The 60,948-nt window shown below is 41.5% G+C and overlaps 4 protein-coding genes and 1 pseudogene across 6 annotated transcripts; 4 read left to right on the top strand and 1 right to left on the bottom strand.

Moving 5' to 3' along the window:
- The first annotated feature begins 767 nt into the window (after positions 1-767).
- Positions 768-20,768, top strand: LOC144709777 (HAD-superfamily hydrolase, subfamily IG, 5'-nucleotidase). Its single transcript, XM_078583419.1, has 15 exons — positions 768-993; positions 1,072-1,183; positions 1,262-1,331; positions 1,411-1,563; positions 1,633-1,769; positions 1,916-2,065; positions 2,338-2,439; positions 2,993-3,157; positions 3,246-3,356; positions 3,518-3,615; positions 16,955-17,078; positions 17,191-17,280; positions 17,416-17,460; positions 17,922-18,242; positions 20,498-20,768. Exons 2-15 carry the CDS (start codon positions 1,136-1,138, stop codon positions 20,540-20,542), a joined length of 1,659 nt encoding a protein of 552 aa, XP_078439545.1. The 5' UTR covers positions 768-993; positions 1,072-1,135; the 3' UTR covers positions 20,543-20,768.
- LOC144709935 (5S ribosomal RNA) lies at positions 16,633-16,752 on the top strand (annotated as a pseudogene).
- A 616-nt stretch (positions 20,769-21,384) lies between the features above and the next one.
- LOC144709776 (thyroid adenoma-associated-like protein) lies at positions 21,385-28,371 on the bottom strand. The gene is made up of 4 exons (XM_078583418.1): positions 25,026-28,371; positions 24,697-24,938; positions 23,811-24,356; positions 21,385-23,733 (listed from the first exon to the last, which is right to left on the bottom strand). Exons 1-4 carry the CDS (start codon positions 28,302-28,304, stop codon positions 21,579-21,581), a joined length of 6,222 nt encoding a protein of 2,073 aa, XP_078439544.1. The 5' UTR covers positions 28,305-28,371; the 3' UTR covers positions 21,385-21,578.
- A 15,949-nt stretch (positions 28,372-44,320) lies between these two features.
- LOC144709708 (uncharacterized) lies at positions 44,321-48,308 on the top strand. Of its 3 annotated transcripts, none has more exons than XM_078583329.1 (3): positions 44,321-44,884; positions 47,581-47,777; positions 48,081-48,308. In XM_078583329.1, exons 1-2 carry the CDS (start codon positions 44,350-44,352, stop codon positions 47,772-47,774), a joined length of 729 nt encoding a protein of 242 aa, XP_078439455.1. In that variant the 5' UTR covers positions 44,321-44,349; the 3' UTR covers positions 47,775-47,777; positions 48,081-48,308. The 3 variants fall into 3 exon arrangements, with proteins under 3 accessions (XP_078439455.1, XP_078439454.1, XP_078439453.1); XM_078583328.1 differs by having other exon boundaries at positions 47,944-48,166; XM_078583327.1 differs by lacking the exon at positions 48,081-48,308 and having other exon boundaries at positions 44,322-44,884; positions 47,581-47,889.
- A 2,378-nt stretch (positions 48,309-50,686) lies between these two features.
- On the top strand, positions 50,687-53,082 carry TET8 (tetraspanin8). The gene is made up of 2 exons (XM_078583326.1): positions 50,687-51,251; positions 52,568-53,082. Exons 1-2 carry the CDS (start codon positions 50,751-50,753, stop codon positions 52,868-52,870), a joined length of 804 nt encoding a protein of 267 aa, XP_078439452.1. The 5' UTR covers positions 50,687-50,750; the 3' UTR covers positions 52,871-53,082.
- Positions 53,083-60,948: the final 7,866 nt, after the last annotated feature.

The following is a 60,948-nucleotide window of genomic DNA, read 5'->3' as shown; positions in this document are numbered from 1 at the left end:
TAATGCAAAACTCACATGTTATCCTCTTTTGTTGTAAATTTATAAGCATTGACTTGCAAAATTTTATGCACTAATTACAAATATTTAAACGCCTTTTAATATTTTTTCTATTACTTCGTTGGAAGCTATGATAATTAGCTTCCCTTTTTTTCATACAAAAATTAAATTATCACAATTATCACAGACTAAATTAAATCATAAGTTATAGAAGGCAGTTGTTACAGCTTTCACCCGAAATATGTGTAACATTATTAAAAAAATATTTAAGTATTAATTCGTATATAAAACTTATACGCGAAATACTAGTAAAATAATAAAAAATTAAATAATTGTAATTAGTATATAAAATTCATACAAAAAATATAAGCAAGTTAAAGCTTATAAATTTTCAAAAAAATAGATAACACGTGTGTTTTGCAATAAAGTAATGAAAGTTTATGTGATTAAAATTTGTTCAAGGGCTTGGCTGAGCTAAAAACAATTAATTAAGAACAAATGGCGTTTCACTAATAATTTCGTTATGGGGAAGATGAACAGAGAGAAGAACTCGACGCGAAGAAGCTTCGAAGTTGTTCGATTTATCAGTTGTTTTGATCACGTCGAGGAAGGATAAGATGCAATTGAGATCATCTTCCAAATTCCGGACTGTTCAGCGATCACGATTTCTTCAATTTCTTCATTTCTACTTATATTTCTTTAATTCTGCTTCAATTTCCCCGTCAGCTATATTGGCGTTTTCGTCTCAATCAGTACTCTTCAATCTGTTGCTCATTCATACTGATGAACTAATTAGAGAAAAGAGAATGCCGATGAACACTGATCAGCCAGATTGATCCACGTTTCGTGAAACAGTCGCTTCACCGGATCGTCCTCATTGCACTTTTTTTTGAAATCTCTCGCTCAAAAACCATTCATAGAGCGTTATTCGATATCTACTCTACTCCTGACAGGCGACAAGGTGGATTCGTGCCAGTTCTCCGGACTCCGGTTGAGGTAAAGAACATTGTGTGGTTTTTTTACCGTATTACTTTGACCGTTCGTCGTGATTCGTCCTTGGGTTTTTCCAATCAGATTCTGCCACTGCTTCTAGCAGCGGTATTAACGGTGGGTATCGAGCTCGCTGATCTCCGTTGGCATGGCCTCTCTCAGAAAGGCCTTGCTCTCCTCCTCGTCTGCTATTCTGGTGAGTTTTTTTCTCGCTTTCCTAGTTGATTTTTACGTTGATCTCAGCTTCTTTTCTCGTTGATTTTCTATCTGGCAGAGGAAACCTGCTTTCTGGGGCCTTTCATGTCTAGCTCATCCTACCCAGAAGGATTTTTGCGGACGAATTGGTAAGTTTTATCTATCTAAAGAATGCCGTGCCCTGGAATTCATCTTTCGTGAGTAGTGTTCTTGTGAGTTCTTGCTCAGGACATGAATTTGAAGTATTTAATCGAGGTTTTGCCTCGAGACCGGACTTTCGGAATGAAGTAGAAGCGATTCGGAGGGAGTTTGAAGCCGTTAAACAGAGTTTTCTCAGCAGTTCGTCTGCCTTGAAGGATATTCCCTTGATGAATCCTCGGGGTATATAAATTCTTTAATCTCTTCGAGTTCTTGGTGGCCCGTTTCTAAGTTTTATTTGATGAACTGTAGGCATATACGTTAATAAAAATATCAAGTTGGAAGATATACAAGTCTACGGGTTTGACTACGACTACACGCTGGCTCACTACTCTGAAAATGTACAGACATTGATTTATGATCTCGCCAAGCAGCACCTCGTTAATGAGGTGAGTTTCCATGATTTTGAATTTCAAACAACACTTGCTGTCTCCCTAAATATGTTATTTTTAACATTAATAAAGAGGTTAGCGAGTAAACATAAAGAATTTCTCTCTTTCGAGTACATAAGAATGATGCGATTGTTTGTTTTTAGCATAAGTATCCTGCGAGCTGTTTGGAGTTCAAGTACGATCCGGAGTTCCCGATTAGGGGATTGTATTTTGATAAGCAAAGAGGAAATCTCTTGAAGCTTGATTTCTTCGGCTCTATTGAACCTGACGGTTCTTTTTTCGGCCGACGCAAGGTGATATTTACAAAAGTTTCATGCATTCTCTTCCCTTGTTCTTCAGTTTGACGTCTTTTATAAATCTATGTTCATTTATTTTTTTTATATTTGAGCCAGGTATAGTAATTTGCCTGTAGACATTTATAAAGTAAGTGCTGTTTCATGGTGGTCCGTTTCTAGAGGTTTTGAAGGACAACATATTTATCCCAGTGTTTCACGTTGGTTATTCTGAAACTTGCATTTCATGGAACTTTTCCAAGTTTTAATCCTATTATTTTACTTTGTATCAGCTGTCCTTGGATGAGATTGGAGCATTTTATGGCACAAGACATATTGGTCGAGACTCAGCACATGACCTTGTCGGACTCATGGATTTCTTTTGCTTTAGCGAGGTAGTTTTTTGTTAAAATGTTTTCTAAGATATATGTTTTTAATCCTTTTCTTTTTAATGGTTTGTGTACTATCAAACTCATCTGGGAAGGTCGTCGATTCGTTGGGTGATCGTCCCTTCTACGTTTCAAACAAAAAAAAAACTATCAAACTCCTTATACCTATGACCAGACATTCCCGTTGTGACAAATTTTGGAAATCCAGATTCTTCCTTGGTACTGCTTTCTTGAAGGCTTCAAAATAATCTGTGATTAATATGTTTACCCTTTTCGTTTCCCGAGTAAATATTTTAGGATGTTGCCCAATATGCGGTATCTAGAGATTAGAGACATGAGGTCCGGTCATTTCTTTCACAAAAAAACAAGTCCGGTCATGCTATTATTAATTATTAATTTGGGCACGGTTAGCTACGTGAACTAATTTGGTCAATACACTCGTGAAGTGAAGAATACAATAACACTCTAGTTGTTCTTTGGGGGGTGATCCTCCCTCTTTTTCTTTTTAATATATAATCGAGTCATTTTTTTGTCCTACTTCTTCTGATCATATCTCAAGGCTTGCCTCATCGCGGATGTGGTTCAACATTTCGTCGACGCAAAGCTTGACTTTGATCCATGTTACATTCATGAAGACGTGAATCATGCAATTCGGCGGGTACACATGAGTGGCTTACTCCATAGAAGGATACTGGCTGCTCCGGAGAAATATTTGGTGAAAAATGTACATGCGTTTCTTCCTTTTGCCTTTTTTGGAGATGAATATAAAAGTGAAATGTTCTTCATGCTAAATTAGAATTCGGAATGGACAGCCAAAGATGTTTGAGTTTCTGGAGACCTTGAAACAAGGGGGAAAGAAGCTCTTCATGCTGACAAACTCTCCATTTTATTTTGTGGATGGAGGCATGCGCTTCATGTTAGAGGTGATCTCAAAGTACCATTTCCTAGACACTTAAATTATTCTTCCCTTGTCCATTTTTAGGGTCAGAGGCATGACATTTTGTATTTTACTTTTAATTATTATGTAATAATCTAGTACTTCTCCCTGTTACGAATGAATTTTTTTTTCTCGCATTTTTGATAGGGTTGCGGCAGACGTACGGATTCATGGAGAGAACTCTTTGATGTTGTGATTTTACATGCTAATAAACCGAGTTTCTACTCGTCTGAGCACCCCTTCCGGTGATTGGCACGCCTCTGCCCTTTATTCTTCATAATGTTCAATATTTTGAATTTACCTTCAGCTATTTTTTGATTTTTATTAACGCATGTGCATTTTTTAAATATTTTAATTGTGTCAAATTATTCTATTTTCTTTATTTTAAGTCATGTCACGTAACGGAACATGCGCATGCACGGTTCAAGGCTAATTTAGCTGTTGTGCCTGTATTGGGTCCCATCCTAATTTGGTCCAGCACAAACCTATATTTGTTTTATTTCACAGTGATGCAAGCCTGGCCGACTATTGTTTTCTATCTCGGATCTTCTCTCTCGATCCTATGTGCAAGATTGATTTGGTATCAGAGACTTGGTATTAGAGCAAAGTAAATGGTGATTGGTGCAGTGGAAGATCTTTTGTCTGCTGATACGTCGGACTGCAACTTTGGTTATCTTCTGCCTTGCCAAATCTGCGACCCGAGGCTTTAATGGCAGGTGTTGTACCTGTCCCTGAATCCTTCTGACCGACCTCTAGACTGACTGGAATTTGGTCTCTGTGCTTGCATGTCTGGTTTCTCGACTGACTGGTTGCCGGCAGGTACAGACACTTGCCATTAAAGCATTACTCAAAGGTTGAGGATGAGTTGATGATTGCTGATGAGTCCATGTGTCCTCGTCAGGGAGGCTGGATTGCATTGGATACACAAATGTGCTCCGGACACAGCGGAAGGAAATTGATTTCTACTGTCACCCTTCAGTGAATTTTATTGGCAAACAGTAGGTACTTCAGGAATTGGTCTATTGATATCTCATGGTGTTTGGTCAGAATTTGAAACTGCTAGAGAACAGATATTTAACATTGAAAATAAGCTCAATTTTGAAGGCACAGTTCATCAGGGTAGAAAAAAAAAGGTAGGTCCTTGTATGATCCTGAATTCTGTTTGTCTTGTCTAAACCACCACAAGTCCAACTGGGGCACCTTGCCCAACCACACCTACTGCTGCACAGCTGGCGCCTTCTGGTAATGACAAGGATCAGTTGTGGTCCACTCGTCCACAAGGGGATAGCCGATCCGGTGTCTTCTGATACGTTCCTTGCCGGGGATCGTATCATGAGGGAAGAAGAGGGAGCTGACCCTGGCAGAGTTGACGATGCCGAGGGAGCGTGGGCAGCAGAGGAACGGCGGGGTGGGCGTTGCTGGAGGGGAGATGACCCGACGGAGTGGATGTCGTCAGAGAAGATAATAGCTACCAAAAGGGAACTTTGTAATCCTAATCCTGTCCTCCAACGAGGAGGGCTACATATTTAAAGGGAAATGCAAGACAGAAGGGAAAGATGATAATGCCCCTTGACAAACCCTAGAAGGGGTTGGAGGAGGTTGATTGAGAGAGGAAGTAATGACATAACCCTAATGAGGTTACATGAGAGGGTATATATACCCTAAGAGAGAGAAAGAGTTATAATAGGTCTAATGGGCTTATAGAACAGGGCCTATTAGACCATAGAGCATAGTATCTCACTAACACCCCCCTGCAAGCGAAGTATGGATGTCGTCCATGCCGAGCTTGGACACAGCATGTTGAAGAAGAGGGCGGGATAGTCCCTTGGTGAGGACGTCCGCTGCTTGGTCAGTGGAGGCAACAAAATCCAGGTCAAAGATCCCTTCGTCCATTCGCTCCTTGAAAAAGTAGCGATTGCGCTCCATGTGCTTGATGCGTCCCTGCTGTCCAGGGTTCTTGGCCAACGCAATCGTCGACTTGTTGTCGCAGTAGAAGTGAATCGGGCCAACATACTCCACGCGGAGATCGTGAAGGATGCCGTAGATCCACTGGCCTTCAGAGGCCCCATCGGCGAGGGCGCGGTATTCGGCTTCGGCACTGGAGCGGGACACTTTGTCCTGCTTGCTGCTCTTCCAGCTGACGAGGCTGCCAAAGACAAACGTGCAGTAGCCCGTGGTAGATCGATAATCCACAACGGAGCCGGCAAAGTCAGCATCAGTGTACACCTTCACTGTCCGGTCTGTGCCTCGAGGAAAGAGCAGGCCCTTTCCGGGGCAGCCCTTCAGGTACGCAAGTACCCGGTTGGCGGCCTGACGGTGAATCTCCCGTGGGGACTGCATAAACTGGCTGAGCAGGTTGACGGCGAAGGCGATGTCGGGCCGAGTGTGTGTCAAGTAGAGAAGCTTCCCCACCAGCTGCTGATACCGGTGGGAATTCGTCAGCGGCGAATCCTCCCCTTTGCCCAACTTCACGTTGGGATCAATGGGAGTGCTCACCTGTGCACAGTCGGTCATACCTGTCAGGGCCAGCAGGTCGACGGCGTACTTCTGCTGCGAGACAAATTTCCCACGAGGGGAGTAGGCCACCTCAAGGCCAAGGAAGTATATGAGAAGGCTGAGGGCCTTGATCTCAAACTCCTTAGCCAAAGCGGTGCAGAGGCGGACGGCTTCTGCAGCATCAGATCCTGTGATAAGGATGTCGTCGACGTACACGGCAAGAATGGAGATACCGGTCGGGCTGTGACGGAAGAACAGGGAAGCATCTCCATTGCTCTGAGTGTACCCTTCAATCTTCAGAACTGAGGAGAACCGACCAAACCACATGCGCGGGGACTGCTTGAGTCCATAAAGGGACTTCCGCAGTCGGCACACGTGACCGGGGGGGCCGAGTGAGTATCCCGGCGGCTGTTGCATGTACACCTCCTCCGTCAAGTCACCATGCAAGAAGGCGTTCTTGACGTCAAACTGTCGGATGACCCATTGGAAGTGAGCCACAAGGGCCAAGAGAAGACGGACAGTCTCCATCTTCGCCATTGGAGAGAAGGTCTCGAAGTAGTCCACGCCATAGGACTGAGTGAACCCCCGAGCCACAAGACGAGACTTGAGGCGTTTGAGAGTACCATCCGCATGATGCTTCTTGGCATGAATCCACTTGCAGTCCACCACCCTCTTGCCAGGAGGGAGTGGAACGACGTCCCAAGTGTGGTTCTTGAGTAGAGACTGCATCTCCTCGTCCATCGCCGCTTTCCAATGAGGAGAAGCGATAGCATCAGCCAAGCGGCGAGGAATGGGATCCGACTCAATGCGAGGAAGAAACAGCCGGTAGGGAGTACTCAGCCGGTCGAAGGAGATATAATGAGATAGAGGATAAAGGGGTGTCTGGGTGCACTGACGAACCCTTTTCCGTAGGGCAATAGGCCATCCCAACTGATCATTATCTTCGGCAGCAGGTTGGGATGGATCGGCCGACGGAGGATGAGCGGAAGCAATAGATGGGGGAGACTCACCGGGAAGTGCAACAGACGACTCCCCGGGAGTAGAAGGCAACTCACCGGGAGGTGACGAGGGTGACTCACCGGGAGAAGATGATGCCACAGGAGAGGGTACAGAGACCAACGGTAGTGGCAGGGCTGCCGAAGCGGGAGGAGCTGGCCGGGTGGCCGGAAGCGAAGGAGAGGTGGACGACACGTCCAAAGACCCCTCAGGAGTCACTGACGGATAGGAATCAATGGGAGAGAGATCATGGAGGAAGGATGACGGCGTTGGAGCAGTGGGTTCCACGATCGTAAATGGCCCCAGGGGAGGAGCCGACGAGGAGGGCTAATCCTAACCCTAATCCTGTCCTCCAACGAGGAGGGCTACATATTTAAAGGGAAATGCAAGACAGAAGGGAAAGATGATAATGCCCCTTGTGGGGCTTACTAGAGGGAGTAGATTGTAACATCTTCCTACCTTTCTTCCGATATCCAGAAGGGGATAGCCCATTTCTATTCCCAGCTCCTTTCTTTTACCCAATCTCTCCCGTTCCCGGCGTTGTTGGGGCTTTGAGGCATTTTTCTTGATTTTCTCTTTCCTATATCTGACAGAGGTTATGCATTCTTCCAATTGATTCTTGGCATTGTTTTTATTTTTTCTGAATGAATTCTTGGCATTGTTTTACATCATTTATGGTCCATCCGAGATCTCTCAATTAGGATCGTTACATAGAGAAGGAGAAAATATCAGCTGTTATCAAACAACAGCCCAAGCAGATGGATCAAGGCCAGTTAACCCAATGTGTTTGAAAACCCTACAAGTCTGCTGCAGCATAGGTATTGTGATCATAAAATCCATCTTACACCTACTTCCAAGCATATCAGCATTTTTCCATTCAGATATTCCCATTTTCATAAGAATGTGTGGAAAACTTCACCCAAGAGCTATTAGATCTGAACATCATTCAGCCATAAAACAACTATTCTCCAGCCCAGCCCTTACTACTAAAAAAGAAAGATGGCAGGTTTTGACTGTGTTGCTTTTCGGGCCCTCAATAAGCTTACTATACCAAACCGTTTTCCCTTTCTCATTGAGGAGGAACTATGGGAAGCCTTTATTGTCGACTGTTGTAACTCTGCGTGTATATATTCTCTCCATTTCACATGTAACGGTAAAGGTTCTTTTGTTTAATATACACGTCTTGTACCATCTCTATCTTTCGACATTTGTCATGGTATCAGAGCTCAACAAGGTTCTGTGAAGATGTGTATCCAACAACGCCAGAAGGTTTGACATTTGGCTCTGCTGGAAAGTGATATGATACCGGGCTGCTGTTATGATAAACGGCAGCCCGGTATGGAATCCAAGCCCTTCTATCGGCCCAGTTAGGCCCAAACCAATGGGCTTCCTCCTTGTATGTATATATACATACAGAAAAGAAAGAAGAAGCATCAAGAAACCAATTGTAAGCCATTCTACCTTCCTCTGGATTCTCTCTTACTTTCTCCTCCCTGCCCTCTCTTGTTCTAACCCTACCTCCTCTTGTTCCCCGTTCCTGCACATCTTTCCCAGGCATCGCAATTCTATCCCGTGGAATCGAAGCTGTTGCTCCAAGGGGCGCGATCAACCACGTCGGAGTTGCGAGCTCTTATCTCTCTCGTCCCCCATTTCAATCCTATTCTATCGAACAATTCTTGGAGACAGTTACATTTTTCAAGAAGTGTCAAGAAGCGTTCAAGATCAATCTTTCATTTCGTTAAATTGCATAGATACGTTCAAAAACGTATCAGAAAGACTGGGCTGCTCTACGACACCACTGACATCTCAATTTCCATCTTGGCCTTGCCGGACTCTCCGGCCTGCCCTAAGTTGCCTTTTTTTTTCTCTTTGTCTTGGTGGACTGTCCAGCCTGCCCTAAGTCGCTGTTTGTTCCTGGCATCTTGGCCTACGTTGCAGCTTCACTTCATCCAAACCAACGACGGCAGACAACAACTGCCATCACTAGATCTGGCGACAGCTGATGAGACTGGCTGATGATCTCCCCCAACACACTGATGCAGGCTGATGCCATTCGATCTGAGGATGGCCGACAACGTTCGCCTCTGTTCAACCTGAAAACGGCTGATGGCTGACATAAATTTCTGCCAATCATTACTAAAAAGCAGACAACATCTGTTTTACTACCAGTTGACAAAAAAAAAGCAGCCCGAAGCTGCCTTATGTGTACTGCACTGAGGACAACCTGGTCTGACTTTTATGAGTGGAATACCTGCAGAAACAGCAGTACATTTATGGCAGCTTTCTTTACATATTAGTTATACATCACCACTATTTCCTCTGGAAATTTTTTAAAATGGCCCAGGTATCATATCTGACAAGGATGGAGAGCTCCAGGTCGAGATTCAGGTGGTGGAGAATATGAGACAAGAAAATAGAAGTCAAGAGAAAATAATAGACACCCACTTCTCCTCCGTTTAGGGCATAGAGTATTTATACAGGTTAGTGGGCCGAAAACATAAGTGGCCCCATACGAATCCCCCAATGGCTAGCCTAACAACTAGTTTCTTTAACACCTCCCCTCAAGCTGAGGAATGAATGTTTTGCATTCCCAGTTTGGAGACCAAATAATCATGATGGGCTTGAGAGAGACTCTTCGTCCTGAGATCAGCAAGTTGTTGGTTGGTGGAGACATAGGTGATTTCAATAGTCTTGGACTCCAATTTGTCTTTGATGAAGCGATGATCAATCTCCACATGTTTGGTCCGGTCATGTTGAACCAGGTTGTGGGCGAGACTGATAACATATTTGTTGTCGCATAGTAAGGTTGTTGGTTGGGTTGTAGGAAAGCCCAATTCACTGAGAATTCCTTGAATCCCTTCGTGAGAGCAGGAAATTCAGCTTCGGTGCTGGAGAGGGACACGACTTGTTGCTTCTTACTTTGCCATGTGATCAGATTCCCACCAAGGAAGGAACAGTACCCAGTGGTAGACTTGCGGTCGACCTGCGAACCAGCATAATCAGAATCAGTATAAATCTCAAGGAAAGGTGACTTACCTCGAGAAAATGTGAGGCTTAGTCAAATGGTCCCTTTTAGGTACGGAAGTACACAATAGGCAGCCTGCAAGTGAGAAACTTTTGGGTGATGCATAAACTGACTCAAGACGTTCACAGAATATGAGATGTCAGGTCTCGTATGGGCTAAATATATAAGCCTACCAACTAAACGATGATGAGCCAATGGCTCTGTATCATGTTCATTCTTGTCTAGTTTAAGTTTTAAGATGTATTTCCATGGGAGTGAATACAGGTTGATATTGTAGATACCCAGGTTCATCCAGTAGATCATATATGTATTTATGTTGGGATAGAGTAATACAACTGGTGGAATGGGCGACTTGAATGCCTCAGAAATAGGTAAGTTCTCCCAAGCTCTTAATGTCAAATTGTGAGTTTAGTTGGTGACTTAAATTTGTAATACCATTGGAATCATATCATGTAATGATTATATCGTCTACGTATACTATTAGAATAACGACAGTATTAGGAGTGGAGCAATGATAAAATAGAGTATGATCACCATTAGTTTGTTTGTAGTCAAGATGCTTCATAACATGAGTGAAACGTTCAAACCAGGCACGAGGCGACTGTTTTAGGCCATCTAAAGCTTTCCTGAGACGACACACTTGTCCATGGGATAGATTGTAACCCGGGGGTGGTTTCATGTACACCTCTTCATTGAGTTGTCCATGAAGGAATGCATTTTTAACATCAAATTGCATAAGGGGCCACTGATGAAGTGCAGCCAAAGATATTAGAACATGGTAAATGTTTCCATGTAATCCACCCCGTATTTTTGTGTGTAACCTTGAGCAACCAGTCATGCTTTATAGCGGTCAATTTGACCGTCGGCCCGATATTTTACAGTATAGACCCATCTGCTACCAATTGGACTCTTACCTGGTGGGAGAGATGTCAACTCCCAGGTATGGTTCTTAGACAGTGCCTCCATTTCAGAATCCATTGCTTTTCTCCACTGGGGTTGTGCAGTGATATTTTAAAATGATATTTTAATCTGTTGAAGATGTATTAAGAAGTTTTTATGTGTAGGTGATACACAATGATATTTTAAAATGTTACTTAACGGAAACAGTGTTGTACTAATATTGGCTGTAAGGTTGGTTTCTGAGTCCATGGGATTATTAGTCAGGATTTGTTCAGTGGGTGTCACTTGTTGAACCATGGGTTGATTCACTGGTTCAACATCAGAGGAGGAGGCCATTTTTGGAGCACGAAGGTGTGTCCTAACAAAGTGTCGAGGATATGGAGAGAGAATACAGGATTAGGGTCCAGCAGGATTGTTCTGTGGGCTTTCCTCGGACTCATTTTCGTCGCAGGTGGGGACATCCGAGGATGACCTTTGATCTGAAGAAGAATCTGATGAGGAATGAGTGTTGTGAGGCATGAGTAACTGTATAGATGTGCTGGGGAAAGTACTGATATCCGTGGTGTTGCCTTAGAATAATAAAATTTATGCTCATCGAATGTAACATCTTTAGAGATGAAAATGCGTCGGGTAGAAGGACGGCAATGCTCATAACCTTTTTGAGTGTTAGAATATCCAACAAATTCACACAAGAGAGCACATGGGGCTAACTTATGTGCTCGATGGGAATGTAAATGTACATAACATTCACATCCAAATATTCTAAGTTCCAAATCACTATGGAGCTTAGCCGTTGGATAGGAAGTTGTCACTACTTCAAGAGGGGTTTTTCCTTTTAAGTAGTGGGAAGATGATTTATTAAATAAGTGGATAACATAGCTGCCTCTCCCCAGAGTGTGTTAGGACTACTACTCTGAATAAGTAGAGCCCGAGTTTTCTCCAAAATATGTCCCAGTTTGTGCTCGGCCCTTCCATTCTGTTGAGGTGTATGTGGACATGATGTTTCATGAATAATGCCTTGGTTTCTAAACAATGTAGAAATCTCAAGGTTCATGAATTCTTGGCCATTGTCTGTTCGGAATCGCTTAATGGGGGTATCATATTGGCATTGTATCATAGCAACAGATCCTTTAATTATAAGGAAGACATCTGATTTTTGTTTCATTAAGTGAATCCAAGAAAAACGACTAACGTCGTCTGTTAGAATATGAACCATCGGAATCAATGAAGACCAGTGAAAGGAGCTGGTCCCCACACATCACAGTGTATCAATTCAAAAACAGTAGTGGCAGAAGAATCAGTTAAGGGATAAGTAGTTCTTTTGTGTTTAGAAAGTTGACACACATCACACACAAAATTATCCATGCATAACCCTTGACAAGTTGTTGGAAAGAAAGTTTTTAGGAGATGAAATGATGGGTGACCCAACTGTCGATGCAGCAGCCAGACTTGATCTTCCTTAGGAGTTAACGATACGGTGTTGGATGTAGGAGCCTCCCCTGCGGCTGGTACAGAGCACGTGTTGTCCTGATTGGAAGTGTGCAAGTAGTACAAACCGTCCTTGATTCTAGCTAGCCCATGCTTCAGGTCCTTGACCTTATCACACAAGAACACATTAACTCCATCAAAACCAACTTGTAAGAGGAGTTTGGGCTAATCTTTGAACAGAGATTAAATTAACACAAAGTTGTGGTACATGTAAGACATTGTTGAGGGTACTGATTGGGTCTAGATCTATACTACCTATGCCAGCAACTGTAAGTAGTGTGCCATTTGCGGTCTGTACTTAGATGGAATAGTTAGCCCGTGCCCGTGCTGGTCTCGCAGAAGCACCAAGACAAGGGAAGAAAGCAAAAAACGACGACGGTGAAGCCGCATCGACGACGGCGTTGAAGCTCGAGTCTCGTTATCGTCAGTAGATGTCCTCAGCAGGTCACGAATGGACCAGGAGTCGCCAATATAGTTTGGACGAAATGGAGCCGTCCAGCTCAGCTTGTGGTGGTCTTGCTCGTCTTCACCGTGGCTCTGATACCATGACAAGGATAGAGAGCTCCAGGTCAAGATTCAGGTGGTGGAGAAGATGAGACAAGAAGATAGAAGTCAAAGAGAAAATAATAGACATCCACTTCTCCTCTGTTTAGGGCATAGAGTATTTATACAGGTTAGTGGGCCGAAAACATAAGTGGCCCAGTACGAATCCCCCAACGGCTAGCCTAACGGCTAGTTTCTTTAACAATATCAATTATACATCTATGCCTTACATGGTTTTAGATGGTTTCTTATCCTTATAGATGATGTGAGTCGCTTTAGTTGGATTTGTCTTATGAAGGCTTAGTCAGAAGTTCCTACTTTCATCTGTGAGTTCATCACCATGATTCATCGACAGTTCGACACCCACATTAAATGGTTTTACACTGATAATGGATGAGAATTCATTAACTCTCAACTCAACTTCTTCTTTAAGGATCTCAGAATTATTCATGAATCGTCATGCCATTACATCCCGCAACCTAATGCAGTCGCCGAATGGAAAATGGGGCATATCCTGGAAAAAACAAGAGCTCTTACCATTCAGAGTAAGGTACCAAAAACCTTCTGGGCAGAGGTCTCATTGTTATCCAATCACCTAATTAACCGATAACCCAACCCCACACTATGTGGACAAAATCCTTTAGAAATTCTTCAGATCTCTTATCCCCGTGCAAAGATTCATCATTTGTTGGACCTACAACTCGTCGGCTGTGAATGTTATGCCCATTCACATTCACATCAGACTACCAAGTTAGCTCCTCGGGCTCTCACTTGTGTGTTTCTTGGGTATTCTCACACAGAAGGGTATAAGTGTGATAGAAGGTATTATAAGAAGTACCAGAGAAAAGGAGCCAGATCTGGTCAACGGGCTGTTGACCAGGCTAACTAACCTGAGGAAGGAAGAGACCGGTACCTTGGTCCTATAAATAAGATGTTACACCCAGGAGAAGGTAGACTTTCTTTTCTTGACAAGTTCTTGGCAGTTACGCCAAGGTCTGGGAGCTGCGGTGGAGCACACTACCGCGGGTGGGAGGAGTCAACCAAGAGGGTGGCCGCCCAAGGAGATCGTGAAGGAGCACCGACCGCGGGAGGGAGGAGCTGTCCGATCCAAGTGCTAGTTTGTTTGTATTCTTCTTGTTCGCAATTTGAGATACATTGGATTCAGATCTATCACATTCCATTCATTGTTACCAACGAGAGTAACAAAGTGCTATCATCTGCCCTTGAGAAAATCCTTATATCCAAGGATGTAACGTTCAGGACGTTTCTATCATGATGCTCAACCCCCCAAGGTTGAGGAGTCCACTACCACGTACGAATACTTTGACTATCGTCTTCATCAACCCTCCTTCTAATGGCCCACGTATGGTTCCTCCCACAAATTCTCCGTCCCCTGAGGAAACTTCCGAGATCAGCTGCAAAGAACTGGCCCGTTCTCTGAAGAGAATACTCCCTCCACACCCTAAGCATTTTATTCAGACTCGCATATGTCCTTCATCAGTTGACCCATTATCTTCCTCTCCCGCTGATCTCCCGGTGGTGGCCAGGTTGGATCAGATTACACCTGCAGCAACCGATGAACTAGCTCTCTCTCAGTCTTCTGATGGTGTACTGTCGACCAAACTAGTCCAAATCCATTGGTCAATCTTCTGATGTATCAAAATGTTTCTATGGCTCATAAGACCTTCCTCATGAATCTTCAGAAGGTGATCATTCCACGTGTTGTTTTCGAGGCCCTTAGTCAACTGCATTGGAAGCAAGCCATGGACATCCAAATGGCAGCTCTGCATGCTGATCACACCTGGGACTTAACAGCTCTCCCTGCAGAGAAGATGAGTCTATACTTTTTGCAGTATACAGCAAATGGGCAACTGGAAAGGCACAAAGCTAGATTGGTTGCCCAAAGATACACCCAGACTATGATGAAATTTTTGCTCCCATTGCCAAGATAAACACTGTCCGAATTCTCATCTCCCTCGCGGCCAATCAACATTGGGAATAACATCAGTTTGATGTCAAACATGCCTTTGTACATGGTGACTTAAATGAGGTTTACATGAAGCCACCTCCTGGATATGATATCCCAATAGGACAGGTTTGTTGTCTGAGGAAGGTACCATATGGTGTGAAACAATCACCTCGAGCCTGGTTTGAGAAATTTACTCAAGCTATGAAAACACTAACTATCACCAATGAAATGGTAATCATACTCTTTTTTACCGACACACGTCCCTGGGGAATGTTGTCATTCTCGTTGTCTACGTAGATGACATTATAATCACCGGAAATAATTCCCTGGGAATCACTAAATTGGGTCAACAACTTCATTCTCAATTTGATAATAAGAACATAAGCCCCCTGAAATATTTTTTAGTCATCGGCGTGTCCCACTTCTCCAGTGGTATCACTCTCTCTCAACAAAAATATATTTATGATTTACTGAACGAAACAGGTCACCTTCAGTGCCAACCTCTATGTACTCCTATAGAAGTAAATTGTAAACTTCATTTCGATGCCAGGGAACCCGATACTGATCCCTTATCCTATCAATGCCTGACTGGTAAACTGATCCATCTTGCCCAGACCCATCCGGATATCCATTCGCTATCAGTATTCTTAGCCAATTTATCGATCGACTTAAACTTTCTCACTGTAGGCTGAGCATAGAGTACTCCGTACTTGAAGGGGACCAATTGGGCTTGGTCTCAATTTCCAGCAAGGTAACCCTTTGACTCTCAAAATTTATACTGTATCCGATTATGCTGGCTTGCCGGTCAACCGCAGGTCCACTACTGGTTATTGCTCACTTCTGTGTAGCAATCACGTCACCAGGTGAAGCAAGAAGCAAAATGTTGTTTCACATTTGAGTACAGAAGCTAAGTTTAGAGCTCTCACACAAAGGATCTGTGAAGTTATCTGGATTCATGGTAATCACCATGAATTAGGTGTTCCCCTCACTTCGCCCAGCCAAATTCAATGTGACAAAAAATCTGCCATTAGCCTCGTCCATGATCCAGTTCACCATGGCAAGACCAAACACGTCGAGATTGACCGCCATTTTATCAAAGAGAAACTGGAGGCAAATGTTATTGAAGTTTGCCTACATCGACACAAAGCAACAGTTAGCTGATCTCTTGATGAAGGGTCTTTCTTGAACCCTGCATGAGCTTCTACTGCCCAAGCTTGGAATGAAAGACATTCATTCCTCAGCTTTAGGGGACGTGTTATCAACTATACATCGCCACACACGTTTTTAGGACATACCTAGCCAATATGGTTGACCGTTGTTCTGCATGTATATATTCTCTCCGTTTCACATGTAATGACAATGGTTCTTTTATTCAATATATGTGTCTTATACCACCTCTCTATCTTTTTACATTTGTCAGAACAGAATGACCATATTTTCGAAATTGGACCCAAGGTCGGGATACTATCAAGTGAGGATGCACCCGAATCGTCGTTGTCCTTTCAGGCGGCAGCATCTTCTTCAACCCTGAGATCCTCTCTGTCTGTCCGGCTTTGTCCTCTCCTCATCCCTGTCCTTCCTCGTTCCTGTCTCTCCTACCATCTATTCAGAGAACAACATGTTACACTTGTGTCCAGGCTTGGAATGATGGATATTCATTACAGGGCTTAAGGGGAGGTGTTAAGCTGTGCCACGTGACATCACGTGCTTGCTCACAGTTCAAGCCTAATTTAGCCTTTGAGAAATTAGCTGTCGTACTAACATCAGGTCCCTTCCTAATTTGGCCCAATACAAACCTGTATGTTTCTTTTTTCTCATGATAATGAAACCCTAGCCTGGGCGAGAGCACACTAGTGTATCAGCACACTAGTGTACCGGATCCCATTAGAACTCCGAAGTTAAGAGTGCATGGGCGAGAGCAGTACCAGGATGCGTGACCGCCTGGGAAGTTCTTGTTGGTGACCACAGCATGGGCATGTGATCACAGTTCAAAATTTCAAAATAAAAATAAAAATGAAACCCTAGCCTGACTATTTACTGTTTTCAATCTTGGATCTTCTTCTCTCTCTATCCTATACTCAAGATTGACAATTTGTTTTGGAAATGTTCAACTATCTGATCAGAGCATTGTCTAATTTTTTGTGGTAATTTTTTTTAATGCTTTTAGGTGCTATGATATTGAAAAAGATACCCTGGCTTTCACTGCCGTTGACAAGTTCCTCCCCAACCAAGTTTATTACCACGGTTGCCTGAAATCTTTCTTACATATCACACAATGGAGAGGCCCTGAGGTGAAGTGGAGGCCAGAATAATGTTTTCACGATGTCTCTTTATGTATTTTATTTTCATTATTGATGCATTTAGTTTTCATAAATATATTGTATTTGCGTCCTCGGTTGGCAGGTGATTTATTTTGGAGACCATCTTTTTAGCGACCTGAGTGGCCCTTCAAGAGCAGGATGGAGAACCGCTGCCATTATTCATGAGCTTGAAGTACTCTCTCTCTCTCTCTCTCTCTCTCTCTCTCTCTCTCTCTCCTAGTGGATTCTTAGCGCCCGAATTGACTTTTTTCCAATATCTCTCTCATATTTTTACTTATTTGACCCTCCATGCTGAAATTTTATGCAGAAAGAGATCGAGATACAAAATAAAGAGAGCTACAGGTTTCAGCAGGCAAGTTCTTGCTCGTATTTTATTCACCCTTTTCATCGTGCCCGCTGTTCTCCATTTATCACAAAAAACATATTTGGAAATGTCACTGAGAGATGCTGTTGTGTAGGCCAATGTCCAGGTCATCCAGGAGTTGATGATCTCGGATTTTATACTCTTGAATCATTTTTTTAGAAAAAAAGAGGAAAATATACTTATAAAAAACAGATGCATACACTCTTGAAGGAAAAGACCTCATTATGTTTCATCGGAAAATAAAAAGCATCGATTGATATTCTCAGATATGGAACAGCGCAGGCCAATGTCCAGGTCATCCAGGAGCAGATCTTATCCTCTTGAATCACTTTTTAAAAAGGAAAACAAAAAAATGAATGTGTATACACTCGGAGAAAAAGACATTATTATGTTTCATCGGAAAACAATAAAAAATAATGACTGATATTCTTAGAGATGCTACTGTGCAGGCCAAATTCCATGTGATCCAGGAGTTACTGGGCAGATGCCAGGCTTTGGGGCCGAGGTTGTGGAGAGGGGAAGAGTTGAGTGAGTTGGTGGAGGAGTTGAACGTCGAATGCAGGAAATGCAGGGGGATAATGAGGAACATGTTTAGTGGGTCGTTTGGTGCAACGTTTCTGACGGACACCGGGCAAGAGTCTGCCTTTGCCTACCACATCCACCAGTTTGCCGATGTTTACACCAGCAAGCCTGAGAATTTTTTGCTCCACTCGTCTCACGCCTGGCTCCATGCCCCCTATGATATCAAGATCATGCCCCACCACGTTAAGGTGCTCTATCTCTCTCTCTTTCTCTCTCTACTGCATTTGTTCTCTCTCTCTCTCTCTCTTCCTCTCTTTTCGTCTCTCTCTCAAACACTCTCTTTAAGCTACTCTTCCGTTATCTCTCTCTTCAACCATGTCTTCTTCTTCTTTTTCTGCGCTTCTTTCCTTCTCTTCCTTTATTCGGCTCTCTCTCTCCATCTCTTCTACACATCTCTTCCTCTCTGTGTTTCTTCCTCTTTTTCCACGATTCTTGCCTTTCTCTTTCTCCATTCTTCTCCCTATCACAATCTTTCTTTCTTTCTCTCTCTCTCTCTCTATCTCTTCTACCCATCTCTTTCTCTTTCTATCCCTCTTTTTTCACGCTTCTTGCCTTCTCTTCTGTTCTCCCTATCACACACTCTCTTCCACTCATTCTCTCTCTCTAACTTTTCTACCCATCTCTTCTTCCTCTCTGTGTTCCTTCCTCTTTTTCCACTCTTCTTGCCTTCTCGTCCTCCACTCTTCCCTCTCACACACACTCTCTCTCTTACACCCAGTCTCTTTCTCTATCTCTATCTCTTCTACCCATCTCTTTCTTTCTGTGTTAATCCCTTTTTTTCCCACGCCTCTTGCCTTCTCTTCCTCTATTCGTCTCGCCCTCTCTCTCACAAACACTCTCTGCTTTCCTCTCTTCCTCTCTCCATTTCGACATCTCTGTCTCTCTCTTCTACCGATATCTTCTTCTTCTCTTTCCATGCTTATTCCTTTCTCTTCCTTTATTCGTCTCTCTCTCTCTCTCACTCACAGTCTCTTCTACCCACTCTCTCTCTTTATTTCTTGTACCCATCTCTTCCTCTTTTTCGACGGTTCTTGCCTTTTTCTTCCTCTATTCTTCTCCCTCTCACGCACTCTCTCTTCCACCCAATTCATCTCTCTATCTCTTGTACCCATCTCTTCCTCTCTGAGTCTCTTCTTCTTTTTCCACGATGCTTGCCTTTCTCTACCTCTATTCTTCTCCCTCTCATGCACTCTCTCTTCCACCCAATTCATCGCTCTATCTTTTGTACCCATCTCTTCCTCTCTGTGTCTCCTCTTTTTCCACGATGCTTGCCTTTCTCTCCCTCTATTCTTCTCCCTCTCACACACTCCCTTCCAACCACTCTTTCTCTCTCTCTCTCTACCTCTTTTTTCAAGCTTCTTGCTGTCTCTTCCTCTATTCTTCTCCCTCTCACATGCTCTCTTCCACCCATTCTCTCTCTCTCTATACATATCTTTTCTACCCATCTCTTCCACTCTTCGTTTTTTCCTCTTGTTGCCTTCTCATCCTCTACTCTTCCCCTCTCGTACACTCTCTCTCTTACACCCAGTCTCTTTCTCTATCCATCTCTTCTACCCATCTCTTTCTTTCTGTGTTAATCCCTTTTTTCCCACGCCTCTTGCCTTCTCTTCCTCTATTCTTCTCTCTCACACTCATTCTCTCCCACCCACTCTCTCTCTCTCTCACTCTCGCGTACCCATCTCTTCCTCACTGTCTCGCTCCCTCTTCTTCCACGCTTTTTCCGTTCTCTTCTACCCATCTCTTCCTCTCTATCTCTCTCCCTCGCTTCTAACCGCCTCTCTGTCACTCTCTCCTTTCCATTTCTTTTCTTCCACCTCTCTCTATCCATCTTTCTTGCTCTCCCTCTTCTTCCGTTAAACCCGTCTCTTCCTCTTTTAGTCTCTCTTCTCCCTCACTTTACCCATCACTTCTGCTGTTTTTTCTCTCGTTCTACCTTATCTTCCCTCCCCTTTTCTTCCTTCCAACCATCTCTTCCGATCTGCCTTTCTCTCCCTCTTTTCCCTCCCTTCTACCCATCTCTTCCGCTATCTTTCTCTCCCCTCACTCTCTTTCTTCAATTCTCTTTCACCTTTTCATATCAACTCCTATCTCTCTTTCTTTCTCACCTTCCCAGTTGCTTTCTTCCAACATCTCTCTCCCTTCTCCCTCTTCTCCCTCTTTTCTACCCATCTCTTCATCTCTCTCTCCTTCTGTGTCTATATATCTTTCTCCATCTCTTCAAACCCATTTCTTCGTCTGTTTGTCATTCTCTCTCCAACTTTGTCCCTCTTTTCTACGCATCTCTTCGTCTATATATCTTTCTCCATCTCTTCAAACCCATTTCGTCTGTTTGTCATTCTCTCTTCAACTGTGTCCCTCTTTTCTACCCATCTCTTCGTCTATCACTCCCTCTCCCTCACTCTACGAATTAGAAACTCCTAATGGCAGTGTTCTTCTTTCACAGGTTTCATCCACCCTACTGACGACAATCAGATCAAAACTAACTTAACCAAAGCCTAATTGGCCAAGAGGATATTATTTCTACGAATTACTCCATTGAAAAAGAAACAGAGAACGGGAGGCGCCGTCCAGTATGTCTATATTTGTTGTACAATGCCATCATGTTCCGAAATACCATGAACGATTGAACGGCCCAGATTACTTATTCCTGTACATCAAACGTCTCAATTTGCTCTTCAGTTAATATGTGCCAGGAATTTGGGAAGTTGGTTCAATGGAATGCTAGATGTGGATTGAAACAATTTAAACAAGTACCCAATAAAATATATTTGAGTAATCATCGTTCAATGCAAGTTCACAAAACCAAACTGCCTAACATTTTTTAACATGCCCAAGTATTAGATTGGCGGAATTTTGGAATTTTGATCGAGGTAGTTTCTCATTCCTATAGGCAAACCTTGGTATACTGAATTATTCAAAAAATTTCAATTTTGGATTATATTAATCAATTTAGTCATTCTGTAATAAAACGGCAACTTTTGCCCCTTACCATCAATTTTAAAATCAATTTTCACCAGAGTTGATCAAATGTATCTTCCACTAGTCTTCTCAAGACATTACGTTAATCCTGGGCGGATTCCTTCTAAGCCACTTGCTTATTCATCGAATTATTGCCATGGATTGTGCTGGCACCATGTTGTAAACTAATCCGATTTATCATGAATCATCGTCTTATAATTGTTTCCAGGAAATTATCTCAATCGTCTTGGGTTGAATGATTCCTTCAGAAAAAAAAAAAATTCATGACCCTTAATAAAGATGGTTATTGGAGAAACAACTTACCTCATGACCCATTAACCGTAAGGTAAAACCATCAGATAAGAGGCAAAATTGAAGATAATACCCTCGGGTTCTTGATCAAACTCAAAAATAGCCGATAAATTTCTTTGCGCTTCATGTTAAATAATAATATTACGGTCTACATTCAGTGATTGCCGACAGTTCAGATCTCATGCTGAGGGTGCTCCAATCCAAACTGTTCAAACTTGGAACGGAGAGCCCTGAAAGAATCAGATGGGTGGGAATTATCCGAGGAGGAAATAAGGGTCGAAACTTTGACTTTTTTGGGCAGCGGCACTCAGTAAGGAGTAGAGTCTCCAAGTCAAAGGATTGGTGAGGAAAGGGCTGACAGCCTTGTCTATTTCTTCTGTCTGCTTTTCAATTATGGCCGGCACCAGAGGAGACTGTGTGAGGGCATATATGCCGAGAAGAGGTCCATAAACCCCCAAGAAGGTATCTTTATGATTCCCCAACCCTCCCACCCACCCCTCTTTATCCCCTTTTTCTAAGAACTCTTCTGAAAAAGAGACTAATCTGTTGATGAATTTTGTCCTCCACATCCCCAGGAACTCCAATCTCTCAGGAGCAGCCCAAGAATGGCTCTTGATTAACTTCTCGCAATGGAAGCAGCAGATCTGGCAAATTAAGAGCTTCTCCTCATGGTGATTATCAATCTCCTTGTCGAACACCACTCTTACAAGATTACCCATTTGGGAAGGCCCATTATCGGTCATTCTGAAGACACAACTAAGGAGGCGATCCATGTAGAGAACGACGTCGCTGAAAACCGAAGATAAGAAGTCGAAGGTCAGCTCCATCACTCTTTCAACCTGGAACGGAGCAGATATGTTGAAAAGGCCACGCCTCGAAAGGTATGAACTAATGCAGCCTTGGACATCTTCTGCAAGCTTCTTCCTCAGACCGACATCTTCGTCTTCCAATAGCTGGATACATATAAACCAAGCTTCGAGGATCCAGGAATGAAAGGTGGGTTCCCGGAGCACTGATCCAACAGCCAAGATGGAATCTTGGAGCAACCCAGATGCGATTATCGCATCTGCAGCAGCCTTCCTCAGATTCACAGGCTCGGCTGGTGAGCTGTTCTTCTTCACCAACTGAAGGAACTTGTCGACACATCCACAAATGGAAATATGGGTTTGATCCGAGAGATGCCCGATTAATCTCCTGATGCACAGACCCATACATCGTATAATCATCGCTCGTGTTTTCAAGGAGCCATTAGAGCTCACCAGGGAGAGAAGCCTCTCCCAGAAAGATATAACCCCATCGGCACACATCAGTCCAACATGCATAACATCATCATCTTTGCTGGTGCTGGAACAAACAAAATGTAACAGATTCCAAGAGTAGATGCAGCTCATGATGTAGTAAATGCACTTAGAATTCTCCTCAGTTTTCAGAAGGTCCATCAGCATCGGCTGCAACCCTACCCTGAGCCACCCATGCTCGCCTGCAGAACTGATGAACTTGAGCAGCAGCTTGAGGGTTGTAATTCTGACATCAGAAGAAGGATCTGATACGCAAGCTTGTATCTTTTCTTCAAATCCACCCAGAAATAGCCCTTCAAGATTGCCAGCAAGTTCTGCAGATTCTGAATTCTCTGAGAAGAAACACTGGAGGAAGGAGCCCACTGCTTGCTGCCGGGCTTCCTCCACAGTTGGATCGAAGAATGCCAAGCCGCCAGATCTGTCCCTGTCCTCCAGGCATTCAGACGACAATCTAAGATAAAGGGTCTTGATTTTCTGAGTAGTAGTATTACTGCTTCTCTTGCAAACGGTAACCACGTCAAGAATATTTCTCAGAACCTTCAGATAAGAGCTAACAAGAGTGGGACAAGGGCACAACCTAAAGCTGCCGATCCAAGAACACTTCGATATATTGTGGATCAAGCCACTAAGGACCATTTCCATCAATGAATCATCCTTGAAATTCCGACAGTTGCTGTCAATGAGAGAACTCAGCTGCAATAGCATCCCATGAATAGAGTTGAGAGAGACAGAAGAAAATGCTTTCATGCTTCCGGCGTTGTTGTTGTCTTCAGGGAGCAGACACTGCGTAATGCCATTGATGACTCCAGGGAGCTTCTCATTTGACACAAGGCCCGTTAATGCCCGTGAGGCGAGAACCCGTACCCGATAATTGCTCTGGGTGGCACATTTTCGGATAAAAGGCATGAACAAAAACGGATCCAGTGGGTCCTCATCCTCATTACCGACTATGGAAGGTTTCAGCCTGGACAAGAGAATGAGAATTGGACAGAGACTGGGATGAATGGCACTTGACACATTAGACACTGATTGTTTCTCTAGAATGCCGTTGACCGAGAATCTGGTGGCAACCTTCAGCTCCTCAAACAGGAAGAGATGTAGAGTTGGGTATCTGAGAGAAAGACACTGATTAGAAAAGTGAATAATCATTATATAAGGAAAAAGAGTTAAAGAAAGGGTATCTATCACCTGTGGAAGAACTCAAGGCCCGTCAATGCCCGCTTCACTGACTCCCTCTTTTGCACATTGAGGAATCCAATCATGCGTCTGATTAAGGCAGAGAAAGTCAGGCAGGCACTGTTCCTCACCTCCCAGTAAGGAGAGGAGAAGGATCGGATGGAAATAATCAAGGCCTCAGCACAAAACCCCGATGTATCGACGGCCAGATTTGCATCATTGAAAGCAGCCCGGAGAATATTGAATGCATGGACGGTTGGGATCACACCCTCATCACGGGCCTTTGGAACTTTCAGACTGACCTTGCTCTGGCCATCTATGGTCAAGGATCCATTACACAGATTTGAGCCTTCTGGGGGCTTGCTGGCAACATCTATAAGCCACCTTAATGCACGAGGAAGGAGTTTCTTTGGAGCTCCTTCAGGTTCTGAAAGAAAAAGAGCCATAAACGCAGCCGGAATCCCAGCACTCCTCCTTAGTAGATCATCAACTGTTTGATCTTTTGCCATGACCCTTTCCATCAACTGATTCATCCATGCCTCTGTCATTTGACAGAGTCTTACATGATACAGAAGAAGGATTAGCATTAGAATACAAACCACCGCATCAAACAGAAATGCAACAGAGAGAGAGGATTTAACAATACCACAGGCTTATGGACACAGAAGCAAAACCTACTAACAATGGGAAGATGTCTGATAGTGACTTTGGGTAGTTCTCTGTCGAGGCTACATCTATATCAAGGGGAACTACTCTGAAGGCAAATCCCAAACATACCTCTGATATGGGATGAGGATCCTATCACTATCTTAAGCTCAATGGATAAATAAAAAAACTAGATGGAGCACGATTGCCCTTATCAGGTTATATGATCAAGACCAAGAGTAAGACGACACACCTTGGGACATTTGAGCAGAGAAGGCGATTACAGAGAGCAGTGAACCCAGCTCTGGTCTTGTCAATTGCCCCATTATGCTTCATTTTCAAGAGAACTTGCAAGAAATGGCCCCCAATGTCTTCTAACTGCTCCGCATCAAGCATAACATCATAAGAAATAGGATAAGAGGCATGTTCAGAATCGGGCCCATCACTGCAAGGCAAAGGAATCTTCCTGATGACTGTTCCCAGGAGAAGGCTGACCTGTTCAAAACCATCAAACAGAATAGTCATGAAGAGAAAAACTGTGCCAAATATTGCTTACCAAAAAGGGAAATCAATATTTTATACCTCCTTCATGGAAAGCCAACAGGCAACCATCACTGCTTGATCAGCCACATGATCATTCTCTAGGTGTTTTGAACCACATTCAGATTCCAGGGATGGGTCCAAACCCCTCATGTCAACCATGTCTGAAATAAACGAATCATCTGTGACCATGTTGTCTATCTCATCAGGCAAATACCATGAATCTGCAGAGACCACCCAAAGCGCCACAGACGTTACCCTAACAATAAGATCCAGAAGCTCTCCAAGGGCAGACTTCATCTCAGAATAGCTTTTAGGTGACTTCGAGATGAGACTCCAGTCCAACTCCTCAAATGTATATCGAAGGGCGAGCAGCACACCGTGCACAAAGCAGATCTTGGATGCTTCGGCAAGGTCCCTCTCCCCCACCTCAACAATGGCCCGTAGCCAGTCAATCAACGATGAAATATAATGAGAAAAAGTTTCATTCTTGATCATATCATGTTTGGAACTGTCACCCGCACCATGACACACCACATTCTCTGATACCCACACCGTCCAACCAAGTTCAAGAACATATTTTCTGAATATAAACCGCAATGTTAATGCCCCAGCATCACTTTCCCTTACACGTGGGCTACATACCAACTCTTTTGCCCAAGTTATAACCTCAAAAACTGATTCAGATGTTGTCATCCCCGATAGAGGGCTACGGAAGTGCAGAAGAATCTGAAATGAGCTCTCTCTGATTCTATCCCAACTATCAACAATAGACCCCACCAGTGACAAAGTAAGATCAGAGGTGGGAAATCCTTCTCCGTAAGGAAGAATATCAACACCTTGAGAAGCAGGAAGCAGGGGCCAAACATCGAGCATTGTCAGAATAAGCCCCATGGCCATGATTTTCCTCTCGTAAGGTGCAGAGCAATAGCAAGAGGAGAAGAGAAAACCACTCAGCCACTTCATGAAACTTAAGAGATCCAAGGACCTCTGGATTTCAATGACTTTCTCCTGGTCAGCATTATCTGGTGTCCGAAAACCTTGTTTTGCGTGCCTTTCTAAGGCCGTTCGAGCGCGGTGGAAGAACTTTTTGAACGAGCTGATCCATCTCATTTGAAACCCTGTGGAGCTTGATCTCATGTTCAATGGTACCACATCCCTCATCATCTTCAATTCTAACGCAGATGGAATGCTGGCTGTCTTTGGGTTCAAAAACAGAAACTCAGCTGCATCCACTCGAACATTCTCATCCGCATGTGTAAGGGCATGCATAAAACTTGTTACTGGAACCTTCACAAGAACATTATTCACCAAAAGAATTGCATTACATGTAGAACCCTGGTCCCAATCCACATCACCCGACACTAGAGAAAGTTGCCGGGCTACCTTTAGTACAGAAACTAGTCCTGCCACACATTTCCCAGCTAAATCTTTATGCTTTTCCCCCTTCTCTGTCTTATCTAACGAACCGAAGTCTCCCATGAACTGGGTTTCTTCTAATTTTTCATCTCGTTGCCCACTGATTTTATCATACCCATTTATACCACTCACAAACTGGGGAGTTCTCAAAACATCACCAATCTTCCGCTCATCCCTCTCATCTTTTTGATTTGGGCCAAATGAGATCAAATCAAGCATGGGGAAGATGCTGTCCACATCGATCTCAAGAACAATTGGCAGAGCGTATGTAGTCAAGTTTGACCGCAATTTTGACAAGCCGCCAAGAAGCCCCTGCATGATGGGAGGCAGGCTCAGTCCCCTGTACACAGAATACCCCTCCTCAACTCCATGCCTGATCCAGCACTCATCGCGTAGGCTTTCAAGAAAACACTTCAAGAAGGATGTAGCAGCACAGCACACATCATCATCTTCATAAGCATTAATGGTGTCAAACAAGAGTAGGGGATTCAACTCAAGAAGGGTTTTAGCACCCAGTCTCTTAGTAAGGGAAGCCAAAGGAGCATACCTCCCCTTGCACCTCGGCCCCAACCGGAGCAGCTCTCCTGCCATGTTCTTTTGGAAACACTTCTTTTCCTGTCCATGAATTATTTCCTTAACATCCAGGAGTAGGTCAAAGATGAGGTGAACCTGCTTCACAGTCTGGTTAAGAGGGTCCTCCAAGTTGTTCCAGATTATCCTCATCAACCGGACGGCAGCATCACCAGGAAGGGGATCATAATCCTTAGAACAACAACGGAGCTCAACGGAGACCGATTTCTTAATCTGCTGCAAGCAGATCTGTGTCACAGTAAGAACATGAAAGTTGAAATGACTGTCAACTGGGTTTCTGCAATAGTTACAGAGCTCAGGAAGAATCCCATTATTCAGAATCCTCCATGGAACCGAGCCCTCTGATTCACAGAACTCAGTGAGAAGAAGATTCAGAGGGATTGCGGAGAGCAGCCCTCTGATTAGACAGATCCTTCCCAGAACAGAGAATTCAGATATCTCCCTAAGTAAACTTTCAAAATGAATCTCAGAGCCTTCTCTGATCCCAAATAAACCCCAGGCAATGAAATTGGCAATCTGCCGAGATTCCAACCTTGTTTGGAGAGCCGCCCAGAAACTAACTCCAGCGGCCACCAAGCAATCCCTAGAGAAAGAAACCGACTTCAAGACAAGGGTTACAGCCCTCAGAACAGCTCTCATGGATTCATCATCTTCTCCATCTTCACACCTAAACTTTGATGGAAACCTCTGAAGAAGGTAATACAAGCAAGACATGGCATCCTGGCACTGCTCCATAACAACCGGAGAAGGCCTAGAACCATGAGAAATACCTTCACCCACCATGACCAACGACTCAGAGACATGAATTGCAGCCACCACAGCACAACTTTCCAAAACCCCATCAAGAAATCCAAGCTTAGGGTAGCTGAGAAGCGAAAGCAGAGCTCTAGAGACAGAAAACTGCTTAATTTGATCTCTGCACAAGGAAACGATGCATTCCTCGAAGAAGGGCAGAGCTTTACCTGCCCTGGCGAGCCCTGAGATGATGGGTCTGTGGAGAGGGAGAGAGTTTTCAACAAAGAGCACGCTGAGGTAGAGTTGAAGGGCGGATGAGAGTTCTTTGGAGGGGGAAGAAGAGAAGAGAGAGGGTAAGGTTTTAGCGAGGGTTTTGGCAGCGGCGACTTGGGCGAAGGTTGTGTCCAAAAGGGCGAGGTCGCGCAGGGCAGAGAGGAAGCTAGAGAGAGAAAGAGGAGCCTCTGAGGCAGAGTCTTGCTCGAGAGAGGAGAGGGAAGAGAAGAAGGAAGAGGGGAAGACGACGGAGTTGTAGGTGTAGCGGTGGCGGTGTTGCAGAGCCCGCCATTTCGCAGACATCTCTCTCCCTCTTGTCTCTCTCTCTCTCTTCTCGCTGGGCAAATGGGTTTCTTCTGTAGTAGTCTTAGAGTTTGAAGACGATGACGAAAATTGCATTGTCATCCAAACCCTTCATCGTGATCGTCACCCTACCATCATCATCATCATCATTATCATTGTCATCATCATCTCACAGACATCTAGAGTAGGACTCTTTCTCTCTCTATCTCTCTCTCTCTCTCTGGGCAAATGGGTTTCTTCTGTAGTAGTCCTAGAGTTTGAAGACGATGACGAAAATCGCATTGTCATCCAAACCCTTCATCGTGATCGTCACCCTACCATCATCATCATCATCACCATCATTATCATTGTCATTGTCATCATCATCTCACAAATATCTAGAGTAGGACTCTCTCTCTCTCTCTATCTCTCTCTCTCTCTGGGCAAATGGGTTTCTTCTGTAGTAGTCCTAGAGTTTGAAGACGATGACGAAAATCGCACTGTCATCCAAACCCTTCATTGTCATCATCCCCTATCATCATCATCACCATCATTATCATTGTCATTGTCATCATCATCTCACAGACATCTAGAGTAGGACTCTCTCTCTCTATCTATCTATCTCTCTCTCTGGGCAAATGGGTTTCTTCTATAGTAGTCCTAGAGTTTGAAGACGATGACGAAAATCGCACTGTCATCCAAGCCCTTCATCCATGACTTGTTTGAATCCCTTTATTGGAGGCTTGTAAGTCATTGTCAAAATGTAGTCGTCCATCCACAACATGTCCTTGGTATCTCATGTCAATGGATCACTTGTACAACCGTGACATGAATCATCGTGATTGACCTTTAGATAATACCATTCAGGGATTCTTTAGATCAATTCAGTGAACTCTTTCTCCAAAGAGCACCCACTATCTATCATTAGTGTCACCACACTAATAGCCACATGATGACTTATACTTATAGTATAAGTAGGATCAGTTAGTGTTATTCTATCTGAATAATTTGATGTCATCTCGACTATCCATCGAATAGGTTTAAAGACTAGCGATCATTGTATTATGATCTCATCATAATTCACTAGGTCATTGCACGTATTCATGGACTTCATTATAAATATCACACTGGAATAATAATGAATTGAAATATGGTGGTGTGATTTGACTTGAGGGCCACATAATATCCATCACCATTTACACAAGCATGATGTGAATCAACTTGATTGACAATTTGGTATGATACCATTCAGGGATTCGTACGGATCAATTAAGTGAATTCTTTCCACTAAAGAGCACCCCCTATTCATCCTTAGCATCTCCACACTAATGGCTATGGGACCGACTATACTCATCATATGAGTGAGACTAGATGGTGTTATTCTATTTGTATACTTAGATGTCCTTCTCGAGTATCCTTCGATATAAATATTTAGAACACATGCTTAAATAATAGTGATCTCCATATTACGATGTCATCGTAATCTACTAAGTCAGATCATGTATTCATGGACTTCATTATAAGCATTACATGTGCACTATAATGAATATGTTCTATCAATGAACATGGGGAGATATATGGACTGTATCATTGTCTTGGTAGCCACATATATTTTTGTCAACATCATGAATTCTGCACTATAGAAACGCTAAGTCATTGGTAATTGTTCATGTCATGGCTATTGATGGAAATATGTGTTCCCATGATTAGTTAGTCCTTGTCAAACTTGCATCAGCCTTCACCTTCCTCTCCTGATGCTCATAGTCTTAAAGCTATGTAGGCTAGGGTTTTGGCAAAAAACAACTTAATCTCTATTGAATTGGATAGAGCCTTAAAAAGTTATAGAGAGTGAGAGGGGTGGGCCCCATATCACTTAAAATAAATGGGCCACTTATAACATGTGGCCTATTGGTACTTAAATGATAAAATAAAACATAAGCAAAGGACTGTCTACCACACCCTCACGAGTGGGTGTGAATGTTGATCATGCCCAACTTGGAGACGAGTCTCTTGAACTCAGGACCTGGTAGGCCATTGGTAAAGATGTCAATAACTAGATCTGATGACCTTATAAACATAGTGGTGATAAATGCTCCATCAATTTTTTCTTGAATGAAATGTCGATCAATCTCAATGTGTTTCAACTTGTCATGTTGAACTGGACTCTGAATGATTCTTATGTCTGATTGGTTATCACAACACAGTTTAACACAAATGTGGGAGAATAACCTAAGGTCTTCCATGAAACCCTTACATACATTGTGTGCTAAGGCTCTAAATTCTGACTCGACACTTGAGGAAGTAACTACTTTATGCTTCTTACTCTGCAATGCCATTAGGCTGTCCCTTCTGTATATTTTTGAACCAACAAATTCAGTACCACAATAAATATAGGACGTCGTCCGGTTGGCACCGAGTATGATGGCTCGGTACTGATAATAGATGGTGGTATCGAACGTCGACGGTGTCATCGTCTAATGGATGAAACACTAACAAGTGATGTAACTACGATGTGATGAAGATGCGTCATACGTGTCGTACGTGCAGGTTCCTACTCGAGGGAGACGCGGAGCTCCGAGCTTGGACGGGGTCACCATGTGATGCCAACGGTGGCCTCTCGAAGCTCGTCAGAGCGACGAAGGCGTCTACAGCCGAATGGTTTCAATCCGTAGGGCTTGCACATAGCGGAGAAACTCGTCCGTACCGGTAAGACACTCGTGACGTCGTAGTTTCTATCAATTTGCCTCTCTCACCTACCTAGCCTGAGCACGGTGGTGTCGAGATAAAACTATACTGCTAGAGATAATTAAATGAGCGACGGGAGAGGATGACATACCTCATCGGCGATGGCTCGTGGTGTAGGATTCGTCAACAGTCAGCGCCAAGCAGAGTGGGTGTGGCGGAGAGTCGACGGAGAGCTAATGGTGGCTCGACAGGCGTTGAGATGCCGGAGAAATTGGAAGGGAAGAGAGCGAGGGCGAGCAAGGGGGCAGCGCGTCGTGGGTAGTACCGCAGACGAGGTGGTGATTGCTACCAGGTCGGAGCGGCAAATGCACCAACGATGGTATTTATGGAGGCATCAACATGACTCGGTGAGGGTCGTCAATGGACCCGAGTAGAGTGTTGGATGGAGAGGCCAAACACCCGTAATCGCAAACGCACACATGACTTCTAGCGACGAGAATCAGGGTCGTCCTTGTGCGCAGGATTGGCTGCCTTTAGACTACAGACAATAGAAATCCCAAGCTCTGCGGTTAACCTAGAGTGGTGCGATCGGGCTGACCAAGCGCCATCCCCCGGGTAGAATGTGGATTCCCCTAAGGGAATGCAAACAATGACAAGGATGGTGGGAACTGTCCCTACCGACGCTATTAGTCAGAGAATGGCGTCGTCGAGAAAGGGTGCCTGCAGGTTGCTAGCTCGGTGAAATGGATGCCGTCGAAGATTATCGATCCTATGCGTAGGAAGTCCCAACGCGGTCGACAATTCCCATCGCGGTGTCGCCAAAAAGGGGCGCAGGGAAATCCCAAGATCGTTGAAGTTGTCGTCGTTGAAGGAATGGTGGCCAGGCGCGTAGGAATTCATGATGCGGGCGTGAATTCCCAACGTGGCATCGCCGTGAAGGGGACGCCTGGAATTAGTCTAGAAGGGACGATGCGGTTTTTTTTTTATGAACCCGCGTTGACCGATCCCATCTTCAGCCACTCACTCGTGCGATTGCGACCTCCACGATCGCGCTCGTAGAGTGGCAAGCCTCAACGGCCATGGCGTCCTGTTTGTGGACGATCGCGTGATTTATGGACGGCGAATGGATCCAACGGTGGACGCAGAAGAATGGGGAGGAGGTGAATTCGTCGAATCCCCCCAATCTCTGGTCACTCGTTCTCCCGTTCCTCAACTTCTCCCTCCTCCCCTCCCCTATTGGTCTTCCTTTTCTACAAGGGGAGGTGAGACCAGACAGAATGAGAACAATACTCTAACAAATTTCTTCATGGACTGAGGACCTAGGGTGCCCCACTCTTCCCTGATAAAGGGGGAAGAGGTCAAATGGGCCCCTTAAGTGGGTCAACAAGGGGGAATCTGGTCCATTAAAGGGGCCTTATATAATGGGCCCCCCATTACAAAGAAAAAAAGGTAAAATTAAAAACATAAAATAAAAGATAAAGGGACAAGGGAGGGGGGTCTAGAATAACTAAGGACCCCTGATAAAGATGACAAAACACGCACACGGGATGCATCACACTGCGACGAAAACAGGACGATGTGAACGGAAAAACACAAAACTGTTGATGACGATGGCAGGCAGCTGGGATGACGTCTTCGATGATCCTTGATGGCATGCGTCATCACTAAGTATAGATAGTGGGTGCTCTTTAGTGGAAAGAGTCCACTGAATTGATCTACACAAATCCTTGAATGGGACGATACCAAATTGTATATTAGGTTGATTCACATCATATTTGTGTAAACGATCCTTAGACGTGAGACACCAAAGATATTTCATTGTACTTTGACTGCGACCTACGAGTCTCTGATCATGGGATTCTAAAATGTCTTCGTTCGGGTTCATCAATAAGTTCACGAAGAGGATTGAGTAGTCAAGATGGGATCGGCCACCCTCAGTATAAGAGGAGACAGCTCTAGGAAATAATATTATCAAGTCCTTGGTACATGTAGTCAAATATCAGAGAAGAGTTGTCTTTTGATTTTCGAACGCACTAGTATTAACTCAGATGACCAATTACGCTGAGTTGACCATACCCTAAGTCATCTTAGGAGCATCAAATGAATGAGGGACTATACGTACATGGTAGCCAATGAGTGAATCGACATACACTCAAATGTATCTTCTAGAGCACGAGGTGTAGCTGGGCACCCCACAGCCTAGAGACTTGAACTATCAAATGGGTTAAATCAATTCAACATTAATTAATCTATATGCTGATACAAATAATTAATTTGGAAGGTTAGCTAAGGTTATTGGGCCAATGGAGTCATTAACTAGACGGATACATGGGCGTAGAGGGTCACATGCAAATGATCTTTTGGATGTTAGATGATATACTTAAGTTTGGGGATTTTTATGAACAATACCCGCTCAGTATAAATATGGGAAGACCCAGAATGAAATTCACCGATCCCAAAATTTTTAGGGTCATTCCCCTTCTTCTCCCTTCTCCCCGTAGCTCCCGTCCATTCTTGATGTGATCAAGACAGTGTTACAATGACAATAGAGTGGGAATGGAGCTAGTAAAGGTGAAGGAGTACATTGAACGTGTCGAGGATCGCTTGGATATGTCTAGAGAATGAACACATGAGAAAATCCACATGACTCACCCAAGGATCAAAGGAATAAATGATGCGATCCATGCCCAGGAGATTCATTTAATGGTTTTTGTTGTTAACATGTGTTTTCAGTCTTTCATTGGAAATTGTACCAAGTTTTCATCGGGATCAAAGCTGTATAACCCAACAACTATGAACAATAGGGACATGAGAGTCTCTGGCGTATTCAAATTCATGCATGCAATTTATCTCTTTGAAGGTTATATGTTGTATATATGATGGAATTAACATACATATTTCATGATATGTTTATCAATAAATTACATTTCATGCATCAATTCACATATTATGTAAACTTTCCAATTTTTAAGACTTTAACATGATTATGACAATGAATATGATCTAAATATGATAAGTAGAAATTGTTGATTGTTAAAAAGAAAGAAAGAAAAAAAGAACCAAGAGAAAAAAATTGCATCCCCGAAGGAGCCACAAGGCCACAACTGCAGCCGCATCCGCAACACGATTGGTACGGGCCACAACTACAGTCACAACCATAGCCCAACTACTAAGGGCCACAACTACAACCATAGGTGAAGGGAGTACACGACAAGTCGAACCACGAAAAGGTAACCAATGTCAGTACTCATGCAGGCACGTGCGGGAAGTTCTTTCTCTCTTTCTTTTAAATTCAAATGATATAGGAATTCAAAGTTTATATATCATCTATGAATTTTAATTCTTACAATATGTGATTAACAACTAAAGCTTTCAAAACTTTTCAGTCTGATCCAGGGCAGATATAACCCCTTTGCACTAGACCCTTGGGCCATTGCGAGAATAAGTCACAAAGAAGGCCAATTTTGGGCTTCGCAATGACCTAGCCCGAAGCCCGTGCCAAAGTGTGCTTTTCTTAAAGCCAATGCTTTAATCTTGATCATTGATCTTCTCTAAGAAGATCAAATGGTCAGATTCAAGCTATGTACTCTAATCTATATCTCTCTTTTTATAAGTGACAAATCAGCAGTGGGCACTAATGTGGACCAATGATTCAAGACCAAGTGGAGATCAGATCTGACAAGGATAATGCTGTCTGGGAGATGACCAGTAGAAGTCAAGAGGGTCCACAGCTACAATTTAATCATAGCCGTTGAACCCCCCATAACAATCGAACAGTCGAAGGACAAGATCATCCCCTTCTACCCCTCGCCATCATCTCCGTCATAAGAAACCCTATTCCAGCGATGAAAAGGCGAATCTTTGCTAACTGGCCGCCAGAAAGCATTGAGGAATGGTCCCACATCGACTAGGAGGGTCCCATATTGCCAGAAACCTACATTATCCTACCAGGACAGGGATTTGGTTCACTGTTGTTAATCTGAATCTGAGAACAAAATTGGAGAGTTAAACTCCCTAAAATCATTTCACTACCTCTTGGAAACTCTCTTCTTGAGTGGTGACAGCTCGTTGACCTAAAGAGAGAAGAAAAGAGGCGGTGAATCGAGACAAAGGACATAGGATTTACTTGGAGGAGGACTTGGCTGGAAAAGGGTCTAAAGCTGTCACCGACCCCAAAATGGTGGAAGTTCTGGTAAGTCAACTTCTATCAAGAATTAATGCTAGAAATTTAACTTAATTTAAAAAAAAACTTAAGAAATATTCTCACACCACCAGGGTACACATTTTTCATCTTCTGTGATTTTTTTCTCTTTTGCACAATTAATCAAACAGTTGGTCAGTGATGTTTTCCAAAAAAAACTCTTATAGAATTTTTTAGAAAATTTGTAATCCAATTAAAATATCTAAAAGTACCTACCAACTATAAAAAGTTTCATAGCTTATTCTATTGATTTTCTGATTACGAATACACCCAAAAAATCATGTTTTCTGCATAAAAAACCCAATATCACTACTCTCCTTCAGTCATGCATTTCATCGAACACTTTATACTCATAGTCTTTTCAAAAGATTATTTAAAATTTTCAACTGACTTCTAAAAAATTGATAAAAATATCTTATTCTCTAATCTAATATATTTTCATAATGCAACTTCCCAGCTTTGAATAAAATCAGTTGATAAAATTCTCTTTATAAAACATATACAAGCTCGTTCTTTCTACTAGTCACTTCTAAAAACACCTAGTGGTGTTCTTTATCTTCTTTAATTGCGATTTTGATTTAATCATTTTTCCTTATCTTCACCCCCTAAATACCTCCTTATATTTCACTGAACTATCTTGAGAGATATCTCCCGGATTTTCCTAACTGGAATTGAAATAAAAATAATCATAAAATTACTTATTGATATTATTATCCTGGAAAATTTTATCCCTATCTTCTAGCTCACTAAGTAATTTCTAACTCTAAGAGCCAATCCCTGAGGAAACGACCTTACTCTTTTCTGTACATCTTTGAGCGAGATTAAAATTTCATAAATATTTTTTGGTAGAAGTGAATCAATAACAACAACATTAGCATACCTATTTTTGCTATATCAAATTGGAGCTGTTGTTGGGGATTGACGTCCCTTGGAGTAGTTTTAGCTTTTTACTTTTTACTATAATAGATATATCATACTTTCCCTTTGATGTTATCTTTGTGCTTGCTTTACATTTATTATTTCTCTTTCATTCTTCTGAGTTAATCATGCTCTAGGAAGAAACAGGACAACAAAGAACAACAGAAAGGAAAACTTAGGTTAGAAATTGACTTATTCTCTCTTGTTAGGGGATAAAGTCAACAAGTATGAACTCTTTACTTGTCCCTTCACTAGAGGTTAGTTGTGTATGAATGGGAGGTCAATACAAAATCCTCTCGTGAATCCCTTTAGCTCAACACAAGAGGAGTAGACAGTTGACAACGTTTCTATGTCAACACCACCATGTTTGACTATGGATGGAGATTACATGAACAACAAAAGGATGCGGTTATGAGATCACTCCGCACCAATAATGCTCACACCCTGAGCCTTCTACAAACATTTTTAGGTAAACCTAAGACCCCTATAGGTTAATTGAGGATTTGTCACGAGTCTATGAAATGAACAATTACCAAAATGTTCCTCTCGATATTGTGAAGATGCGTCTCTTTCCCTTTACACTAAGGGATAGAGCTATGAATGGTTTCAAAATCTAACTCAAACTCTTGATTCATGGGATGAGATTGAACAAGCATTCCGTAGGAATTTTATCCGATAGGAAGAACAAATGCTATCATGAAATCCATTAGGAATTTTCACCAAGATGTCGGAGAGTCTTTCAATGATGCCTGGGAGCAGTTGAGATAATATACTAGATCTTGTCCTTGTCATGGAATCCTTGACCATGAGATAGTACAAATCTTCTGTGAAGGCCTGAACCATTCAGATTGACTTATGCTTGACGAAACTAGTGGTGGGTCATTCATAAGCAAATATGATGATGATACATATGAACTCATAGAGTTAGTGGCTGAAAATAGGCCCATCACGCAGCACTAAATCAAACAGGAAGGAGTGTCATACCCAAAAGGGGAGGTCTGATTGATGCTAGAGTGGTGCAGGTGGACATGATAATGGATAATATTGACAGATTGGTGACGGGACAAATGAGTTTTGCTGAAAAGCTCAAACAAATGAGTACTTCTAGACATGTTGTTAGCGGGGTAACAAAGACTCACCCTCATGTGTAATCTGCTCTAGCTTAGACCATGAGGGAAATGAGTATCAATTGAATCCAGATGTGATGGCTGTTCAGGAGCCAGGCCACTATAATCAATATAAAGCTTCAATGCAAGATGAAAGGTCTCATTACTCGAATAGGTACAACAATACTAGTACTAATAGGGGTAACATGGGTCAAAACCCTGCGTTCAGTAGGGGCCTATCTTGACAGTATCATTTGGGTCAACAAGGATACCAGCGCGATGCAAGGGCACTACAACTTGCAGCCTCTAGGGATGAACAATCCACACAGGCCATCATGATGCAAATGATGGAGCAAACGAATTTGCTTACAAAGCAGAACTAAGCATTAATGGCTAGAATGGAGAAGTTAGAAGCTACAGGAGCAATAGTCATTGATAGGCAACGAGGGAAAAAATTTAAATTCTCTGAGAAAATTCCTTCTTAGCCACATCGAACCCGAGAAATCTAGGAGTGTCAACAAGCCGACATCATGTCAATCAAATTCATGTGGATGAAGAAGGTGTTGAATTGAGGGTCGTATCACTACTGAAAAATGGCAAAATGATCAACAAACCAATTAGTGAAGAAACCGTGCAAGAACATGGAGGCAGAGAACTAGCACAAGTACCAAACACACCCACCCAAGAGACTGATTTAGAAATCTTGAGAAATCCAAATACTAGCTCACAACATATTCCTTTTACCACCATTCTGATCAAACCTACTAGCAAGATTTCTCAATCTGACAAAAAGTTGATAACTTAAAGCAAGTGATGATCACGATTCCACTAACGGATGCTATCTTTGCTAAGTATGTGAAAGGATTATGCACTCCTTAACAAAGGACACAGAAAATTCACTTGAGTGAGAGCATTCGCTCTATTTTATTGGATCAGCTACCCGAAAAGGGCTAGATCCAGGAGCACCTCTTATCAAATGTGATATTGGTGGAGTCACTTTCACAAGATCATTGCTCGACACGGGGCCCCTGTGAATATCATGCCCAAGGCATTGTATGATTGTTTTAACTAACGGGAATCACACCCCTTATTCATCGAGCTAATGATAAGCCAAAAATAGGGGGTGAATTTTGCAATTTTATAATCCCTTGTCATTATTGATTTTTGTTTATACGATAAAAATTATAAAACCCTAACTTAAGATGTATAGTGATAAGTATGGGTATCGTCCAAGGGAAGCTAGTACGGTATTCAATTAGTGATCTGCTTGAATAATTTGACCCCAATTATAGTTAATTTAATCATCAATGAAGATCAAATCACCCTAATTGGATGGAGAGTTTAGAAAGGGGGGTAGAAGAGATGGGAAGAATAGAAGAACTAAGGAGCTCTAGATTGACTTCTTTGATCCAATAAAAAGACTCAAAGGGGTTAATCAGAGGGAATAAGAAGAAAATCTGATTTGGTTTTAGTTTGATTTTGGGGAAATTGGTATCAAAATTCACTAACTATTAGATCATAAATGCAATCTAATATCCCCTAAAACTTACTTCTTATAATTTTTTTAATGTGCAAATGGAATAGCTAAGTAAATCTCACAATCTCTCTTCTCAGTCTCAATAAGGGCTTGTACATTCCGCTCAAGCCTAGCGATTTAGAGATTCAGACCAATATCGAGAAGAATGACAAAGAAATTCACTAACAAATCATCCAAATTACACTAAAAATTCAAACGCAAGGAAATAGAAAGCACCTAGTAGGGTTGATCCAGGATGAAGCTCCTCTCTGTCTTGCAGATGTGATAAAGCCACCTCCAGAATGACCTCCTCAACTCGAAATTCTACTTTCACACTTGGTTACATGGTAAAAAATACCATTTTACTCCCAATTAGTAATTAATTTTTAGCCATCGATGTAGGCTTAATCTGAATGATCCAACTATACAGATATAAATAGGAGATTGAGATGAGAAAATACATTAAAAACTACCTCAGTCGAACTTTAGGATCAAAAGTTGTTAATAAATGAATTTTGACCAATCATAGCCGTTGGATCAATATTCATTTATTTAATTAATTTTTTTCTTACACGCAATGACGTGTCAATCTCCCATTGGCTGCACATTTTTAAATTCAAAATGGCAGGTTCTTTCTCGGCGCACCACGTGCCCCTGGATGAAATAAGAAAAAAAAATAAAAAATAGACACAATACATAGCAATTTTAATATACTTGTGCGCCTTCTAAGTTCCACCCAATCACAGAGTGCCACGTCGCCTCCCGTGCGTGCACTTTGTGTCAGCATGAGAGGTGAACTTACCACCCGTAGAGAGAATTTCTCGAAATTGTGCAGAAAAGTCCCTAATTAAATGGGCGCGCGCAAACAGACACCGCAAAAAATATTTATGTATATGCCCCATTTGCTTTCTCTCTCCTCCGTATTTACTAAAAAAGATAGAAAATCATACAAATATTCCGGTTAATTCAATAAAACCCTTGGAATAAATTTATTGGATTTTTACGCCTGAAATAGGCGATCGAGAGCTGTTTTAATAACATAACTGCAATGAAAAATTAATAAAAACCCCCTCTGACTTTAGAAATTGCTTTAAAACTCGTATTTTCCTTATAAATATATCCTTTTCTATTTAAAAAAATCATTTCTTCCTCAAATAAATTCCTAAAAAATCCAAAAAAATTCCAAAAAATTCAGTAATTCATCCCCACATTTATTAACATTAAAATTAATTTTTAAACCTGCCATTTTTTATTTAAATAGAATTATTCCAAGCTTAAATAAATTCATAAATCAACAGAAAATTAGGGAAAACTAATAATTCACTTGGAAAAGTTAATTAACATGTAATATATGATAACAAACCTATTTTAAACTCTTTAAATGCATAACATTGTGCTAATTGCTTGAATTAAATACCAAATTTGGGGTGTTATCAGCTAAAATTGGCAAATGGTTCAGTCAGGCAGCCACACGAGAATATTGATGATGTGGTTGTTAAAGTGGAGAGCTGCCAATTCCTAGTGGATTTCATAGTGGCGGATATGAAGGTATGCAGGTTACCAAAGAACTAAGTCAAGCTCCAATCATACTTGGTAGACCTTTCTTAGCAACGGCAAAAGCCATCACAAATTGGGAAAAAAGGTGAAGTTGAGGTTAAGGTTGGACAGGAGAGGGTGAAACTGAATATTGCAATACTTATCAAGCACACCTCTGAAGCTCCAAAAGAGGTGGATGTCATGGAAATAGTTGAGGAACTTCATGATTTTGGCAAGGAATCTCTAAATTACATGGGACACGTGGGAAATGAAACTCATAGAGTGTGCATAGATCCATGCATGGAAAATACCACATGAACTTTAGACACTTCCATCCACTCTAAAATATGATTTACTTGATGAGCAGGGAACCTCACTAGTGATTTTATCTTCTCAGATTATTCCAAACCAAGACGAACAACTTCTAAATGTGCTACGTGAACATAGAGATGCCATAGGTTGGACACTAACGGACCTGAAAGGCTTGGATCCATCTATGTGTGTGCACATGATTTATTTAAAGGAGAATGCAAGACCCGTAAGAGAGGCTCAAAGAAGACTCAATCATCTAGTCTGGGATACAGTGAAAGAAGAGATAATGAAATGGCTACAAGCTGGATTATATACTCCATTTCTGATAGCCCTTGGGTGAGCCCAATTTTCATGTAGACCAAAAGAAATTAGGGATTATTGTTACGTTAAATGAACAGGGAGAAGAAATTCAAACACCGTTACCGACAAAGTGGCGAGTGTTTGTCGACCATTAGAAGTTGAATCTCACCACCAAGAACGGCCACTTTCCTCTTCCCTTCATTGACCAAATCATAGAAATATTTGCTGGTCAGCAATATTTTTGTTTCTTGGATGGTTACTTGGATATAACCAAGTTGCAATATCACAAGGGGATCAAGAGAACATTACATTCGCATGCCCATTTGGCACACATGAATTTAGTAGGATGTGGTTTGGACTATGCAATGCACCTGCAACAATTCAGTGATACATGACACCTATTTTTTCAAAGCTGAGAGGGAATTGTATGGAGGTTTTCATGGATGACTTCTCAGTCTTTGGACAAACTTTTGATGATTGTTTGTTAAATTTGAAGAAAACTCTATATATATGTGTAAAGAAGAGATTAGTTCTAAGTTGGGAAAAATCCCACTTTATGTTGCAATAGGGGATATTATTGGGACATGTCATTTCCCATAGGGGACGTGAAGTGGATAAAGCTGAAATAGAGATTATTCAAAATCTCCCCCCTACCAAAAAACATTAAGGACATCCGATCTTTCTCCGAGCACGATCCTTTAAACCCAGCGTGAGGACCCATACTATTATTTCATATTTAGAATATTTTTTAAATTTATGACTTTAAGGTTTGCGTTTTTAAATATATAATTGGCATCTAAATCATCCACACTCATTTCCTATTAATCATTAATTAATCAATTTAACTTTTTCATGAAACATGGTTTTCCTTATTTTGTTTCTTAAAATTCTATAGAAGTGTTACTAAACTTCAAAAGTATAAATTTATTTAAAATTTTAATATTGAAAGAATGATTATGCATTTATTATCAATGACATATATGTCAAGTTCACATACGCATATATTTTTTAATTTATATTCATTTTAAGACAAGTATTTTAATTATGGATGTATAATTTGTATGACTCTATGCATCATTTAATACATATTAATGGCATACTATATGGGGTTTACTAAACTATCGTTTCAATATGACAAAGAGAGCAAGAAAGACATGCAGAGAGACAGAGATTGGGAGACACATAGAGAGAAGCAGAGGGAGAAAGACAGAGAGAGAAACAAAGAGAGAGAGAAATATAAGAGAAAGAAAGAGAGAGACACACACACAAATAGAATAAAGGGAGAAAGAGAGAGAAAGACATAGAGAGAGCCAGAGAGAGAGAAATAGAGCAAGAAAGAGGGAGAGACACACACAGAAAGAAAGAGAAACAAAGCAAGAAAGAAAGAAAGAGATATATAGAGAAAGAGAGAAATAGAGCAAGAAAGAGAGAAACAAATCAAGAAAGAGAGGAAGAGAGAGAAAGAAGAAGAGAGACACACACTGAGGAAGAGAGAGAAACAGAGCAAGAAAGAGAAGAGACAGAGAGAGAGAGAAAGATAGAGAAAGATAGAGAAACAGAGCAAGAAAGAGAGAGAGACAGAGAGAGAAGCAGAGCAAGAGAGAGAGAGAGAAACAGAGCAAGAAAGAGAAGAGACAGAGAGAGAGAGAGAGAGAGAGAGAGAGAGAGAGAGACAGAGAGAGAGAGAGAGAGAGAGAGAGAGAGAGAGAGAGAGAGAGAGAGAGAGAGAGAGAGAGAGAGAGAGAGAGAGAAACAGAGCAAGAAAGAGAAGAGACAGAGAGAGAGAAAGAGAAACAGAGAAAGAAAGAGAGAGAGACGGAGAGAGAAGCAGAGCAAGAGAGAGAGAGAAGCAGAGCAAGAAAGAGAAGAGACAGAGAGAGAGAAAGAGAAATAAAGAAAGAGAGAGAGAGACGGAGAGAGAAGCAGAGCAAGAGAGAGAGAGAGAGAAACAGAGCAAGAAAGAGAGAGAGGCAGAGAGAGAGAGAAACAGAGCAAGAAAGAGAGAGAGAAACAGAGCAAGAAAGAGAGAGAGAGACAGAGAGAGAAGCAGAGCAAGAAAGAGAGTGAGAGAGAGACACACCCAGAGAGACACAGAGCGAGAAAGAGAGAGAGAGACATAGAGAGACACAGAGCGAGAGACAAAGACAGACAGAGACAGAGAAAGAGACAGAAAGAGAGACAAAGACAGAGACAGAGACAGAGACAGAGACAGAGACAGAGACAGATAGAGAGATAGAGAGAGGAGAGACACACACACATAGAGAGAGACAGAGAGAGAGAAATAGTGAGAAATATAGTGAGAGAGACAGAGAGAGAGATAGAGAGAGATAAAGACAGAAATAGTGAGAAAGATAGTGAGAGAGATAGAGAGAGAGACAGATAGAGAGAGAGACAGATAGAGAGAGATAGACAGAGAGAGATAGTGAGAGAGATAGAGAGAGACAGATAGAGATAGAGAGAGACATATAGATAGAGAGATAAATATATATATCTATATCTATACATATATATATATATAGAGAGAGAGACAGAGACAGAGACAGAGAGACACACACACATAGAGAGAGACAAACAGCGAGACAAAGAGAGAGATAGAGAGAGAGAGACAATTAGAGAGAAATAGTGAGAGATAGTGAGAGAGACAGAGAGAGAGAGAGAGAGAGATAAAGACAGAGAAATAGTGAGAGAGAGAGAGAGACAGATAGAGAGAGATAGTGAGAGAGATAGAGATAGAGAGAGACATATAGATAGAGAGATAAATATATATCTATATCTATACATATATATATATATATAGATAGAGATAGAGAGAGACATACAGATAGAGAGATAAATATATATCTATATATATACATATATATATGTCTCTCTATCTCTATCTGTCTCTCTCTATCTCTCTCACTATCTTTCTCACTATTTCTCTGTCTTTATCTCTCTATCTCTCTCTATCTCTCTCTGTCTCTCTCACTATCTTTCTCACTATTTCTCTGTCTTTATCTCTCTCTCTCTCTCTCTCTATCTCTCTCTGTCTCTCTCACTATCTTTCTCACTATTTCTCTCTAATTGTCTCTCTCTCTCTCTCTCTCTCTCTTTGTCTCGCTGTTTGTCTCTCTCTCTGTCTCTCTGTCTCTCTCTCTATTTCTATACATATATATATATTTATATATGTATAGATATAGATTTATATCTATATCTATACATATATATATGTATATATATATATAAATAGAGAGAGAGAGAGAGAGAGAGAGAGAGAGAGAGAGAGAGAGAGAGAGAGAGAGAGAGAGAGAGAGAGAGAGAGAGAGAGAGAGAGAGAGAGAACCCGACCCATCCGAGCCGATCAAAAAGGCCAGTCTGGACCAAAAGCCGAGCAAGGTCCACCACGCGATCCGACCCGACCCGACCCGACCCGACCCGACCCGAACCCTTACCTTCTTCCCCACCCCCAACCCCCTCCTCAACCCTTCACCCTCACCCACCTTCGCTCCCGCCATGGCCGCCCTCTCCTTCGCCGCCCCCTCCCTTCTCCCCCGCCCCTTCCATCCCTCTCTCCCCTTCCATTCCACCTTTCCCCCCCGCCATGGCCGCCCCTCTCTCCCGCGCCCTCTCCCCCGCCTCTCCGCCGTCTCCGCCGTCCACTTCGAAGAACTCGTCGAGAGGGACTGGTCCTTCCTCGATTCCTCCCCCGCCGCGAAGAAATCTCATCGAATTTCCGTTTTCGACGTCATTATTGCCGCCGCCGGCCTCTCCCCGGATTCTAGGGCTCTTGCCTGCTTCCCCGCCGCCGGGTTCATCGATCGGATCGCCGAGGTTTGCCCCTGCCAGCTTCTGATCGCCACTCACGATTCTCTCTTCTTGCTGGCGGAGATCAAGGAGAATCATGATTCTGTGAGGTGCTGGCAGGGCGGCGTTGATGCCGTTCCCGAGAGGTTTTCCCCTTTTGATTCGGCTTTCGTCTGCTATTTTCCTGCCATGGGGGTTTCCATTGCGGAGTTGCTCCGGTCTTTGGCTCGCCGCTGTTCTCCAGGTTGATTTCATCATCATCATCATCATCATCATTGTCATTATCATCATCATCGTCGTCGTCGTCATTATCATCATCATCATCGTCGTCGTCGTCGTTATCATCATCATCATCGTCGTCGTCATTATCATCATCATCATTGTCATTTTAGTCTTCTTTTTCCTCTTCTTCAGCGTCGATATCATCATCTTTATAATCGACTTCATAATCATTATCTATTTTCCTGCCACGGGGGTTGCCATTGCGGAGTTGCTCCGGTCTTTGGCTCGCCGCTGTTCTCCAGGTTGATTTCATCATCATCATCTTCGTCATCCTTATCATTTTAATATTCTTTTTCCTCTTCTTCGTCGTTGGTATCATCATTGTCTTCTTCATCATCGACGTCATTATCATTATCATCATCTTTATAATCGACGTCGTAATCATTATCTATTTTCCTGCCATGGGGGTTTCCATTGCTTTGATCCTCCAGGTTGATTTCATCATCATCATCATCATTGTCATCATCGTCATTATCATCATCATCGTCGTCGTCGTCATTTTAATCTTCTTTTTCCTCTTATTCATAGTCGCGGTCATCATCATTATCATTATCATCCGCATCATCGTTGTTATCATCTTCATCATCATCGTCATTTTAATCCTCTTTTTACTCTTATTCGTCGTCGATATCATCATTATCTTATTCATCTTCGATGTCATCATCATTATCATTATCATCGACATCATCATCTTCATCATCATCGTCATTTTAATCCTCTTATTCATCGTCAATATCATCATTATCTTATTCATCTTCGATGTCATCATCATTATCATTATCATCTTCACCATAGTCGTCATTTTAATCTTCTTTTTCCTCATCTTCATCGTCAATATCGTCATTATCATCTTCGCCATCATCTTCATTTTAATCTTCCTTTTCCTCTTCTTCATCGTCGCTATCATCATTATCATCTTCATCGTCATCACCATTTTAATCCTCTTTTTCCTCTTTTTCATCGTCGATATCATCATTGTCTTATTCATCGTCGACGTCACCGTCATTATCATTATCATCTACATCATCATCATTATTATCTTCATCATCATCGTCATTTTAATCTTCTTTTTCCTCTTCTTCAGCGTCGATATCATCATTATCTTATCCATCGTCGACGTCATCATCATTATCATTATCATCATCTTTAAAATCGACGTCATAATCATTATCATTATCATCAGCTTTAAAATAGACATCATAATCATTATCTCTATCGTTATCATCGACATCATGATCATCGTAATTTCTCTTCTTTTTCTTCAAAATCATCATAATCTTCATGAACGTCAACATCAACTACAACATCAATATCAACCACTATACCCACATCATCATCATCATCATCATCATCTTCTTCATCTACATCATCATCATTATCATCATTTCTTCTTCTTCTTCATTATCATCATTATCGTCATTTCTTCTTCTTCATCATTATCATCATTTCTTCTTCTCATCATTATCATCATTTCTTCTTCTTCATCATTTCTTCTTCTTCATTATCATCATTTCTTCTTCTTCATCATTATCATCATTTCTTCTTCTTCATCATCATCATCATTTCTTCTTCTTCATCATCATCATCATTTTGATCATCTTCATCTTTATCTACATCATCATCGTTATCATCATTTCTTCTTCTTCTTCATCATCATCATCATTTTGATCATCTTCATCTTTATCTACATCATCATCGTTATCATCATTTCTTCTTCTTCTTCATCATCATCATCATTTTGATCATCTTCATCTTTATCTACATCATCATCGTTATCATCATTTATTCCTCATCATCATTATCATTTCATCATCTTCATCAGCATCATCATCATATCTTCTTCTTCCTCTACATCATCGTCATTATCATCATTTATTCTTCATCATCATCATCATTTCATCATCTTCATCAGCATCATCATCTTCTTACTTTTAAAAAAAATCATCATCATCATTTCATCATCTTCATCAGCATCATCATCTTCTTACTTTTTTAAAAAAATCATCATCATCATTTCATCATCTTCATCAGCATCATCATCTTCTTACTTATAAAAAAAAATCATCATCATCATCATCTTCTTCTTCATCTGCATCATTATTTATCAGCATTTGTTCTTCTTCTTCATCATCATCATCATTTCATTATCTTGATCGGCATCATGATGATCATCATATCCTTCATAATATCACCATCATCATCTTCTTCTTCATCTTGATCGTCATCATTTTATTCATCTTCATCAACATCCTCATTATCTCCATGAACCTCCTCATTATCACCCTTACCATCATCATCATTATCATTTTCAACGGTCAACAGTCTGTTGACCCGCCCGCCCTTTCCTTCTTTGGTACTTTCTTGAAAAGTACATATCATAATCTTCACCTTCTTTCTTCGTCATCATCGTAATTTCTTTCTTCTTCATCAAAATCCTCATCAGAACCTTCATCATCATCATCATCGTCATCTTATCTAATTCTTCATGATCATCAGGTTCATCATCATTATCTTTTTTCTTCATAAAATCCTCATCATCATCGTCATCATCATCATCATATTCTTCTATTCTTTATCATCAAACTGCAGATATGCAATGGCGCATCTATAATTGAAATTATATCGGACGATAATCGTTTGAAATTCAAATTTCTGCAGGTGCGAGAGTGGTGATCGGATGCGAGCACGGGAGAGATGGCGTGAAACGACATCGGGAAGAACATCCTGACGTGGTGACCTCCGATTGGCCGAGCAAATCGGATTTAGAGCAAGCGACAAAGGAAAATAACTTTCAAATCGTCGAACTCGTTGATGAATCTTCCGTCTACCGGGCCGTTCTTCAACTTTCTTGATCGGTAAGATTCCTCCCGTTCACACTTGAATTTCGTAAATTTACAGATCTAATGTGCAAAAAAATTGTGCCGAACTCAATTTTTTTGACAAATCTTAGCAGAAAATATACCATGATACTCTTGTGTTAGAATTTCGTAAATTCTTTGCGTCGCGATATTGTTACTGCAGGTGATTTCCGAAGAACGCCAAGAACAAATCTGCACAATATTAAGTTGAAAATTCTTGGTCTGAAATTATTTTAAACGCGTTGATCCACTTGCGTTTGAATTTCGTAAATTCTTTGCGTCGCGATATTTTTACTGCAGGTGATTTCCGAAGAACGCCAAGAACAAATCTGCACAATATTAAGTTGAAAATTCTTGGTCTGAAATTATTTTAAACACGTTGATCCTCTTGCGTTTGGATTCGTAAATTCCTTGCGTCGCGATATTATTACTGCAGGTAATTACCGAAGAACGAACGCCAAGAACAAATCTGCAAAATATTAAGTTGTAAATTTTCCGTTTGAAAATATATAAACATGTTCATCTTCTTCCGAGTTGTAAGATTCTTACGGTTCACTCTTTAATTTCGTGAATCCCTTCGATCGCGACAAGCCGTCTGATCGATTGCTAGATTTTTAAAAGCCAATTAATGATGAACATCAAGAACATATCTGGCAAAACTGTTGTACAGAACGCAAATATTTAATCTGAAATTCAAGATTCTTCCTGTCGTCCTTTGAATTTGGCGAATTCCTTTGATCATGACAGCTGCCAAATCGACTAGTAGATCACTACTGCCGCCAATTAACGATGAATATCAAGAACAAATCTGCAAAAAACTCGTCATAAATTCAAATATTTCTTGGTGATGGTGAGATGATTACAACCGTCAACTTACCGATCATCATCGAGACCAAATCCGGAAAAAAATTGTACCAAATGCAAATAAACATTTTCTCGAAAAATTAGAAATTCTTTGCTGCCGATGTGATGACGTCATGATAAGGTAACTCTCAGTGGGCCCCACCTTTGATGACTGGTCGAACCGAAGATTCGGATCGAAGTCTTGTGGCGGTAACTTTACCGCAAAGTATGTTGTCCTTTTCCCAGCTGGCGGGGTTTTTCCTGTTATCCTTTTCCCCCGCTACGCGACAAATTTAGGTCCCAGTCACTGCAAAGTGGGGCCTACTATTATGCTGACTAGGTCTAGCATATAGTTAGAAATACTCCAAAGTGGGTTTCTTCAGATGGAAAAAATAGGCCCCAGGATTGTAGGATGGATGACTGATCTTTATTGATCTCATCCCGACCCGTCACCGATCATCAGTCCAAATCCGTCAACGTTAGACTGGATGAAGTCATTTCCGTCATTAGTCATCTTTCATCTGTCCTCATCAGAAAACTAATATGAGGGAAAAAAGAAATAATAGCAACTTGGTCTAGCACGTCTACTATTATCCTGACTATGATTGGTCATACAATTGCTGTTCATATCTGGCTTGGTGAGCAAGCAACCCGTTATATAGTTGTAGATGTATGATTTGACTAAATAATTCTGTCAATTGTCACCATTCATCCATCTGAGATGATGGATGCCGAAAAACAGATGGAAGTGACGAGACCAACAGAGAGGGAAAGAGAGTACAGAATTGGGGAAGAGAGAGATGAAGAGAGGGAGGGGGCGAGAGATTGATTTGGAGAAGGTGAGGGAGTGCGAGGGAGAGATAGAGAGAGGTGGTCAGGTGATCAGGTAGATACTTGTATGCGAGCGAGAGTGCAGGGGAGCAACTACCGTCCTTTCCGTCAGTCCAGGACTGATTACAAATGGTGACGATGACAAAATGTGGGCAGATGAGTGATAGCAGTCATATCTGTTGGCTTTGTCAAAAGTGGGGCCCACCAGTCAATAAAACCGGTAACTGAGGTAGCTGTCACGTGGCTGCACGGGACGACTGTACGGGAGCGAGAGGGAGAGACCTTGAGAGAGCATGAGGGCCATTCTCGTCTATTTCCATCAATCCTGGACTGATTACGGAATGGTGACGATGATGAAATGTGGGTGGGCGAGTGATCTGACGAGTAATCATCGTCCGTCCATTCCTGCCACTATTTGTTGACTAGGTCAAAAGTGGGCCCCACTGGTCAACAGCCGGTGACATGACTCGAGGAAAGCTCTCTTTGGTAGCTGCTAAGTGGCCGACCGATAATGATTGTACGGGAACGAGAGGGAGAGAGCTTGAGTGAGCAAGGGACCTATTTCTGCCAATTCCATCAATCCAGGACTGATTACGGAGTGGTGAAAATGACGAAACGTGGGCGGACGACTGATCGGATGACTATGTGTTGACTAGATCAAAAGTGGGCCCCACCGGTCAACAAAACCGGAGACGTGATTCAAGGTAAGCTCTACAAGGTAGCTGCCACGTGGCCGAACGATATATGAGTATACTGGAACGAGGGGGAGAGAGCTTGAGCGAGCAAGGAACCTATTTCCATCACTTCCATCAATCCAGGACTCATTACGGAATGGTGACGTTGACGAAACAAAGGCGGACGAGTGATCGGATGACCGAAAACAAAACCGTTCTATCGTCGTCCGTCCACTCCTGCCACTAATTGTTGACCAGGTCAAAAGTGGGCTCCACCGGTCAACAGAACCGGTGACTCGAGGTAAGCTTACCGCGGGGCCGCCACGTGGCGGAACGACCTCGACGCGGTGACGGAACCGCGTGGTGGGCGGGGTCAAAGTCGATTCACCAGCCCGACGAGAAAACGGCACACGGCTTTTCAGATCCCGATATCGGCCGTTGATTCAGGCTTCCCCACATCTCCACCGTCCGATCGGTGCACCCCAAAGATTAATTAATAAATTTAATAATCTGAAATTCCGCCAATCGGGATCTTTAAATATCTACCGGGCGTCTGTCTTCTTCCTCGTACCTTTCTTTGGAGATCAAGATCAGAGCTCGGAGAAGAAAACCAGAGGAAAAAATGGTGAAATTCAGCAATAGTTTGGTCGGGATTTTGAATTTCGTGACGTTCTTGCTGTCGATTCCGATCTTGGGGGCGGGGATATGGCTCAGCCAACGCGGTACGAGCGATTGCGAGAGGTTCTTGGACAAGCCCGTGATCGCTTTGGGGGTTTTCCTCATGCTGGTTTCTCTTGCGGGATTGATCGGCGCCTGCTGCGGCGTTACCTGGCTGTTGTGGATTTACCTGTTTGTGATGTTCATACTGATCATCTTGGTTTTCTGTTTCACCATATTTGCCTTTGTCGTGACGAATAAGGGCGCGGGGGAAGTTGTCTCTGGAAGGGGTTTCAAGGAGTATCGGCTCGGGGATTACTCTAATTGGCTTCAGAATCGTGTTAATAACGCTAATAATTGGAACAAGATCAGGAGCTGCCTCGCGGATGGCAAAGTTTGCCAGAGCTTGCAGAATAAAAATGAGACGTTTGCTCTCTTTTTCAGAGAGAATCTCTCTTCCATTCAGGTAATTATGTCTTCCTAATCTGGTTGGTTGATTCTTTAAAGCGGTTTCCCGAAATTTAATTTCCTGGATGATAGTTTTGATGATTATTCGTTTTCCCTCGGGCAAGGTTTTCATTTCTTCTAAAAGAAAGGGTTTCATCTTGTTTCAGTTATTTATTATTGATTCTTCCCTCTCGCCGACCTATATTTTGAATGTTTTTGGCTTTTTAAAATCCTCTCGTTTGGAAATCCTTTCACTTTTCGTTGAAGATCTCATTAAAAATCCTCTGATTTTCCTGATCAAATCTCCTACCTTTCCTTTTTCCTCTTTTTATTTTTTATTTTTCTCATCTAACTAGATTTTTTGATCTACAAGAGCTTCTTCCACCAATACTTAAATTGATGGTACTCTACGGAAATCACATTTATCTATTCCATCATCTGATGACGCTGCATTTAGGCGCCAGGACATTTAGTTTAATTTTGATCTTCCATACCCCAATTTTCGGAGATAAAACTTGTTCCTTCGTACTCTCATTTTTTGTGTTCTCTTCACCAACATTCTTTGGTAAAATATTTGACCCACTATGCAAAGTCACTTTTTGCCCATTCGATGATCTAATAGTGCTACATTTAGATTGCCTAACACTTGGTTCAACCTTGATCTTGATATTTAGATTTTCTAGGTCCTTCACGCCCTCGTTTTGTTGGTAGTCCGAAACCGAAACTTCTGTAAAACTCAATCTAATGGTGCAACTAGAATTCACATTACTCTGACCCAAAATCTTCATCAGAACCCACATTAATTATATTTGATTCTCCATCACAGAGATCAACTTTGATGTTCTAAAGTGAAGTCTCCCAGCTTTGTGAAAAAACTAGCTAGAAATCTTCATAAGAACCCAACAGGAAGGGTGTCTGATGTGCGATCAATCTCCTCATGTTTATATTTATATTGCCTAACACTTGGTTCGACCTTGATCTTGATATTTATATTTTCAAGGTCCTTCACAATCTCGTTTATATTGCCTAAAACTTGGTTCAACCTTGATCTTGATATTTAGATTTTCTAGGTCCTTCATGCCCTCGTTTTGTTGGTAGTCCGAAACCGAAACTTATGTAAAACTCAATTTAATGGTGCAATTAGAACTTACATTAATCTGACCCTAAATCTTCATCAGAACCCAGATTAATAATATTTGATTATCCGTCACAGAGACCAACTTTGGTGATCTAAAGTGAAGTCTCCCAGATTTGTGAAAAAACTAATTAGAAATCTTCATAAAAACCCAAATGATGTGGGATCAATTTCCTCATGTTTCTCTCTCTGATCATCAGTCTGGATGCTGCAAGCCACCAATCGAATGCGGGCTGAACTATGAGGGCCCCACAGTGTGGAGTGGGACCACGAATTCGACCAATCCAGACTGTCGGACGTGGAGCAATGCTCCGACAGCGCTGTGCTACAGCTGCCAGTCCTGCAAGGCTGGATTCCTTGCAAACATTAAGAGGGACTGGAAGAGGGTGGCCGTGGTCAACATCATCTTCCTCGTCTTCCTCATCGTCGTCTACTCCATCGGCTGCTGCGCCTTCCGCAACAACCGGGATGAGAACAAGGCCTACCCCCACTGGAGGCCATAGTGGGTTTGCTTCATCTCTCTCTCCCTCTCTTTTTTGTATATGCTGAATGCTGGGTCTCTCTCTCTCTTTATCTCTCTGGGGCTTCTTTAGGGGGAGAGAGAGATAGGATTGAGGGAGTGATTATGGTCATTGTGTTCTGTTCTTGTGGCTGTGATAGGAGGCTGGACTATTGGGTTTATAATAATGGTTTTTCTTGTGCCTTTTGATCTGCTTCTCTGCATCTATTCTCAGAGTTGGTGAGGCAGAGAGAGAGAGAGAGGGAGAGAATATGAGGGAGATAGAGAGAGAATTGGAATGGAAACTGAGAAGCTCTCTCTCATTTCTCTTTATCCAAAGCTACCCACTAATGATCCCTCTTTGCCCTTCTTTTCCCTATGGCCAAAGCTACCCCATCCTTAGATAGACATAGTTATATGTATATATATCTAAAGCTTACCCCTTTATGATCTCTCTCTCTCTCTATATATATATGTATACATACTTACATATGCATTTATATATATATATATATATATATATGTCAACATATTAGCAAGCTAGAAGAAAAACATTAGGCAAGGGCTGATGAAAAACCATCTCCTCTCACCATGCCAAACCATCCTTCGTATCCTTCCTAAGTAAATGCACTTATAGGAGAAATAATTTTGTGATAGGTAACTAGATGAAAAAATATCTGTCAGGGAAATTATTGAAGATCATACCTTTGGATTTTTGGAACAACTAGAATAATAAATAATATTACTGGTTTCTAATATGCTTAAACCATGATTTGGAATCTAAAACAAAAATTTTCTTTACTGACTTTTACTGCTTAAAGAGAATTTTCCGTTTAAAATTTAGCAGATGCTGAAATTTCAGATGTCTTGTTTGGCAAGATTCAATATAAATAAATTAAAATAGAGGACTTGCGTCCCTCAAAGAAATAGTTAGTCCATGTAAAACTTGCATCAGCCTTCTCCTTCCTCTCCTGCTTTTCCCAGTCCTAAAGCTATGTAGGGTAGTGTTTTGGCAAAAAACAACTTAATCTCTATTGAATTGGATAGGGCCTTAAAAAGTTATAGAGATTGAGGTGGGTGGGCCCCATGTCACTTAAACAAAAAGGGCCACTAATAACATGTGGCCTATTGGTACATAAATAATAAAGTAAAACATAAACAAAGGACTGTCTAACACCAAGTCACAAGTGGGTGTGAATGTTGATCATGCCCAACTTGTAGACGACTCTCTCAAACTCGAGATCAGGTAGGCCTTTGCTGAAGATGCCAACAACTAGATTCAATGACCTAATGAAAGGAGTTGTGATAAATCTTCCATCAAATTTTTCTTTAGTGAAATATCGATCAATCTCAATGTGTTTCATCTTGTCATGTTGAACTGGATTCTGAGTGATTTCGATGTCTGATTGGTTATCACAACACAGTTTAACATCATAGTGGGAGAATAACTTTAGGTCTTCCATATCACCCTTGATCCAAAGTGCCCCACGTATACATGTGCTAAGGCTTTGAATTCAGTCTAAGCACTTGAGAGAGTAACTACTTTATGCTTCTTACTTTGCCATGTCATTAGGCTGTTCCCAATATAAAGTGCAATTGCTAGCGGTGAACCTTCTGTCTATTATTGAACTAGAAAAGTCAGCAGCACAATAACTATTTACTAACACATCTCCATCTCTTGTGAACAATGAAGGAAATATATGTGGCCAACAAGCCAATCACACATTCCATATCTCATTCCATGTTCATTAATAAAATATATTTAATGAAGTCCATGAATACATGATTGGACTTGGTGAATTATGATGATATTGTAATATGGAGACCACTTGTCTTTGAGCTTGTGTTCCAAATTGAATAACACTAGCTAGCCTTACTCATATGATGAGTATGGCTGGTCCCATAGTCATTAGTGTGGAGACACCTAGGATAGATTATGGGTACTCTTTGCTGGAAAGAGTTCATTGAATTGATCCGAACGAATCCCTGAACGGTAGTATACAAAACTGTAAATCATGGTTGCGTAAGTAGTCCATAGAGTGAGACACCAAAGATGTCTCACGGACGGACAATTGTACTTTGACAATGACCTACGAGTATATAATCATGGGATTCTTAATAGTCTGAATTCAATATGCATCAAGAAGTTCACGCAGACGATTGTGTGGTCATGATTGGATCGTCCACCCTCGGTATAAGAAGAGGCAGCTCAAGGAAAATGTTATGATGAAGTCCTTAGGCCAAGGTAATGAATATCGTAGAACAGTTCTCCGATGATTTTTGAACGCATTGGTACTAACTCAGAAGACTGATTAGGGTTGATAGTTGACCATATCCGAAGTTATCCTAGGAGCGTCAAGTAGATAAGGGATTATATGCACATGGTAACCAATGAAAATCATGTTCTATGAGTTAGTCAATAACACGAGGTGTAGCTTAGCACCCCATGGGTTGGAGACTCAGCCAATCGATTGGGTTAAATCTGACATTAATTCATCTATATGATGATATAGTTAATTAATTTAGAATGATAATAAAGGTTATTGGGCCACTAGAGTCGTTTACTAGACTGATACATGGAACTAAAGGGTCACACGCAAATGATCTTTTGGAAATCAAAAGATGTTATTAGGTTTGGGGGTTTTTATGAAAAATATCTACTTAATAAAAATAGGGAAAGACCCTAAATGAAATTCAACTACACCAAAATTGTTTAAAGGCCTTCCCCTTCTTCTCCCTTTTCCATACAGTTCCACCGCATTCTTGATGTGATCAGGATGGCGTAACGATAGAAACGGAGGTTGAACGGACCTCATCGAAGTGAAGGAAGAGATTTGACGTGCCAAAGATCACTTGGATACTTCTAGAGGCTTCACACATGAGCATCTTGACATGACTCATTTGAGGATCGAATGAATCACATGTGTGATCTGTGCCAAGGTGATTTGTTTCATGTTTTATTGATGTCGTTATGATTTCATTATAATTCTTCTACATCAAAACCTCTTGAACCCAAAAAACAATATACCTTATCCCACTATAGCCTTAGAATACTACAATACTCTATTTTCTGCCTGGAGATGAGCTTCACATGGTTGATTCATAAACTGGATCAAACTACTAATATCATACAAAAGATCAGGCTGGGTATGATTCAGATAAATGATCTTGATAATCAAAATCTGAAATAAAATCAATCAACCTTTGGAGGGCTACTACTCTCCTTACCAAGTTTGATAATGATGTCAACTGGGATTCCTAGTGGTCCGCTGTCAAGTTTACCTCTCTCATGGAACAAATCCAGAAGGTACTCATGCTGTGAAATGACGATACCTCCTTTGGAGAATACGACCTCTATACCTAAGAAATGTGTGAAGGCGCCCAATGTTTTAATATCTTTCCTAGAGAGCTGTTGGCTAAGTTGTTGAATTTCATCATCATTTCGTGTCATGATTATATCATTCCCATAGACACTAAGGATTGCCACAGAGCTAGAGGGACTATACTTGATAAATGGTGTATGACCACCATTAACCTACTAATATCCTAGACTTGTCATGGCTTAGGAGAGTTTTCCAAAACCGGCCATAAAGTGCCTTCCACAATTTACACAACACATTTGGCCTATGTGCTAATTGGTATCCACAAGGGAGTAAAGTACACTTCCTCCTCTAAATCACCTTTCAAAAAAGCAATTTTTACATGAATTTGGAGCATTTTCCATACCAACTTTGAAGCTAGAGCAATCAATTAGGCTACATGTGCAAAAGTTTTGAAATAATCAATGCCTTAGGATTAGGTATAATCCTTGTCTACCATCCTTGCCTTGTACCTTTCCAGACTCCCATCAACATTGAACTTTGTTGTATATACCCACCATCACCCAACAAATTTTCTTCCAAGAGGTAAGAAAACAAAGTCCTAAGTGTGATCTTTCTTTAATACCTCCATATCCTCATCCATTGAAGTCTCACACTCTCAACTTTTTATGGCCTTTTTCAACATTTATGGGAAGATAGATTCCTCTTAGGGCGCCTAAGAATGCTTGGTACTATGGACTCAGTTTGATATAAGAAATTTTATCCCCCAATGGATATCTAGGTTTATTTCAGCAGCTCTTCACATCCTTTCTCAATGCAGTTGGCCATCCTAGTTCTTCCTCTCTCAAGTCAAAACTGCATCAGTTCTAGGAGTCTCACCAGGTGGTTCAACACTTATTTCTTCTTCACCTAGTGGGAAGTCATCATCATCAAGTTCACTATACACAATCAATTCCTTTTTTGTCTCTTGTATCTTGAAAGTTTATTCAGTGACTAGTGGCAACATTTCATTTAATTCATCACATCTTGGACAAATTGACTCTTATTGGCTGCTTTCATGCAGAGTGGCCTCACCTACACTTAGAATACCCTTCCGCAGAGTTAGGAACTGGAAGTCATGCAGAAACACTTTAAAAGCTATGTTTGTGTCCCTCTTCTCATTTGCAAAGAACATCTACTTATTATTTATTGTCACATATGCTATGACTAAAAATATTATGGACCCTGTTTGATAGTACCTGTAAACCTTTTGAGTATTAGAGTACCCAACAAACATACACTTGATTGCCCTCAGATCAAGCTTTCCTGCATCCATGTGAGCATACGCAACACCCCCAAATATCCTGAACATCAATCCAGCCCTCCATGTCACCTGATGATAGATGGAAGACATCAGGTTAATTGGACTCTTGTACCAATTACCTTTGCTAGAGTTCTATTAATGTGACAGATTGTAGAATATACTGCTTCTTCCCAATATGATTTGGCTATGTTTGCCAAGAAGAGTGAGGATAAGGCTATTGCAAATATATGTCGAACTCTCCTTTCGGCCAAACCATTTTGTTGTGGTGTTGACACATGAAGATTCATGAAAAATATCTCTCTTGATCACAATAGATATTAATTGTGAAGTTGAAGTATTCCCTCACATTTTCTAGTAAGAGTGTTTTGATCCTTGCACCATACTGGTAATTAATTATCTCACAAAATACCACAATCACAGAATATATTTTTGCCTTGGACTTAAAATAAATACAACCAAGTTAGCCGATCGCAGTCATCCACAAAGATCACAAACCATTTATGCCCTAAAAGACTGGTTACTAGGCATGGGGTCCACACATCACTATGAACATAACCAAATGGAGTCAAAATTCTATCATTTAGACTATCCTTCTGTGTTTAGCCCATTAGAAAATATCACATAATATAGTACTAATATCAAGTACTTCAAAAACAGATGGTAAAAACAGTTTGAATAACTCAAAAGAAAGATGGCCCATGCGCATATGCAGGAACAGGATCTGATCCATGCCATGCGGAAGCTTAACAGAGGTGAGCCATGTGATGGGGAAGCCTTTAAGGAGCAGCAAGCCATCTTCCCTTCTACATAATGAAGTCCTCTTCCCCATTACCTTGTCATGGAGAAAATACCCATTACTATCAAGAAAAAACCTCCATCCACTGTCATGAACTAACTTCTGCGATGAAATCGGTCTTTCCATAAGGCCATGCAGGTGTAACACCCACTTGAGTACACAGATATTGAGGTTTATACTCCAAATTCCAGAATTTGTCAAAACCCCTCCACCCGTCATGCTTACCTTGTGGGGTTCACTAAATGATAGATATGATGCAAACTGATTCTGATATGGGGTCATATGACTAGTTGCCCTAGTATCTAGAATTGAGGTGCTTGTACTTGGGTTTTAAAAAAGGAGTCACTCCCAGTAGTGCAAAAGTTTTACCTGAAAAAACCAAGGGTGTATAGCCCAATAATCCTTTAAGGCTATTCGCCTCTAACTTAGTGCATGAACATTTTCTCTCGTGCCTTGTACTGGTTATTCTACCTAGTTCTTTCCCAAGGAAGCATCTCCCATTTTTTGAGTCTCCGAGGTTGCTACATATGCTTTCCTGTACTATTAGGCTGCCGTGACTGATGGTAATTTTAGGTTAGTTTCCAACAATTCTCCTTAGTGTGATTCTGCTTCTTGCGATAAATATGGAAGATAGTGTGCCTAGAGTCTCCCTTTTTTACCTGTTTTTGGTTTAAGTTTATACCATGCTGAGATATTCCAGTCAGATATCATTGGATAGTTGTGAGATCACTTAGTGGATGTTTCACCTGGCCCTGGGGTATCAGCCTCTTCTCTTTGTCTAAGAGCATTCCAACAGCCTCATCAAGGTCTGGATGCCGCTCAGGATGAAGGATCTGACTTTTGACACCTTCACATTCTGGATTAAGACCCCATGAGAAAGGTAAACATTCTCTACTTCATAGTGTATTTTCTTCCCTTGGGCTAGGGATTCTCAACTAGCCAATATTGGTAAATTATCTCCAAATTCCCTTGAATCAGCTAGTATTATTCATGATGGTTGCTTCCCCTTGCTTTGCATGAAAAACATGTTCATTTAAATCATAAATTCTGCAATCCGTCTTTAGTGCAGAACAAATCTTGATAATATTCCCTACATCTGCTTAACAGATTCCACATAGAGATAATTACCCACCATATTAGTGACTCCTCTGACTTCCTTGATTTATACTATGGATTTCCAGGAGTAACATGATCCTCCACAAGATGGTCTCCATGGTATATGGCCTCCAAAGATAATTCCACCAGCATCTGCCATTGATATGCATTAAACTGATTAAACTTTATCTTGATATTAGGGAGGACAATTGTGACTCTTTCTCAATTTGTGATGGCCACAATGGTAGAGGTCTAATTCTGGCCTTCCATTCCAGATTTTAAAATGCCTCTTCACACAACTCTGAGTCCTCTAGAGAGAGAGATGATAGAACCGAGAGGAAGTTTTCTTCTAGAGAGGGGAGAGGCACAACATTCTCACCAAGTTATCTCTGATACCATGTCAAACTTGCATCAGCTTTCTCTTTCTCACATACTGCTCGTGGTTTTGAAGGTCTTTCAGCTATGGTTTAGGTGAAAAACAACTTAATCTATATTGAATGGGATAGGGCCTTAAAGAGCCAAACAGAGTTAGAGGGGTAGGTCCCATGTCACTTAAACAAAATGGTTAATTTATAACATGTATCCTATTAGTACATAAATAAGAAAATAAAACATAAAGAAAGGACTGTCAAACAGTACCCCCCATTTTTTGTGGGTTGGAAATACCTTAGTAGGAAGTTGGGTCAAAACTTTGAATGTTATCGGTCGAGCTCAAATCAAACCCAGAGCATGTATTGTCAAAGAAATCGAGTCTGAAAGTCTAAGGATTTTTGGAGTGGTGTAACAGCCTTAGCAATCATCCCTGACTCTCCTCTGAGCATGATTAGAACCAGAGGAGAATGTAAGAAAGTGTAAATGTCAAGAAGAGTTATGTACACCCCTAAGAATGTGTATTTATGATTTTCCAAACCTCCCATTCCATCCTTGTCCTACATATTTTTTCCAGAACTCTTGAAAATGAGATTTATTGCCTTTTAATGATAATTTTATATTTTAACTCATGAAATATACAATATAAGATAGAGAGATGAGGGAAATGGTAAGATAGGCAGATGATAGTTGATAAATATTAAGAAGATTAATATGAAATATAGAAGATAAGAGATAGTAATGTTGCTTCTCTTCAATCACCCAAGACACCAAGATGAACACTTGTTGGATCTCTCAACTCATTTTCATTCAATTATCTAGAAATATCGGAAGGAAGTTCAACCATAATTTTCACATCATAGGAGAGATCCAAAGCTGCCCTCAAAATTTTAATTTGACCTCTTAATATGATTGGCTGATACTAGTTTGCCCCCTCTAATTTTAGTCATGATATGTGATAAGACAACAACCAATATTTGGAAAAATAAGATGGTTTGGTATGGCGATAATGGGCATCGTTTTGGATTATGACAATGTAAGGGTATTCAATACTAGGACATATATTACTACCCTCTGATATTTGATATCAGTCTAGGATATCTGGATATCATAAAGAGAGGGAGATAGAGATAGAGGTGCAGTGCCCCCTTGGTCCTGTACAAAACCACCTTCCTTCTCACTCCCTCCTCCACCCTGGT

The sequence above is a fragment of the Wolffia australiana genome, chromosome 11, assembly GCF_029677425.1.
Source record: "Wolffia australiana isolate 7733 chromosome 11, ASM2967742v1".
Classification (NCBI taxonomy): Eukaryota; Viridiplantae; Streptophyta; class Magnoliopsida; order Alismatales; family Araceae; genus Wolffia; species Wolffia australiana.
The sequence above is the reverse complement of the archived record's forward strand: the minus strand, read 5'-3'. Positions and strand labels throughout refer to the sequence as shown.

Bases quoted from the DNA above. Each gene is read 5' to 3' on its own strand.
- LOC144709776 (XM_078583418.1), bottom strand. From the start codon at position 28,304: ATGTCTGCGAAATGGCGGGCTCTGCAACACCGCCACCGCTACACCTAC. The intron at 24,939-25,025 runs GTATAAAATATT...GGTTTTGAACAG, and splicing joins GTTGGCTTTCCATGAAGGAG to GTCAGCCTTCTCCTGGGAAC. The intron at 24,357-24,696 runs GTGTGTCGTCTT...GTATCATGTAAG, and splicing joins CTCTGCTCAAATGTCCCAAG to ACTCTGTCAAATGACAGAGG.
- LOC144709708 (XM_078583329.1), top strand. From the start codon at position 44,350: ATGGCCGCCCTCTCCTTCGCCGCCCCCTCCCTTCTCCCCCGCCCCTTC. The intron at 44,885-47,580 runs GTTGATTTCATC...AAATTTCTGCAG, and splicing joins GGCTCGCCGCTGTTCTCCAG to GTGCGAGAGTGGTGATCGGA.
- TET8 (XM_078583326.1), top strand. From the start codon at position 50,751: ATGGTGAAATTCAGCAATAGTTTGGTCGGGATTTTGAATTTCGTGACG. The intron at 51,252-52,567 runs GTAATTATGTCT...TCTGATCATCAG, and splicing joins AGAATCTCTCTTCCATTCAG to TCTGGATGCTGCAAGCCACC.
- LOC144709777 (XM_078583419.1), top strand. From the start codon at position 1,136: ATGGCCTCTCTCAGAAAGGCCTTGCTCTCCTCCTCGTCTGCTATTCTG. The intron at 2,066-2,337 runs GTGATATTTACA...ACTTTGTATCAG, and splicing joins CTTTTTTCGGCCGACGCAAG to CTGTCCTTGGATGAGATTGG. The intron at 18,243-20,497 runs GTGCTCTATCTC...CTTCTTTCACAG, and splicing joins TCATGCCCCACCACGTTAAG to GTTTCATCCACCCTACTGAC.